Below are 72089 nucleotides of genomic sequence, written 5' to 3' on the forward strand. Positions count from 1 at the left end.
TTTTAATTTCCCACGCAACAACTCATGGTCTCCAACCCATGTTGCCATTTCAAAACACGATGCTCTATAGCTCGTCCTTGTCAATGGTTAACTCCAAAGGGTCTTGCTTGATCCTTTGCCAGTGTTTATGCGTGTAGCATCAATATTTAGCGTATCTTTATTTCCTTGAATCAAGAACTATTCCTATGTACCTTTTCAAGTACCATAAGTATTCTTGATCTCAATCTAGTTGATCTTCACTTAGATCAATAGAGATTGGTATATGTTCGTCATGCCTAAAGTCATACGATACGTTTTTGGCGATCCTCATATTATATCATACATGATAAATTCTTTTGCAGAATAATTCCCAATTGAATTCTATTCATGTAACTTTAGCTTATCTAGTTTCAGTAGATACTAAATTCAGCTAAATTCTTTGACATATAATATAGGTTAAGAATCTCATTTAGACTCTTTGATGTTTAACTTAGTAAATGCTTATACATAGTTCAAACATCCTTTACTTAGATTTATTCACATGGGTCGAATATCTCCAATGGAGACTTTCGTGTTTGATTTAGTAAATGCCATTACTTAATCCAAAACAATATCATAAGATTTTTGTAAATAGATCTTAATACCCAGTATGTACTAAGTTTCGCCATGGTCCATCATTGATGAATAATTTCAAATCTAAGTCATTAGCATTTGAATGTTATTTCACAATAGAGAGATATGTGTGTAATACACATAGGACCAAATAAGTTTTTATGTACTCCCACTAAAACTTCTTATACATCTATAAGAATCATGTATATTTTATGAAACTAAAATGCTTATTAGCTTCACTTAAAATACAGTTCCAATTCCCAATTGCTTGCTTAAATCTGTACTTAGATTTTATAAGCTAGCTTTCCTTTTCAAGCATTTATTTGGATCCACAAATCCTATGACATACCATGTACATAGTTTATTCCAACATTTGATTGAGGAATACGTTTTGTCATCCAATTGCTATATGTATCAATATGCAATCATTGCTTGAATTATAGACTTGAGCATTACGATTATGCATGAGGTTTCAACACAATTTACACCATGAATTTGCTTGTAACCTTTAGCAACTAATCTAGCTTTGTGTGTGAACACAATTCCATGTTTGATGGTTTTTATCCTTAAAACAAACTTGCAACCAATAGGTGTGAACCCATTCTTGCAAATCAACAAAATTTCAATTTTGTCATCAAAACATTGAGTATGTTTTATGGCCTCTAACCATTTAAAACATTTGAGTCTATATATGGCCTCTAACCATTTTAGGGAATCTGGGTTTCGTCATAGCTTTCTTACAAGTCACAAACTAATTAATCTACATGATAATAGTTTGACTGCAAGTTGTAGGTTTCTTCACTATTTAATAGAAGAATTGCATAGTTTTAGTGAACTGAACTCCATGTTTCTTCACTATAGAAGAATCTCATAGTTTCAGTGATTTGAACTCTATGCCTACTTGGGTATAGAACATCAAACAACAGAATATCAATAGCCACTTAAAAGTCCTTTGAATATTCTGTTCTCCTTGAAACACTTGTAAAGTCTTCTAAGAGAAGTCTATTCTTTAAAGCCACTTCTAAAGTCCTTAAAGAATAAGTTCGGGTTTTCTGAAGCACTTCGAAAAGCCTCCGGAATGTCCGTTTATGTTTGTTGTTCGCCTCGAAAACTTTCGAGGTCTATTTTCTCCCACTTGTCATTTTGGAAACGAATCTCCAAAAGGACATTATTTCGAGCAAACAAACATTATGTTCTCAAAAATTCGTGGTAGAAACAATACCCTTGTGTCTCATTTGAATAAATCACAATGAAACATATATCTAGACTTGGGCCTTAGTTTGTTGAATAACAAACACTAAGCTCCCACTGAGTTTAGCAACTCTTTAGATATATATAATTGAAAAGATATCCTGAAATTACTTTTCAATAGCTTTGACGAATTTGGTTTAGTTTGGTGGTAGTTGAGCATTTTGTTTTAGAAATTATAGGAAAAGTCTTTATGATTCATCATTGATCGAATCAAGTACTAATTGACTTCGATCATTCCAACGTAGATATGCCATATCTTATGGAGCTAGATTGTGAAATTACAACACACAATCATTGATGATCATATTTGGTCTCAAGTAATCATCAACATGATCTAACCTAGATCTTTATGATTTCTTGCCGAGTGGATTTTATACTTCTGAATCTTTGAACTAGCCAAACAGATTCAACTTATATCACATTTGAGTAAATAAACCTATATTCACTCAAATCCATGTGAAATAATAAAGTCATAAAACCTTTCTTTAGCTTTGAACTCTATCGTCTAGGCGTTCTAACAATAGTTCATATTCTTTGTTACTTTCAACAAGTAAGACTAGCTTGTCTTAAGTTGATCTAGAAATCAACCAACTTTCAAAAGTCCATCAAAATAGAGCTTTTGAATGTTAACTTGTTGATATGGTCTAAGCAACAATGCCAAAGATTAGTGGAACTCAAATCAAGAAGTTGATTTGAACCTAGTAAAGTTCTTTAAAGAGTTGTTTGTTTTAATCAAGCATATTGACTCAACCAGTAATTGACCATTTCATTCAAATAAACAAACAAACATTGTTTTTGTTTTTCTTGAATATGAGTCTTTCTGTGTTTGAAGCAGAAATTTAGGTATGCTGATTATGGAACAAAATAGCCATTAAGTTCCAGCCTTTGAAAGGACTTAAAACAAACTAGATGACCCTACAACTAATGTAGCATTGCCATGCTTCATTTCCCACTTGTAGGTCATTAGTGTATCCTAGCTTCCATTATTTGAGTCATTACCGAAGTAAGAACCTCAAGCGGTATATGATACCAAGGAAGTTTGATTGCTAGGTCACTTTCTCTTTAAACATAAATTTATAGGTAGAAACGGAATCGTAAATTCCTTTCATTTGTTCCTCGTTTTCCTATTTCTTGTACCCTTTCTTATAGTCTTAAGAATTGAATTCTTTAGTGTTGACTTTTATACTTTGTTAGACATGTCCAATGTCACCAACAAGGTTCTTTACCATTTTAATTTATGTTGAATATTTTGTTTCAACTAGATGATCTTACCAGAAGCTTCTAAAGTTCTCTAAGCATCGATCTATTCGAATGTCTAGGGACTAGACTCATTCGAGAATTAAATGGACAAAGATATTAGGTTGTTAACCATTGGTAAAGCTGAGCGTATTAAACTCAATGCTTTATGATCTCAAAACTACATTGTATTTTGAATTCACAAGCACCAATTGGTTTGCCATTCGATTTTGATATTCGAAAACAACCATAAAAGTCGCTAAAAGAAACGTACATTTTAAATTGCTCACTTTCTCTCATTTCCGTGAATCGTTCTTGGATTCACTACCAATCGAGGAAATTTACTGTTACCTTTCTAAAAGGATTTATTGCAGTGCAAGATATTTAATTATAAACAATAATTAAAATATACATTGAAGCATGCAAAGTCTAAACATTTATCATGAATAATAACTTGAAATTAAAGCAACCATGCAATTCAAACAAGTTATTAGCATTTTATTCGATTTTATTGTTCCGGCAGGTGTGAATAAAATGATTCCAAGACCCTAAAACCATTGAAGAATTAAGCACAGTTTGTCGACTCAATTCTAAAACATTTTAGGTAAGCAAAAGCCTTTTGCTAATAGTCTAGAAACTACTCTTGGTTGATAGGTACGTCTAAGAACTTATTAGGTAAACCTATCGATTTTGCCACGACATAAAAGGACTCCTTACTTATATCGTTGAGTTTCACCAAAACTAACATGTACTCACAATTATTTGTGTACCTTGCCCCTTTAGGACCAATAAGTAACACCTCGCTGAGCGAAAACTATTACTAGATTGATGTAAAGGATATCCAAGCAAGTGTATATTTTGGCATGGCACCTTTTAACTCAATTTTTAAGTTTGGAACTTAAAGCTCTTACTATGTTGGTTAGATTTTAAGTGAACTAAAATCCTTAATCATGCAACATAATCAAGCTTTTGATCTCATGCATTTTAAGACATACTTAAAGCAATAAATAACTTAAAACATGCATAAGATATTTGTGATCTAGTATGGCCCGACTTCATCTTGAAGCTTTGACTTCAAAGTCCGTCTTGAAAATCTCCGTGGGAGGCACCATTTTCTTCAAATAGGATAAGCTATAACTAATTACAACTATTTGATGGTACGCAGACCATATTTGAATTGAAAAATAACTTTGGTACTTTAGACCAATTACATTCAAATTAATGGTACGCAGACCATATTTTCTATCCTATTTGGGCCATACTAGTCACTTCATAACCTGCAAAACAGTACATATACAATATATACCATTCACCCATTCATTATCATGAATGGCCCATATAGCTGGTTAGTAAAACACATTATGCATCACGTAAACATTTGCAGCAATTAATCAAGGGCACCAATAATCTACCAATTATTCAGTCCTTATTAATTCTAATCGAGTTGTTTTAACCTTAAGGATTTGTAGACCTAATCAAGAGTTTATGACTAAAAAGTGCTCCCACTCAAACCAATAAATTCATATGCTTTACTAATTTTAAACATAAAATTGTATTTCTAGTCTAACCGGAAACATACAAATTTAATTAAAATTTAAAGCTCATATAAATTTATAATTGAATCCAAAAATTTAATTTAATTTCAGTCGCATTTAAATTAATTCATGATTTTAATTTTAGTAAAATAATTAGAATAAATTCCATTTATTATAATTATAATATTCAAAATTAAAATCCAAGAAATTAATTCAAATTATTAATTTTAAAATTAATTAAAATTACGTGAACTGAAATTTTCAAATTAAACATTCAAAACGATCTAATCGTTAACGCAAACACCCTACGCGTTGCACGCCCATGGGCCGTACGCACACAGCCATTGCTGGCCATGTGCGCGCAGCCCATGCGCTCGTAGCATAGCTGCTGCTGTCCCAACGCAAGCCTCCGCACAGCGCCCATCGCACGCAAGCTATCGCTCGCAGCGCGCGCGCGCGACATCGCTCGCTGGCGCGCGAGATCGCTCGCTGGGCGCGCAAGCTCGCTCGCTGCGCGCGCGAGCCATCGCTCGCTGGGGCGCGAGATCGCTCGCTGGCGCGCGAGATCGCTCGCTGCGCGCGCGCGAGCCATCGCTCGCTGGGGCGCGAGATCGCTCGCTGGCGCGCGAGATCGCTCGCTGCGCGCGCGCGAGCCATCGCTCGCTGGTGCGCGACATCGCTCGCTGGGCGGGCGACATCGCGCACTGTGCGCGTGAGTGATGCTGTGCGCAGCGCTCGTGGCACGCGAGCTTGCGCTCGCTGCGCGCGAGGCTGCGCGCACTTGTGCGAGGCAGCGCGCGTTGTGGCGCAGCTCGCTTGCTGCCCACACGCGACTGCCTTGGCTCGCCCCTCGCCCATGCCCATACGTTCATTGCTCGTGGCACACGACACAAGGCAGGGCTTCTGCCTTGTGCTCGTGCACTACGCCCTTGCTCATTGCATTCGTGCCGCACGGGCGACGAGCTCCCTTGCTCGTCGTCGCATGCCCGCATTATACAACACCCCTTAAGGGTAACACGAAGCGTCCATTGCTTCGTGCGTGCAAGTTATTTGAACGAATCGCATAAAAATTTAAAATTTATATTTAAAATTAATGACAAATTAATAAATAATATTAATTTCATAATTTTAGGGCGAAAAAATCGAAAATTTATTATCCAATTGATTTCCGATTGTTATGGATTCAAGTCTAGGTCATAAAAATTTAAAATTTATCGTAAATTTACAATTTTTATGGTGGTTTTTAATCATAGGTTTCTAATTAAATTACAATTAATTATGAAAATCAAATTAATTCTAAATTATTCTAATTTTCAACAAATTAATCATAATTACAAATTAGATTGCATAATTAACAAGACTAGGCATTCAAACTTGTTAAACATATGCAGTAGGTCAATCAAAAATTCAAGATTTATCAACAGGAATCGCAAATATTTAATTTAACATCTTAAATTTACGAAATTTTGCATTCGAAAAACTAAAACCTTCGAAAAGTCATAGTTAGGCTTCGAATTTGAGAATTCTGGGTTCGGCAGAAAAACACTATTTTTTGTCAAAATTTTAGAATGCCTTTTACATGCGGAATTGACACAAAAATCACTCAATTCGGATGAGTAATGAAGAAACTGCCGAAAAACTGCGTACATATAATTAAATAAACGCAATTTGCAATTAATTAACAATTACGAAAATTAATCACCCCTTTTAATTCTTGCAAATTTGTAATATTTAACCATGTTCATGCAATTTAGATTATGAAAATAATAAGGGGCTCGTGATACCACTGTTAGGTTATGATACATATGACATTTACATAAATCATGCGGAAACAACCATTAACCCAGGAAACATATTATTTACACATAATCATATAGCATAATTTAGATGCATACTCTTTGTTGCGTGCCTTCCCTAGCTGCGCCCGAACCGAACAAGAACAAGTCTTTTAGGACTCCAAGTGTCGTCCCTCCGTAGATAGTCCACAGCACGTCCGGATCCGCCTTAAGATTGACCAACTAGAATCGCCCTTAAGGTACTAGAAAATTCGGCACTTTTATGAGCAAGATGTGTTTTAATTTTCTCTCAAAAACCTCACTTTTGAATACTTTGAAACTTGTGTATAAATTATGACCCCTAGGCCTTTATTTATAGAGTTATGGAAAAGGAATCGTAATCCTAGTAGGATACAAATTAATTGAAATTAGAATCCTACATGAATTCTATTTAATTAATTTATCCAATTAGGAATAGACATTTAATCATACACTGACTCTTGCAGATTCAGGAATCACGCATGAGCACAAACTCACACACACACGGCAGCCACAAGGACTGCCCATGCGTGCGAGCTGCAGCCCACGCAGCAAGGCCCACGCATCCGTGGCCTTGGCGCGCGCTGGGCTTGCGTGCGTGCTTGCTGGGCGATGGCCTGGCTTCGTGCTGGGCCTTCGTCCGGCAGGCCTCGTCCGATGCTAATTCGTACGATACGCTTCCGATTAAATATCCAGTTCCGGAATCTATTTCCGATACGAACAATATTTAATATTTCCGATTCCGGAATTAATTTCCGTTTCGAACAAATATTTAATATTTCCGTTTCCGGAATTATTTTCCGATTCCGGCAATATTTCCGATTCTGACAATATTTCCGTTTCCGGCAATATTTCCGATTCTGGTAATATTTCCATTTCCAATAATATTTTCCGATACGTACCATGTTTCCGTTTCCGGCAACATCTACGACTTGGATAATATTCATATTTCCGATACGATCCATATTTCCGTTTCCGGCAATATCATCGTTTCCGGAGTATTCATTTCTTGCCTGTGACGATCTTAGCTCCCACTGAAACCAAGATCCGTCGGTTCCGAATATTCATAGATGGAGTATTTAATGCCATTAAATACTTGATCCGTTTACGTACTATTTGTGTGACCCTACGGGTTCAGTCAAGAGTAAGCTGTGGATTAATATCATTAATTCCACTTGAACTGAAGCGGCCTCTAGCTAGGCATTCAGCTCACTTGATCTCACTGAATTATTAACTTGTTAATTAATACTGAACCGCATTTATTAGACTTAACATAGAATGCATACTTGGACCAAGGGCATTATTTCCTTCAGTGTTGTATAATGCGGGCATGCGACGACGAGCAAGGGAGCTCGTCGCCCGTGCGGCACGAATGCAATGAGCAAGGGCGTAGTGCACGAGCACAAGGCAGCAGCCCTGCCTTGTGTCGTGTGCCACGAGCAATGAACGAATGGGCATGGGCGAAGGGCGAGCCAAGGCAGTCGCGTGTGGGCAGCAAGCGAGCTGCGCCACAACGCGCGCTGCCTCGCACAAGAGCGCGCAGCCTCGCGCGCAGCGAGCGCAAGCTCGCGTGCCACGAGCGCTGCGCCCAGCATTACTCGCGCGCACAGCGCGCGATGTCGCCCGCCCAGCGAGCGATGTCGCGCCCCAGCGAGCGATGGCTCGCGCGCGCAGCGAGCGATGTCGCGCGCCCAGCGAGCGATGTCGCGCGCGCAGCGAGCGATGGCTCGCGCGCCCAGCGAGCGATGGCTCGCGCGCCCAGCGAGCGATGTCGCGCGCCCAGCGAGCGATGTCGCGCGCCCAGCGAGCGATGTCGCGCGCACGCACTGCGAGCAATAGCTCGCGTGCGATGAGCGCTGGCGCGCGCAGCGAGCATCAGTGCGTGCGGAGGCTTGCGATAGGGAAGCAGCAGCTATGCGACGAGCGCATGGGCTGCGCGCACATGGCCAGCAATGGCTGTGTGCGTACGGCCCATGGGCGTGCAACGCGTAGGGTGTTTGCGTTACGATTAGATCGTTTTGAATGTTTAATTTGAAAATTTCAGTTCACGTAATTTTAATTAATTTTAAAATTAATAATTTGAATTATTTTCTTGGATTTTAATTTTGAATATTATAATTATAATAAATGTTATTTATTCTAATTATTTTACTAAAATCAAAATCATGAATTAATTTAAATACGACTGAAATTGAATTAAATTTTTGGATTCAATTATAAATTGATATGAGCTTTAAATTTTAATTAAATTTGTATGTTTCCGGTTAGACTAGAAATACAATTTTATGTTTAAAATTGGTAAAGCATATGAATTTATTGGTTTAAGTGGGAGCGCTTTTTAGTCATAAACTCTTGATTAGGTCTACAAATCCTTAAGGTTAAAACAACTTGATTAGAATTACTAAGGACTGAATAATTGGTAGATTATTGGTGCCCTTGATTAATTGCTGCAAATGTTTACGTGATGCATAATGTGTTTCACTAACCAGCTATGTGGGCCATTCATGATAATGAATGGGTGAATGGTATATATTGTATATGTACTGTTTTGCAGGTTATGAAGTGACTAGTATGGCCCAAATAGGATAGAAAATATGGTCTGCGTACCATTAATTTGAATGTAATTGGTCTAAAGTACCAAAGTTATTTTTCAATTCAAATATGGTCTGCGAACCATCAAATAGTTGTAATTAGTTATAGCTTATCCTATTTGAAGAAAATGGTGCCTCCCACGGAGATTTTCAAGACGGACTTTGAAGTCAAAGCTTCAAGATGAAGTCGGGCCATACTAGATCACAAATATCTTATGCATGTTTTAAGTTATTTATTGTTTTAAATATGTCTTAAAATGCATGAGATCAAAAGCTTGATTATGTTGCATGATTAAGGATTTTAGTTCACTTAAAATCTAACCAACATAGTAAGAGCCTTAAGTTCCAAACTTAAAAATTGAGTTAAAAGGTGCCATGCCAAAATATACACTTGCTTGGATATCCTTTACATCAATCTAGTAATAGTTTTCGCTCAGCGAGGTGTTACTTATTGGTCCTAAAGGGGCAAGGTACACAAATAATTGTGAGTACATGTTAGTTTTGGTGAAACTCAACGATATAAGTAAGGAGTCCTTTTATGTCGTGGCAAATTCGATAGGTTTACCTAATAAGTTCTTAGACGTACCTATCAACCAAGAATAGTTTCTAGACTATTAGCAAAAGGCTTTTGCTTACCTAAAATGTTCTAGGATTAAGTCGACAAACTGTGCTTAGTTCTTCAATGATTTTAGGATCTTGGAATCATTTTATTCACACCTGCCGGAACAATAAAATCGAATAAAATGCTAATAACTTGTTTGAATTGCATGGTTGCTTTAATTTCAAGTTATTATTCATGATAAATGTTTAGACTTTGCATGCTTCAATGTATGTTTTAATTATTGTTTATAATTAAATATCTTGCACTGCAATAAATCCTTTTAGAAAGGTAACAGTAAATTTCCTCGATTGGTAGTGAATCCAAGAACGATTCACGGAAAAGAGAGAAAGTGAGCAATTTAAAATGTACGTTTCTTATATCGACTTTTATGGTTGTTTTCGAATATCAAAATCGAATGGCAAACCAATTGGTGCTTGTGAATTCAAAATACAATGTAGTTTTGAGATTATAAAGCATTGAGTTTAAACGCTCAGCCTTACCAATGGTTAACAACCTAAAATCCTTTTTCCATTTAATTCTCGAATGAGTCTAGTTCCTAGACATTCGAATAGATCGATGCTTAGAGAACTTTAGAAGCTTCTGGTAAGATCATCTAGTTGAAACAGAATATTCAACATAAATTAAAATGGTAAAGAACCTTGTTGGTGACATTGGACATGTCTAACAAAGTATAAAAGTCAACACTAAAGAATTCAATTCTTAAGACTATAAGAAAGGGTACAAGAAATAGGAAAACGAGGAACAAATGAAAGGAATTTACGATTCCGTTTCTACCTATAAATTTATGTTTAAAGAGAAGTGACCTAGCAATCAAACTTCCTTGGTATCATATACCGCTTGAGGTTCTTACTTCGGTAATAACTCAAATAAATGGAAGCTAGGATACACTAATGACCTACAAGTGGGAAATGAAGCATGGCAATGCTACATTAGTTGTAGGGTCATCTAGTTTGTTTAAGTCCTTTCAAAGGCTGGAACTTAATGGCTATTTTGTTCCATAATCAGCATACCTAAATTTCTGCTTCAAACACAGAAAGACTCACATTCAGAAGAACAAAAACAATGCTTGTTTGTTTGTTTATTTGAATGAAATGGTCAATTACTGGTTGAGTCAATATGCTTGATTAAAACAAACAACTCTTTAAAGAACTTTACTAGGTTCAAATCAAACCCTTGATTTGAGTTCCATTAAATCTTTGGCATTGTTGCTTAGACCATATCAACAAGTTAACATTCATAAGCTCTATTTTGATGGACTTTTGAAAGTTGGTTGATTTCTAGATCAACTTAAGACAAGCTAGTCTTACTTGTTGAAAGTAACAAAAGAAATGAACTATTGTTAGAACGCCTAGACGATAGAGTTCAAAGCTAAAGAAAGATTTTATGACTTTATTATTTCACATGGATTTGAGTGAATATAGGTTTATTTACTCAAATGTGATATAAGTTGAATCTGTTTGGCTAGTTCAAAGATTTAGAAGTATAAAATCCACTCGGCAAGAAATCATAAAGATCTAGGTTAGATCATGTTGATGATTACTTGAGACCAAATATGATCATCAATGATTGTGTGTTGTAATTTCACAATCTAGCTCCATAAGATATGGCATATCTACGTTGGAATGATCGAAGTCAATTAGTACTTGATTCGATCAATGATGAATCATAAAGACTTTTCCTATAATTTCTAAAACAAAATGCTCAACTACCACCAAACTAAACCAAATTCGTCAAAGCTATTGAAAAGTAATTTCAGGATATCTTTTCAATTATATATATCTAAAGAGTTGCTAAACTCAGTGGGAGCTTAGTGTTTGTTATTCAACAAACTAAGGCCCAAGTCTAGATATATGTTTCATTGTGATTTATTCAAATGAGACACAAGGGTATTGTTTCTACCACGAATTTTTGAGAACATAATGTTTGTTTGCTCGAAATAATGTCCTTTTGGAGATTCGTTTCCAAAATGACAAGTGGGAGAAAATAGACCTCGAAAGTCTTCGAGACGAACAACAAACATAAACGGACATTCCGGAGGCTTTTCGAAGTGCTTCAGAAAATCCGAACTTATTCTTTAAGGACTTTAGAAGTGGCTTTAAAGAATAGACATCTCTTAGAAGACTTTACAAGTGCTTCAAGGAGAACAGAATATTCAAAGGACTTTCAAGTGGCTATTGATATTCTATTGTTTGATGTTCTATACCCAAGTAGGCATAGAATTCAAGTCACTGAAACTATGAGATTCTTCTATTAGATAGTGAAGAAACATAGAGATCAGGTCAATGAAACTATGAGATTCTTCTATTAAATAGTGAAGAAACCTACAACTTGCAGTCAAACTATTATCATATAGATTAATGAGTTTGTGACTTGTAAGAAAGCTATGACGAAACCCAGATTCCCTAAAATGGTTAGAGGCCATATATAGACTCAAATGTTTTAAATGGTTAGAGGCCATAAAACATACTCAATGTTTTGATGACAAAATTGAAATTTTGTTGATTTGCAAGAATAGTTTCACACCTATTGGTTGCAAGTTTGTTTTAAGGATAAAAACCATCAAACATGGAATTGTGTTCACACACAAAGCTAGATTAGTTGCTAAAGGTTACAAGCAAATTCATGGCATGGATTGTGTTGAAACCTCATGCAAAATCGTAATGCTTAAGTCTATAATTCAAGCAATGATTGCATATTGGTACATATGGAAATTGGATGACAAAACGTATTCCTCAATCAAATGATGGAATACAATATGTACATGGTAGAAAGCTAGCTTACGAAATCTAAGTACAGATTTAAGCAAGCAATTGGGAGTTGGAACTGTATTTTAATGAAGCTAATAAGTATTTTAGTTTCATAAAATGTACATGATTCTTATAGATGTATAAGAAGTTTAGTGGGAGTACATAAAACTTAATTGGTCCTATGTGTATCAAACACATATCTCTCTATTGTGAAATAACATTCAAATGCTAATGACTTAGATTTGAAATTATTCATCAATGATGGACCATGGCGAAACTTAGTACATACTGGGTATTAAGATCTATTTACAAAGATCTTATGATATTGTTTTGGATTAAGTAATGGCATTTACTAAATCAAACACGAAAGACTCCATTGGAGATATTCGACCCATATGAATAAATCTAAGTAAAGAATGTTTGAACTATGTATAAGCATTTACTAAGTTAAACATCAAAGAGTCTAAATGAGATTCTTAACCTATATTATATGTCAAAGAATTTAGCTGGATTCAGTAGCTACTAAAATTGAATGAGCTAAAGTTACATGAATAGAATTCAATTGGGAATTATTCTGCAAAAGAATTTATCATGTATGATATAATATGAGGATCGCCAAAAACGTATCGTATGACTTTAGGCATGACGAACATATACCAATCTCTATTGATCTAAGTGAAGATCAACTAGATTGAGATCAAGAATACTTATGGTACTTGAAAAGGTACATAGGAATAGTTCTTGATTCAAGGAAATAAAGATACGCTAAATATTGATGCTACACGCATAAACACTGGCAAAGGATCAAGCAAGACCCTTTGGAGTTAACCATTGATAAAGACGAGCTATAGAGCATCGTGTTTTGAAATGGCAACATGGATTGGAGACCATGAGTTGTTGCGTGGGAAATTAAAATATTAATTTCTATGTTCTAAGATATAGTTGGAGAGTCTACCACATATCTATGAACTGCTTGGATAGGTAAATCCAAACAAAGCATCACTAGCAACCTATACAGTTGAAGTAAAAGTAATTATTGCCTAAGAAGCAATAAAACAGGGTTGTTTAAAGTTCTTCACCGAACTTGGGTAGATCACCTATCTGCTGGCTTGATGGTTCTTCATTGAAAAATGCGTGGAACCACTCTTGAAGCAAGAAAAACGTCTGCTAACTTAATGGTTCTTCATTGCAAAATGCGTAGAACCACTAATGTAGTAAGAAAGACTAGATCACATAATAAACAAACTCGAAAAGATCTTATCATCATATCTCAAAGAACATTCGATGAAAAGGATGTTAAGATTGGCAAAGCATGATAACTAAACCTATGCAACAAGTGAGAAGCAACACTCACATTGTCGCACTGGAAATCAAGCATAGCTTTGAATTCCATGAATTGTTTTAGAAAATGGGTTTGAGGCCCATGGTTGTAAAACATTGGGGTTGAACATTTATCATATATGAAATGTATTTTCATATTCCATTTAATCTTGGTTTAGTATTAAATGATGAGTCCCTTCAATTTGACGATATATTCAAGATAGACTGTCAGGACCAGTCCTGTGACTAAGAAATGTCTATCAAGTGAACTTGAATGTCAAAGGTTGAAAATGGTCCCTAATCGGAGTTTTCTATAAAATTGGACGCATAGAAAACGTTAGACGATTAGAATGCAAGATGACTAGTAGTTCTGTTTCTTGAACTATGTGGACATGGCAATGTCATAATCATTTGCATAGATACTTACTTTGGGAAGACTAGTATCGGACAAGACCTATGAAACTTTACTGTAAGAGATGAAAGTCTGTCATAAGTAAATTTCATTAAATTATTAGACACTAAATCCTCAATACCTGAGTGATTTGAGATTACTTGTTTGAAAACTGGTTGCTTTGACGTTGACCAACCGTCGCACCGTAAAAGGAGGCTATAAAGGCAACGCTCAGGTAATCACCTATCAAACGAAGTCTAATCTCAAGATCGCAAGATTGGGATTGTCCTCCCATAAATCGGGATGAGATGCTTAAAAGTTGTACAAGGCCACTCGGAGAGCTAGAAACTGTGAAATGCATGGCCGTGCTCGGATGAATCATAGGCTATGATTATCTGTTTATTTGATCAGTTGAACTCTGAAACCGAGGAACACCTCTGGACATAATAAGGATGACAACTCTTACCTTATGTTCAAGAGCAAGCATCGAGCGACAAAGGAATTAGGAAATGCACACTTGTCCCTAAGGACAAGTGGGAGACTGAAGGAAATAATGCCCTTGGTCCAAGTATGCATTCTATGTTAAGTCTAATAAATGCGGTTCAGTATTAATTAACAAGTTAATAATTCAGTGAGATCAAGTGAGCTGAATGCCTAGCTAGAGGCCGCTTCAGTTCAAGTGGAATTAATGATATTAATCCACAGCTTACTCTTGACTGAACCCGTAGGGTCACACAAATAGTACGTAAACGGATCAAGTATTTAATGGCATTAAATACTCCATCTATGAATATTCGGAACCGACGGATCTTGGTTTCAGTGGGAGCTAAGATCGTCACAGGCAAGAAATGAATACTCCGGAAACGATGATATTGCCGGAAACGGAAATATGGATCGTATCGGAAATATGAATATTATCCAAGTCGTAGATGTTGCCGGAAACGGAAACATGGTACGTATCGGAAAATATTATTGGAAATGGAAATATTACCAGAATCGGAAATATTGCCGGAAACGGAAATATTGTCAGAATCGGAAATATTACCGGAAACGGAAATATTAAATATTTGTTCGAAACGGAAATTAATTCCGGAATCGGAAATATTAAATATTGCTCGTATCGGAAATAAATTCCGGAACTGGAAATTTAATCGGAAGCGTATCGTACGAATTAGCATCGGACGAGGCCTGCCGGACGAAGGCCCAGCACGAAGCCGGGCCATCGCCCAGCAAGCACGTGCGCCACAAGCCCAGCCAAGGCAGCGCCCAGGCCTACCGCAAGGCAGGCCCAGCGCGCGCCAAGGCCACGGATGCGTGGGCCGCGCTGCGTGGGCTGCTGCTCGCACGCGCATGGGCAGCCCTTGTGGCTGCCGTGTGTGTGTGAGTTTGTGCTCATGCGTGATTCCTAAAACTACAAGAGTCAGTGTATGATTAAATTTCTATTCCTAATTGGATAAATTAATTAAATAGAATTCATGTAGGATTCTAATTTCAATTAATTCGTATCCTACAAGGATTACGATTCCTTTTCCATAACTCTATAAATAAAGGCCTAGGGGTCATTATTTATACATAAGTTTCAAAGTATTCAAAAGTGAGTTTTTTTGAGAGAAAATTAAAACACATCTTGCTCATAAAAGTGCCGAATTTTCTAGTACCTTAAGGGCGATTCTAGTTGGTCAATCTTAAGGCGGATCCGGACGTGCTGTGGACTATCTACGGAGGGACGACACTTGGAGTCCTAAAAGACTTGTTCTTGTTCGGTTCGGGCGCAGCTAGGGAAGGCACGCAACAAAGAGTATGCATCTAATTATGCTATATGATTATGTGTAAATAATATGTTTCCTGGGTTAATGGTTGTTTCCGCATGATCTATGTAAATGTCATATGTATCATAACCTAACAGTTTGTAAGTCGCAGGTTCATCACTTTCAAGTAATAGAACGTCATAGCTCTCATTCGTCAAAATACCTAAGTACCTTTCCGGTTGAGATCTATATCTTTGCGATCTACGCGGGGTAACATTTCTAGATTGACCATGATTCTCACCAGATTCTTCTAAAGATCTCTGAGTTTCATCCTGAATGTCATCTTAAGCATTCTCTAGAGTTTGTTGTTCGACTCGAATTTCTTCGAGGTCTACTTTTCTCCCACTTGTCATTTTGGAAATGTGATCTTTCTCCAAAAAGACACCATCTCGAGCAACAAACACCTTGTTCTCAGATGTATTGTAGAAGTAATACCCCTTTGTTTCCTTTGGATAGCCCACAAGGATACATTTGTCAGATTTTGGATGAAGTTTGTCTGAAATTAATCGTTTGACGTATACTTCACATCCCCAAATCTTAAGAAAAGACATATTTGGAGGCTTTCCAAACCATAATTCGTATGGAGTCTTTTCGACAGCTTTAGACGGAGCTCTATTTATAGTGAGTGCAGCTGTATTTAGTGCATGTCCCCAAAATTCTAATGGAAGTTCGGCCTGACCCATCATTGACCTGACCATGTCTAGCAAGGTTCTGTTCCTCCGTTCCGACACACCATTCCATTGTGGTGTTCCAGGAGGAGTCAATTCTGATAGAATTCCACATTCTTTCAGATGGTCATCAAATTCATAGCTCAGATATTCACCGCCTCTATCAGACCGCAGTGCCTTAATCTTCTTGCCTAATTGATTCTCTACTTCACTCTGAAATTCCTTGAATTTGTCAAAGGATTCAGACTTATGCTTCATTAGGTAGACATAACCATACCTACTGAAGTCATCAGTGAAAGTGATAAAGTAGCTGAAACCACCCCTAGCATTTGTACTCATTGGTCCACATACATCTGTATGGATTAAACCCAATAGTTCATTTGCTCTTTCTCCAACTTTAGAGAAAGGTTGCTTTGTCATTTTGCCAAGTAAACATGATTCGCATTTACCATAATCCTCTAAGTCAAATGGTTCTAGAATTCCTTCCTTTTGAAGTCTTTCTAAGCGTTTCAAGTTTATATGGCCTAATCGACAATGCCACAGATAGGTGAGATCTGAATCATCCTTTTTGGCCTTTTTGGTATTTATGTTATATACTTGTTTGTCGTGATCTAATAAATAAAGTCCATTGACTAATCTAGCAGATCCATAAAACATCTCTTTAAAATAAAACGAACAACTATTGTCTTTTATTAAAAAGGAAAATCCCTTAGCATCTAAGCAAGAAACTGAAATGATGTTTTTAGTAAGACTTGGAACATGGAAACATTCTTCCAGTTCCAAAACTAGCCCAGAGGGCAACGACAAATAGTAAGTTCCTACAGCTAATGCAGCAATCCGTGCTCCATTTCCCACTCGTAGGTCGACTTCACCCTTGCTTAACTTTCTACTTCTTCTTAGTCCCTGTGGATTGGAACATAAGTGTGAGCCACAACCTGTATCTAATACCCAAGAAGTTGAATTAGCAAGTATACAGTCTATAACGAAAATACCTGAAGATGGAACGACTGTTCCGTTCTTCTGATCTTCCTTTAGCTTCGGACATTCTCTTTTGTAATGGCCTATTCCATCACAATAAAGACAGCTTGATGTGGACTTGTCCTGCTTTGATTTAGCATTGCCCTTGGACTTTCCACCTTTCTTGAACGGTCTCTTTCTAGCCTTGAGTAAATCTTTGGCTTCACAGTCCAGTATTATTTCAGCCTTTCTAACAAGGTGAACAAATTCTGCAACTGTTTCTTCTCTTGGTTCACTTAGGTATAGTTGCTTGAAGCGACCAAACCCACTGTGTAGTGAATTGAGCAAGACAGAGACTGCCATCCTTTCGCTTATTGGTGTTCCTAGTAGACTTAGGCGATCAAAGTATGAACACATAAGATCCACATGGAACCTCAGTGGGACGCCTACCCTCTGTTTAGTGCGAAGGAGCTGAACATGTGTTTCTTGGACCTCCATCCTATAACACCTGTTGGGAGAACTAACCTTTAGACCAGACATTGATTCAATCAACTCATGGACGTTCAGGTCCCTGTCCTCCGTACTTCCACGACAGATATCCCTCAGATTCTTGATGAGCGTAAAAGGTTCATAGGCTACAAACCTTTTAGCCCAATCATCAGGGATATTGTTCAGCATGAGACTCATAACCTTTTTGAGATCCGCATCCCAGGCGTAAAATCTCTCAGGGGTCATGTCTCTGGCATAGTAGCTTGGCATGGGATGTGACAGTACATACTCAAGTCCATTGAGTTTGACTATTTCAACTAGCTTAGCTTCCCATTCAAGAAAATTTGTCAGGTTCAGCTTGACCATAAGCTCAGAACCCATGATGATGTTTTGATTGTTGTTTGCCATATTAAAACTACAATTGAAAAGAATAAACAAATAAATAACCATTCACAGTTTCTCTTAATAAACTTAAATTCTAGCATACATGCATAATTCAATGTTTATTAAGCATTTTATTCAAGTTATGTGTTCCGGCAGGTGTGAATAAAATGATTCCAAGATCCTAAAATCATTGAAGAACTAAGCACAGTTTGTCGACTTAATCCTAGAACATCTTAGGTAAGCAAAAGCCTTTTGCTAATAGTCTAGAAACTATTCTTGGTTGATAGGTACGTCTAAGAACTTATTAGGTAAACCTATCGATTTTGCCACGACATAAAAGGACTCCTTACTTATATCGTTGAGTTTCACCAAAACTAACATGTACTCACAATTATTTGTGTACCTTGCCCCTTTAGGACCAATAAGTAACACCTCGCTGAGCGAAAACTATTACTAGATTGATGTAAAGGATATCCAAGCAAGTGTATATTTTGGCATGGCACCTTTTAACTCAATTTTTAAGTTTGGAACTTAAGGCTCTTACTATGTTGGTTAGATTTTAAGTGAACTAAAATCCTTAATCATGCAACATAATCAAGCTTTTGATCTCATGCATTTTAAGACATATTTAAAAGCAATAAATAACTTAAAACATGCATAAGATAAATGTGATCTAGTATGGCCCGACTTCATCTTGAAGCTTTGACTTCAAAGTCCGTCTTGAAAATCTCCGTGGGAGGCACCATTTTCTTCAAATAGGATAAGCTATAACTAATTACAACTATTTGATGGTTCGCATACCATATTTGAATTGAAAAATAACTTTGGTACTTTAGACCAATTACATTCAAATTAATGGTACGCAGACTATATTTTCTATCCTATTTGGGCCATACTAGTCACTTCATAACCTGCAAAACAGTACATATACAATATATACCATTCACCCATTCATTATCATGAATGGCCCACATAGCTGGTTAGTAAAACACATTATGCATCACGTAAACATTTGCAGCAATTAATCAAGGGCACCAATAATCTACCAATTATTCAGTCCTTATTAATTCTAATCAAGTTGTTTTAACCTTAAGGATTTGTAGACCTAATCAAGAGTTTATGACTAAAAAGCGCTCCCACTTAAACCAATAAATTCATATGCTTTACTAATTTTAAACATAAAAATGTATTTCTAGTCTAACCGGAAACATACAAATTTAATTAAAATTTAAAGCTCATATAAATTTATAATTGAATCCAAAAAGTTTAATTTAATTTCAGTCGTCATTTAAATTAATTCATGATTTTAATTTTAGTAAAATAATTAGAATAAATAAAATTTATTATAATTACAATATTCAAAATTAAAATCCAAGAAAATAATTTAAATTATTAATTTTAAAATTAATTAAAATTACGTGAACTGAAATTTTCAAATTAAACATTCAAAACGATCTAATCGTAACGCAAACACCCTACGCATTGCACGCCCATGGGCCGCACGCACACAGCCATTGCTGGCCATGTGCGCGCAGCCCATGCGATCGTCGCATAGCTGCTGCATCTCCCATCGCAAGCCATCGCACGCTGTGGTGCTCGCTGCGCGCGCGCCAGCGCTCGTCGCACGCGAGCCATTGCTCGCTGGGCGCAGCCCTCGTGGCACGCGAGCTTGCGCTCGCTGCGCGCGAGGCTGCGCGCTCTTGCGCGAGGCAGTGCGCGTTGTGGCGCAGCTCGCTTGCTGCCCACACGCGACTGTCTTGGCTTGCCTTTCGCCCATGCCCATTTGTTCATAGCTCGTGGCCCACGACACAAGGCAGGGCTGCTGCCTTGTGCTCGTGCACCACGCCCTTGCTCATTGCATTCGTGCCGCACGGGCGACGAGCTCCCTTTCTCGTCGTCGCATGCTCGCACTATACAACACCCCTAAAGGGTAACACGAAGCGTCCATTGCTTTGTGCGTGCAAGTTATATGAACGAATCGCATAAAAATTTAAAATTTATATTTAAAATTAATGACAAATTAATAAATAATATTAATTTCATAATTTTAGGGCGAAAAATCGAAAATTTATTATTCAATTGATTTCCGATTTACATGGATTCAAGTCTAGGTCATAAAAATTTAAAATTTATCATAAATTTACAATTTTTATGGTGGTTTTTAATCATAGGTTTCTAATTAAATTATAATTAATTATGAAAATCAAATTAATTCTAAATTATTCTAATTTTCAACAAATTAATCATAATTACAAATTAGATTGCATAATTAACAAGGCTAGGCATTCAAACTTGTTAAACATATACAGTAGGTCAATCAAAAATTCAAGATTTATCAACAAGAATCGCAAATATTTAATTTAACATCTTAAATTTACGAAATTTTGCATTCGAAAAACTAAAACCTTCGAAAAGTCATAGTTAGGCTTCGAATTTGAGAATTCTGGGTTCGGCAGAAAAATACTAGTTTTGTCAAAATTTTAGAATGCCTTTTACATGCGGAATTGACACAAAAATCACTCGATTTGGATGAGTAACGAAGAAACTGCCGAAAAACTGCGTACGTATAATTAAATAAACGCAATTTGCAATTAATTAACAATTACGAAAATTAATCACCCCTTTTAATTCTTGCAAATTTGTAATATTTAACCATGTTCATGCAAATTAGATTATGAAAATAATAAGGGGCTCGTGATACCACTGTTAGGTTATGATACATATGATATTACATAAATCATGCGGAAACAACCATTAACCCAGGAATACATATTATTTACACATAATCATATAGCATAATTTAGATGCATACTCTTTGTTGCGTGCCCTCCCTAGCTGCGCCCGAACCGAGCAAGAACAAGTCTTTAGGACTCCAAGTGTCGTCCCTCCGTAGATAGTCCACAGCACGTCCGGATCCGCCTTAAGATTGACCAACTAGAATCGCCCTTAAGGTACTAGAATTTTCGGCACTTTTGAGCAAGATGTGTGACTGAATTTTTCTCTCAAAAACTCACTTTGAATACTTTAAAAACTCGTTATAAATTGTGAACCCAGGCCACATATTTATAGGGGTATGGAAAGAGAATTGGAATCCTATTAGGATACGAATTAATTAAACTTAGAATCCTACAAGAACTCTAATTAATTAATTTATCAAATAGAATTAGGAATTTAATCATTAACCGAACTCTGCACGTTTTAGGAATCGTGCATGAACACAAACACTTACGCACACACACACGGAAGCCACGATGGGCCGCCCATGCGCGCGCGTACGAGCAGCAGCCCACGCAGCGAGGCCTACGCGAGCTACAAGCCCACGCAAGCACCTGCGCGCGCTGCGCGCGCTGTGCGCGCTGCCACGGCCTGCTGGGCCTGGCCTTGCGCTGGGCCTGGCGTGGCCTTGGCTGTTCGTGTGGCGCGCTTGGCTTGCTGGGCGATGGCCTGGCTTCGTGCTGGGCCCTCGTCCGGCAGGCCTCGTCCGATGCTTATTCGTACGATACGCTTCCGATTAAATTTCCGATTCCGGAATTCATTTCCGATACGAACAATATTTAATATTTTCGATTCCGGAATTAATTTCCGTTTCGAACAAATATTTAATATTTCCGTTTCCGGAATTATTTTCCGTTTCCGATAATATTTCCGATTCTGACAATATTTCCGTTTCCGGCAATATTTCCGATTCTGGCAATATTTCCATTTCCGATAATATTTTCCGATACGTACCATGTTTCCGTTTCCGGCAACATCGACGACTTGGATAATTTTTATATTTCCGATACGATCCATATATCCGTTTCCGGCAATATCATCGTTTCCGGAGTATTCATTTCTTGCCTGTGACGATCTCAGCTCCCACTGAAACCAAGATCCGTCGATTCCGAATATCCATAGATGGAGTATTTAATGCCATTAAATACTTGATCCGTTTACGTACTATTTGTGTGACCCTACGGGTTCAGTCAAGAGTAAGCTGTGGATTAATATCATTAATTCCACTTGAACTGAAGCGGCCTCTAGCTAGGCATTCAGCTCACTTGATCTCACTGAATTATTAACTTGTTAATTAATACTGAACCGCATTTATTAGACTTATCATAGAATGCATACTTGGACCAAGGGCATTATTTCCTTCAGTAGACCTCTTAGCAGATCGACGGATCTGAAGAGTCTGGAAACCAAAGAGTCTCTTAGTAGATCTACGGATTTGAAGAACTCGCAAAACTAAAGAGTCTCTTAGCAGATCTACGGATTTGAAGAACTCGCAAAACTAAAGAGTCTCTTAGCAGATCTACGGATTTGAAGAACTCGAAAAATACTCGAGTCTCTTAGCAGATCTACAAAAAAAGAACTCGAAAAATACTGGAGTCTCTTAGCAGATCTACAAAAAAAAGAACTCGAAAATCTACGAATTCAAAGGCAGACTTAAAGCTTCGCAAGTGCAAAAAAAGTAGAAAAGAAATAACAAACACTCATTTTTCATTCAATATTCGGGGGAAGTACAAATACATCAAATCGCTCGGTGCATACCCGAGGACCCTCAAAAATTGAAAACAAAATGAAACAGTTAAAATCGGCAGCCATCAACAGACAATACCGGCCTACCGAAGTACTAAGAAAGCAAAAAGAAATAAGTACAACGCAGCGCCGAGGCAAAAGGGGGAAAGGCAAGCACACATTCGAGAGTCCTCAACTGGAACCAACCGACTCTGAGGAAGACGACTGCCCGAATCCCTAACTCTTGGGAGTTTCAGAAACAGCCCCTTGGGGAGCATCTTTTGAAGAACCCCCAGCAGTGGTGTCACCTTCGGAATTCACCTTCTGAGCCCGAGCCTCTGCAAGAGCAGCTTGGCGTTCAGCTTCGGCTTCATCTCGGTCAGCTTGGCATTCCACCAAGTGATCCTGGGCCCGAATCCAGAGAGGAACCTTCTCATTCCAAGGGAAATGAGGCATGTGCTTCGCAAACATGCGCCGAGCGCCTAGGATACCATTCCAGTACTGTTCTCTACACTGATCAGCAGTATAGAGGTCAGCTCTGTCTTGTTCCAGCCTCCGAATGTACTCATCCTTCTCTCGGATCTTTAGTTGAAGAACGGGCATCTTGTCAGCTTCATTCTGGATCAGCTCCCGATTCTTGACAAACTGCTGGAGCCTCGCCTCCGCATCCTTGCTCTCCTTATCAGCCGCCTCAAATTTAGACTTCATCTCCTTGAGAAGTCTATCCTTTTCTTCAAGTTCGCCCGCGAACTTGGTGGCCATATCTTTCTTCTCCTTGTTGAAGAAAGCTATCTTCTCAGCATCCTCTTCAACTTGGAAGGTGAGCTTGCCAACTTCGACCCCGATCTCCTCCGCAATAGCTCTAGCCTCGCGACTGTACTTGAGATACAGTTGCTTGACTTCCACAAGCTCGGAGAGTAGCTGCCCAGCCTTCTGGTCCAAAATAGGAATATCACGAGCATAGGCCTCCTGATATTTCTTCAGTTTTCTCTCCTCAACCGAGCTGCACTCGGAAGCGAACGAGGACCAGAAAACAGCCTGGAAAGAAGAAAAGATAAGCAAAAAACGGAGAAGAAGCATAAACAAGGAGACAACACGAAAAGAATCCCAACACTTACCTCATTCAAGTAATACTGGGCCATCATAGCTGGATTCCTCTCTCAGGAACCCTCCACTGCGGATTGGCCCGAAGCAGGTTCTCCCTAGCAGCTTCGGGACCCACCAACGAGCCCACATGAGCTAAAGGATCCTCCCCCAGGACCGAAGGCCTAGCATACTGAGCCATCGCTTCCCTTACTTCCTCAGGAATTCGCTTTAGCGGAACATCCGAGCAAGGATCAGCATGGATCAGCCTATCCAGAGCCGAAGTAGAGGTAGAGCCCAAAGTTTCATGGCGCCTCTTCTTCCCCTTGCCCTATTCAGGCTGCTCCTCCGCGAATTCAGCAGAAGGGACAGTCTTCTCGGCCACCGAAGCCACGGGAATCTCAACGTCAGGACCCGTAAGATCCACCATCACCTTATCTGGACTTCTCTCCCTTTCGAGAGGGACGTGGGCAGATTTCTCTTTTTCCTCGGACACGATGGGGACATCCGAGCCAAGAACAGAGTCGGTCTCGAGCGCCTCCACCGCCTTGGTGATATCTTGGATCACGACCCTCGGAGGAATAGACGGCTTTAACGGAGAAGGGATAGCAGTCTCCTCAACCAACGGCTGATCAACGGGCGGCAGCTCCGAAACCACCACACTCTTTAACTTCTGCCCTGGCAAGGGCATGAAGTGAAGAAGGTTCTTCGGAGGAGGCATATCTTCCAAAGCCGTTTCCTACAAAAGCAACCATTCAAAGGTCAACTTCGGAAAAGAAAAAGCATAACCCAAGAAAGTTACCGGATCAAAGCCATACCTTCTCCGAAGTCTGAGAAGCCTTCGCCTTCTTCGGATGCGCAGAAGACCTCAGAAGAGTGCTACCCTTCCTCTTCCTCTGATCCTAAGAAAGGAGATCGAGGGTCAATAAACCAGAAGAAAACAAAAGAAGGAATAAAGACAAAAGGTGAAGTACCCGGTTCCTAGATAAAGAGATATCTATCCGAGCCGGGGATGAAACCGAAGGAACGGCACGCGGCGCAGCGTCAGTCCCAGGACCCTAAAAAGATGGTCCAGGACCAAGACGTTAGCCGACGGCCAACCAAAAAGGAGTAAAAGACAAGTAAAACCGAGGAGATAGAAACACTCACCGGATCCGACGTTGTCCGAAGGGGAGGAAGCACGACCTTCACTGGAACAGGTTCGGGAGAAGAAGCAGAATCAAACGGATCGGCTCGAACTTCAGAAATTCGAGCAACACCCGAAGGAGACAACACGTAATCCTTCAGACGAGGATTGCGAGGATTCTCTTTCCCGAACTTGTACTCAGGAGTCGAGTCGTGAATAGTTCGCAGATCCAAGGAAATGCCCAGAATCTCAGGATCGATACGACTAAAACCGTATTTTGCAAAACAAATTACGAAACAAGTCAATAAATCGGAAAAAAGAGAGGAGGCCAAACTCACCGAAACACGGTCCCAGCCGAATGACACCTACCCCTGTCAAAAATCCTGCTGAGACCGGCAGCAGCAAGAATGTCCTCCCGCAAAATGTAGTTAAGGTTCGGGAGCCAGCTAGACGGCAGTCTGTAATTATCCTCCCGAGCTAGAAACCACTGGAGGAGATCCACGTAATGCTGATGACTCCGATCCGGAGCAGCCACCCCCACCATATCAGGATCAGGCCTCACGAACCACTTAGGAGGACGATAGAAGTTGGGATGCTTCGGATCCGTCGTCACGCGAACGAGCAACCACTCCATCTTCCAATTATGGTCGGAGCTGAGGTAAGGGTAAGCCGTAATATAGTTCGGCTCGCCCCTTTTTCGAGATTTCTTGTTGATGATGATCCACCAACCATACCCATCACCTTTGGAAGCATGGTTGAAGGACAGATCATGAAGATCTTTAAAAACGGAGACGGAGCAGGGAAAATTAACAAAATCGCACACCCATCGAAATCCGATGATGTGCCTCACGGACTTGGGAGTGAGTTGGGCCAAACTGATGTTGTACGACACCAGGAGCTCGGAAATGAACAGATCCAAGGGAAAACGGAGACCATTCTCCAAGTGATGAGTGTACACAGAGATGAACCCCTTCGGCGGATGAGTCACCCGAGGACGCTCCTGTTCGGGAAGTTCACACCAATACCCCAAAGCGTGCTGGATTCCATATAACTCTTCGGCCTTCCGATGGTAGGCCCCCAACTTCGCCTCCACCAACCAGTCACCACTAACTGATTTCTTCAGCGGACCATCAATCTTGGTAGTCTCATGCAAAATCGGAGCAAGCTTACCCTTCGGATCAGCTTCAGTCCAATGAACTGGAAACTCAGGGTAAGGCCGACGGTGACCCGAAGAACCAGCCTTCTTACCAGAAGCAGCGCGTTCAGACCCACCAGATCCTCCAACAGCACCATCTTTGGTGGCATCCCAACCAGTCGAACGTTTCTCCACCACCTTATCCGAAGGCCAGCCCTTCGAAGTTTTCTGTACCCTTTCCGAAGGCACCTCTTCCCTCTCACTGGAAGAACCAACGACGAACTTACTCTTACCTTTGTTCTTCGCCATGGTTACAAATTCTAGGTCTAGGGTTCGTATTGAGGAGTAGAAGAAAGAGCGGGAAAAAATAAGGGAAATTCACAAACAAGTTACCTTCTTCCGAACCGGAATTCGCCGACAAAGTGAATGAGACAAGTTCCCGAAGACAAAAGCTAACTGAAATCCGTAGATCTGAAGAAACTCGAAAGCTGCGATCACCGGAAAAAGAAGGGGAATCTGTATGAAAGAGAGAGAAAGTAAAGGTTTGAAAGGAAGCTCGCGTCCAGTATTTATAGTGGAAAAAGGCGCATCAACTTCCTTCAAACCCACGATCTCCACGATGCAAAACAAGTCCCAACACTTGTCATTAATGCAAGTCACCCCTTTTCAAAAAAAAAGGGAACTTTTGGACTTCTCACAGCTGGAAACCCACCCATTTAATTCTAAATGGACCGGGTCTAGGGGGCATGTTGTTTGGGCTCCCAATTGAATATCAATTGGGCCACTAAGTCCAAAGCCCAATGGCTCAAAACAGCAACATCAAACCTGCCACAAACCCATATGACTATTCAGCCATCAACCAAGGCAGAAGGCCCAATAGCAATAAATGCCCATATGCAAACACTATAAATAGGCCGCCAAGGCTCACACCTCAAGGTACGTCCAATTTATCGCCTTAAGACTACTCTTCTAGAGAACTTCTCTCTAGAATCCGAGCATCGTTCTTACTTAGGCATCGGAGGGGCTTTCCTCGGAAACACCCCCGAGGCTAGTGATTTTACTCTTGTGCAGGTGAATTCGGACTCGACTCATTCAAGCAAGCAAGATCTTCAACACACACGAAAGGGCCTTCATTCGAAGCCCATTGTTTCCACCTTTACAACACCGGAACACTGTGTATTATCTAATTGGTCCGAAATTCAAATTAAATATTCTCTCTGGTTGTTTGAATTATATTCATTTTCCATATTGATTATTGAGCGGTTGTATAGAGAAATTTGGTACAAATTTAGTACACCACCCAAGACTTTAGTGCCAATTAGGTGTAGTTGATTTTAAGTTTGTTCATTCTGATTAAACTCCTATTATATCATCTGAATACTGGAATAGTATATTGTTGTTACATTAATTAGACAGCAAAATCTCAACCAAGGGAGTAGGGCCCAATGGAACAACTGCAGTTGCACATGGCCACATTCATAATCATGCTTTTAGACTCAGTCGCAGGACATAATATATTATGAAGGACAACAACATTTATGAAGGTATTTTGACAGAATCTCAAAACCTCAATAAATGATTAAAAAATATAAGTCCTAGATTTGAGCAGAGCAGAAAACCTTGTAAATGATCAGAAAGATTAAGATATCAAGACAAGCACACAGGACTCTGACAGGTGCATCATCTGCTGTAGTTCAGTAGCTCATGCTGCACCACAACCATAAGCCATAAGCCATAAGCTAGGACAAGAAACTCTATGCAACATTATTCATCAAACAATACAAAGTTGGTTGCAGAAAACACATAATTTAAAGGGGACCCAAATTTTGGGCTACAGAACATAATGTACAAACACAATCCCCTTTCTCACTAGAAGAGAAAAAAAAGAAAAAAAAAAAGCTCAGTTACCAAGGTCTTGGACGAACAACTCCAAGGTCTTGGACGAACAACTCTACTCGAGTATCCCCCCCCCCCCCCCCCCTCTCTCTCTATAGATAGATTCTTCGACTCATAAAATGAAATGAATTAGGTCAAAGGTAGCGGAGGAGTACCTGCGGGACACCTTTGTCTTCTGGGACGTCTAGTTGTTTTTCCCCAACCCGTGAGGCTTCTATCCTCCAAAATGACTTGTGTATCGTTATTCTTCTGTAATTGATGCTGCTGCTGCTGCTGCTGCTTCAATACAGTGTTGTTTGGTGCTGCTACTACTGCTCGTCGCCTGCCTCTACCACATCCTCCTCCTCCTCCGTTTCTAGTCCTATTTGGTCCAGATTGCCAAGGATGACCTGTAGCTCTCATTAGTCCTCCAAACATCTGAAGGTCTTCAGTTACTTCGTGCCTTGAAAGTGTTGTTAGTCCAGGTAGAATGTCTCTCTGAAAGTCCCTTCTTTGTCTTCCTCTACGACCATGTCCTTTCCGTGCTCTACTTGTTGTTAACATACATTTCCCCCCTTTTTCTTCAATGTTCGGGACTTCTGGAAAGCTCGGTTTTGGGAAATACTCCTCCACACTGCACTCCTTCTGCCTCAAAGTCATCAATTCGAAATCATCCAAACCTTCTCCAGTTACAGCTACAGGTAGCCGCCTATCCCCATTTTCAATATCAGAACAAGCGATATCAACAAACCACTCAAGGGGATCATCCAACTCAGTTTCTACTTGTACTTGTACTTGAAGGCAAGTTGGTGCTTCTTCGGATTGATTTAATGACATAATTGCCACTGCTGCTGACTTGGCAAGTTCAAGTTCATCATCAGCATTATTATGTTCCTTAATCGAAGAATCTTCATCCTCAACTTCTAGAATGGCGGGGGATTCCAAATCTATACCGGTGTCAATCCTTATGGAGTTTCTGTTTTCTAAAACAGAGGTCGATGGAATTTCCTCCTCAGTTAAGCAAGAATTAAGATCAAAATGATGTATGATACTAGTATGAATTTTCTCTTCTACAATCACAACTTCCTCTTCTTCTGTGGGATCACAAGGTAAATTCATATCAAAATTACCTCTAAATCCACTCTCCTTGTTTCCCGAACAATTGTGAATTATCAAAGGGTTGGAAATCTTTTTCTTCGGTGTTGGAGGGTTATCAAATATGGGTACCCCGAGAATTTTTCTGCTCTGAGCTTTAACATCACCCTCACATGAATTTGAAGCAACTGAAGAACCCCATCGAGAAAGCAGTGAGTTAAGACCTTTCCTTGAATTCTCTGCCTCATTATTAATATTGTCATTATTATTATTATTATTATTATTATTGCAAGCACCCTTTCCTCTAAGCCATGGCAGAACAGCTACAGGATCCTCCTCCGACTTGTCTATGATCCTAACACCTTTCTGGCTAAAATGATCACCATTTGGAAGTGCCATATTCAAGTTCATATCTCTCATAGGATTCACATTGATGCCCTTGGAGTTGTTGATACTATTTCCTTTATAAAACCCATTTTTCACAGGCGTCTCATTCCCCAAAGCTGAAGGGCTACTATTTAGATTCCACTTATAATTACCAAACAAGTTATGGTTCTGGGCAGGCGATTGGGGACTCTTGCTCAAGGTAGCACAAGTTGGATATGGACTTCTTTGAACTGGTATGGGCTTTTGGCCCAAAAAGCTGCACGGATTCCCCCAAGATGAGGTACACTGATCCCATGACTTACCCAAATCAGAGGGATGAAAAAACCCAGATTGATTAGGAAGATGAGAAGCAGATTTTGCTTTCCAAGGACTTCCATTGACACGATCACTGGTCAGAAAAGCTGGAGTTTGATCATGCCGGATATGTACTGGCTGAGACGGTACATGCACTTTTTCGGGACAGGTTCCTTGGTTGATGGATCTAATGCGGCCTTTATTTTCTAAAATATAAACACAGAAATATTTATCAACAACTGTTTTGATTAAATATGAAAAATGACAAACGAGAATAAGAGAGAAAGACATACCATATTTCCTAGTTGTACTAGAGATGAAGAATTAAATCCAAAGAAATCACATTTTAAAGGAAAATGAGGTCCATTATTACCTGATTCTAATGCATAGCAAAGCCAGTCTACGCCGTTAGATCGGTTTTCTAAATGTACATTGTTCAAAGTTCCATTCATGCTGCCATTCTGAGGAACATCACTAGATGAACTTATCAATCGTGATCGTGCAGAAACCTCCCTGTACTGAACATCACATTGACCACGGCGCAAAAAGTCAACAGAGGTTGCTTCCTCCACATTTAACGGCTCATTCAAGTCTGCCAGAGCCCTTGGTTTACTGACATGCAAATCAGATCTTGATGTATCTCCCTGAAATTCCATGAACAATTTTCCATTCCCCCCTGTAAACTTTCTGTTTTTATCAGGGGAAGGACTCATCATATTATTAGAAACTTTTACATCAGTGAACTGCTCCACTTCGTCTGTGTCGTCATACTCATCAGCTGGGAGTTGCAGATCGAACATTCTTCTTCTAAGTTTTGTGGGTCTAGACTCTGACTCCGAATTTTTAGGGCTATAGCAATTAGGAAATGAACTTGTACTGGCTTGTATGCTCTTTCCTTTGGCAGAATATGGTGACGATTCGGGAGCTGAAATGGGAGGTCTACCGCAAGCTGAGTTTGACAATGGAAGGTTTTGACCATTCCATCTTTGCACATCCTCGTATTGCATTTGGGAAGGTACAGGGCTTGAAGAAGATGATGTTTCATAGGGAATCCGCTGTTTAGTTTGTTCTTTTCTCCTGACCTCGTCCATCATATCTCTTTGTACTCTGTATAGTCGATGTAGTTCACTGACCTGGATAAATAAACATGATTGTGAATGGTAGATGACTAGATGGTAGAGTCTTCGTAAAGTAAACTTAGGACTTAGATACTTCATTATTTCTATCTATTCCACCATAAGGTTATTATATTAGGTCAACCTCAGTTGACTAAAAGTTGTAATAATAATACACACCTGGTCCTTAAATATAGCTTCATGCTCCAGCATTGTCTGCTTCATAACATCCTTGTCATATCCTGGATGTGAATCCGCGACGGTCCTAGGCAGAAAACCATAATAAAATTGTCCGTTGCTCTCACCAAAACAAGGCCAACTAGCACCATTAGATTCACGAGTAAGATCCTTCATGGAGTAATGTGCAGGCAAGTAATTCTCAAACTGCACTTTTGTTCCCATTCCTGCCAATTTATGGCAAAATAATCCAAATAAGAAATACACACTAGCATATTACACTAAAACACTGTAGCAACTACAACTTAGAGCAACATATCACCAAACCAATCTACACCTTTGATTGTAAAAGATTTGAAAAAAAAAAAGTTACAGAAACCCATGTACTTTTAAGCAATGGCTTCTGCGCACCCACCACCAAATACTCACATCGCCTCCACATAACACGTCTTACAAATTTTTACATGTAGCACGCGTAGTTGGTAGAAACATAGACATCAATGCAGATTATGTAATACCATGCATCCAAACTAGATTGCATCTGACTTTGTGTTGTCTTTGACTCCCTGGTCAACAAGTGATAAATGTATTGGAGTACATTCATATACAAAATTCAACGAAATACAAGTTTCATGTCCATCAGAGAAATTCAGGTCACACTGAGCCAATCGTAACTAGGATCTATGACTAGAAGTCATTTTCAGCTTCAGGAATCAAACGTGCAGTTTAAGTGGGTCATATATCATCATAAGAAGATAAAACTTGAGTTCCATAAAAAAACACACTCACAAGTCACACCAGGATACATTTCCATGCAATTAATCTTGAACATAACGATGCCAGGTTAAAGAAACCTTAAACATTTCCAAATTAAGACTTGTAATTTAGGACCTGAAATCCACCACCATATAAACATCACTGTTTCCCATTTGCTGAATCTACCTACTAGATCCTACAGCTGAACTCATTCTTATAAGAGAATCCCTAATTTCCTAAAAGCACTTCCCACAATATAGTTCCATTCATTTTATCAACTCATACTTACTATGTAATATATCTCTAGAACAAAGTGCATTAGGTCATCCCTTCCCTCTTCCATCATCAAAGAGAAACCACGGCAACCCCTATTTAACAATCTTTATTGTATATTTACCAAAATTTTTGACAATGTTGTTATTCTAAGGGTTAACTTAGCAGGCTCTATACTTCAATTGGATGTCCACCACCACTTCACCCCCACCCCCCTAAAAAAATTGAAAAAAATAAAAAAAGTCTCAAGAAGTCAGTGCAACAACTGAACATGTTATTGATATACAAGTTCATAAATCTCACAAATATAACTCTAAAATAGAAATCTACTACTCCGTAATTGATAAAGTGAAAAGACAGCTTGCAGTCAGTACGCTACAAAAACATGGCAACCATGCAACGACGTAAATGACACTTAAAACACGATGTTTCACAATAATTCCCTGCAAAGAAAGACGAAATAGCTGTCCCTCACCCTAAAAAAGGAGCATGGATATCCCAAGAGGTTCAGTTCAAAAATACAAAAACATAAGCCACTACAAGATAGACCAATAGCCTACATGACAAGATAAGCCTCTAGACACCACTACCAAAATGGAGAACAACTCTCCTAACCAACACTGTATTCCAGACATTAAATAAACTAAAGAGATTAATTTAAATTAACATCCTTCCACCGGAAAATAAGGTGTCGTCTAGTAACAATGTTGTTTGGTACCGAAAATATCAGCAGCGAGTAACAATGCACGAATGCAATTCCATACCAATCAGATAACCGACTCCATTTTGTCGTGAAGCATCGCTAGGCAACAGAAAACGATGGAATCCAAAATGCACGAATGCAATTCCATAAAAGCTATGAAATTTAGAAACAGGATAACGGAATATAACCAAAGCAGCATCAAGAGCTAAAAGCCCAAATTGTCCAGTTACCTTAAGTTTGCCCTAGTTTAACCATTTCTATAACTCCAACAATCAATCATGAATTGAAAAACGTTAAATTCACCTATTTAACATAAAACCATAATTCCAAAGAAGGTTTAGAAGAATAAACCATAAAGATAAACAAAAGTTCAGCTAAAACAGCAATCAAAACACAATTAACAGTGATGTATAAGAAACAAAAAGGGAAAGACAACTGTACTCATAAAAGAAATATCAAAACTGAGACTTATAAAATTGTCAAAACCCTACTAATATAACATGAGAAAAGCAGAAAAAAAAAATTTAAAAAAAAATCAGTGATTGATTAGGGAAGATTCATTCAAGACAGATAATGAGTCATTAGATCCCCAATTAAACATAATCCAACCAAATTGAGATTGAATGCAATTCCAAAACCCAAATCAAAACAAATTTGAATTACACAAAATGCAAACATCATCTGAACAATAAAAAAAACAACACCCCAATTATAGAAAAGGAGCAAGAATAATTAATAATAAAATAAAATAAAATAAAATTGTACCTAATTAATCAAAAAAGGCACAGAAAAAAATCAGAAACCCACAAATCTAATACGTATTGAGTTAATATTAGGAAGAAAAAAAAAAGAATTTACCTTTAGACCCACATCCTCCAATAACTCTCCCAAAACTGATTCTCTCTGTAAAACCTTTTTCTCTAAAAATAAGGGGATTCAATCATACATGAGTAAGGGAAGTTTTTCATCAGAGATGATAAATTAAAGAAACAAGAAAAAGTACCATCATGAAATTTGAGTCCTCTGAGACTGAAAAAAGGCATGAACTTTACAAATGAGTTTACAAGAAGAAGAAATTTAAAAAAAATTAAACTTCAAAATTAAACCAACCCAGCTTAGAAGGAAGGAAGAGCCAATTAGATCGTAATCAGGGTAAGAAAGAAGGAAAGGGATGAAGATTTCGATCTGCTGGGCCAGTGTCTGAACCAAAGAGATTTTAGTTTAGAGAGAGAAAGTGGAGAAAGAAAAGGGTTTAATTTTAATTTAATTTTTTAATTTTTAATTTTTAATTTTGTTAAGAGAGGAGAGAGAATGAGAGAGATCCCAGATAAGAAATCTTCACACAAACAAACGACCTTCTAAGAACAGTGACATGAAATTTGTCAACATCCGGTCTCTTTTTATTCTCTTTTTTTTTTTCTCTCTTCTTTCTCTCTCTACTCTCACTCTGTCTCACTTAATTAGCTTTCTGCCTCAGTTTTCTTTTTTGTTTATTTTTGGGTTTTGCGGATAGATTTAATATCTTCTGTGTATTCGGTCCACAACATTAACTTTTGCTAATTCCATTTTATTCTCAATTTCTCATACATTACCTTTTTTTAGGAGTGTAAACGAGCCGAGCCGAGCCGAGTTTTACCCTGTTCATGTTCATGTTCATTTAACTTATGCGAGCTCGAGCTCGAGCCCGAGCTTTTAACCGAGCTCAAAAATCTGTTCAAGCTCGGTTCGTTTAAAAGATTTTGTGTTCGCGAACTGTTCGTGAACGGCTCATTTATTAATCGATCCGAGTTTATAAACGAGCTTTTTTCATGAACGAGTATTCTTAAACGAGCTTTAGAGTACAACCACTTGAAAATCTAACAAATTATAATCATATCTAATAATAAAAATTAAAGTACATTACTTTATTTGATAAACAAACTAATAATTTAGAAAGAGTCAAAGAGCACTAATTTAGCAATTAAAATTTTATTTCAAAGTATTTTTATTCTATTATAGATTTCAAAAGTCAAAAACATGATTTTTATTTAATTTGAAAAACGTATATATGGTAAAATATGATACATAACATAATTAGACGAACTTGTTCACGAACATAAATGAACGAGTTGTTCATGAACTTAAATGAACGAGCATACCTATGTTCATGTTCAAGCTCGTTTATTAAGCGAGCTTCAAAAGTTGTTCAAGCTCGGCTCGTTTAATAAATGAACGAACATGAACGAGCTTTAAACGAGCCCGAGCCCGAGTAGTTTATTGACCGGCTCGGCTCATTTACACCCCTACCTTTTTTCTCTAATAATAATAATTATTAGCGTTTAATTATTTTCTTTAAATGAGACACATTAACAATACAAATTACAAATATAGAATGGAGATCTAAACTGTGAAATTGTGATTTATTGTACATAAATTCTCATTCTTAACAACTAGGCATAATATATTATTGGTATTAGCGTTTTAATTATGGCTTGGATGATTTTGTTTTTGCATTGATTAATGATTACCCTTTAAAAGTACTTCTTTGAGACTAAGGTAATCCAACTTTACTGATTTTGTTGCAAATAATGTTGCTAGGCGCTCTTACAATCGGGGAGATATGTCGGTTTTTCTTGCAGAAGCTACTGCTTTCGTAACGGGTTAATTTTAGCAATTGAAAATAATATTAGATTTATGTTCATAGATGGAGATAATTTACTAATTATTCAAATTATGCAGCAATATGCTACTTGTCCGCGGAAGATTAAGTTACTAATGGACAACATTAAGCACCTACTTACACATTTTGACAGTTATACTTCGCGCCATGTATATCGTGAAGCTAATCGTGCAACAAACTATATTGCAGGCGTTGGTCATCACATTCTGAGCTACCAATATATAGACCCTCTCATCGATACCAAATTTTCTTATTTTATTTCCTTATATAAATTAGGATACAGGCTTGAGAGAATGTTATCCTAATTTCTGTTTACTTTTCTTCTTAAAAAAGATTAAAAAAAATACCAACTTTCAATGATATGTGCTAAATGATATGATGGCGACCAGAGTAGGAAAATAAGGGAAGGATTTTGTGCGAAAAACAGTTGAAATTACATTTCAGAGCTGAAATAGATAATTCTAACAACCTTACAAGCCTATAGGGGTCTCATGTGATCTCCTGACTTCCATGGGAAACATTTGGGTTAGTCTCTAGGCACACGTGAACGTCTAAGATGATGGTTATATTACATGAAATCGGACCAAAATGAGTTTTATAAAGAAGTGGATGAAATTTCCTTTCAGAGAAGAAAAAGATGGTTGTAACCACCCAATAAGCTGTTAGGGGTCTCGTGGAGTTCGTGGGACGCATTCGGGTCCTCTCGATCATATCCGAAAATTCAAAACCTTGTCCATCAAATTAAAGCGTTAAATTCTATTTCAGAGAAGAAACAAATGATTATAACCGTCCAATAAGTTTTTAGGGTCTCATGAAATCAGAGGGACGCATTCGGACCTCTCGATCATATCCAAAAATTGAAAACCTTGTCGATCAGATTAAGCGTTATTAACCCTGTTGAATACTCGAACTTGTGTGAAAGTACAAGTAGTTGTAGCCAATTTTCCTTCTTTTTGAAGTTTCCATAACTCACATCCATGATGATAGCTTGGTTGTGTTCCCATAAGTGGAAAATTTACTTATTTAATTTATTTCACCTTTTGAATTTTCGGAGTAACTTGACTACTTAAGCGCATGTATATTGGATTTTTGGAGTGACTCTCCAAGTAGCTCTTCAATCCGTTCTCCAAAAAAAAAAACCTATCTAACATTGAGGACCTTGAAGGGATCTTGAATAGCTCTACATGGGTAGCTCTTAGCCCAAGACACCTTCAAGAATTAATTCTTGTTGAAAATTGGAGAGTAACCTTGGTTATGAAAGACAATTAATTATGAACACGTAGGACACCAAATAGTAAAAAGAGATTGGAAAACACTTTTGAAGAACCAACCAATATTAAGTATTCTTTGGAAGAAATTCTTGAGAGTGTAGTGTAGAAAGATGGTGGTAGAGAGAGAGTGGAGTGCTACTCCAGAAACCCTTTTGAAGAACTAACCAATATACATGCTCTAAGCTCTAGAAATATCTTAGTATTATCGTTTGATACAGAACAAGTATGAGAAAATTGCTGTCCTCCGAAGATTGTACCACCATTGATCATGTCATTTGGCGCTTCTGGTACGTTAGCGATGCTCATATCCTAGCTTCAAATGCTGGGAAAGTAGCCCAGTTTTGTGTTTATTTTTCCTTTTAAAAAAAAGAAAATAAGTGAATATAATCATATATTATGGCTCTTGTATTTTTCATGTAAAGAGAAAAGAAACTATCAGTCTTCTGTATTTCTAAAAGTGGTCTTTTCAGATTATATGCCAATTATTTTTCAAATACATTTGACAAACAGGGTAACTTAGGGGTTCACCTCATGAGGAGGGCCTCCTAAGTTATTTCTTACCTTACAAAATCATAAATGAAAAAAGAAAAAAAATGACAAACAGGAGACACCAGCTACAACTTTGCGCGCGCTATGAAATTCACTTCCTTGTGAAGGAAACACCCTTGTCAATGCTTGTGGCTAGCTCTGTTTTCGCCTTTTCCAAACCCGCCCTATTGTATAAAATCATGAAAGTTAGTAGTATTTCAGAAAAAAGAATTTGCATAGGAAGATAAAAAAAAAAAAAAAGCTAGTACTAATAAAATGAAGTATCATTTCAGCTTCAAATGGTAATTGTACCTCTCATACTCATTTAGAGGGCCAAGTGGAAAAATCTCCTCTGCTCCGCTACGGCCAAGCCTTACTTTTGTTGCAAAGAACGGCAGTTCAGTAACCTAAAAGTGAGAAATAAGTTTTTGTTGTCTGAAATAAGTAGAAATAAGTGTGTATGCGCAAGAGGGAATAGAACATGCCTGAGATTGCACAAATGAACATTCAATAACACCAGCATCTCCCCTCAAACCTCGGAGGCAAGCATCAGCAAATTTAACAGCAGCATAAGCCTGCAGTTTAGATAATACTTCTGGATTTCATATTATATAGAGCTACTGCTTATTGGGGTGTAAAAAATAGATCAGAATCCAAATATCACTCACTGGTCACCTAAGTTAGACCGTGTGTATAAAATATATATACATATATATATATATATATATATATATATATATATAGAACAAGACACGTAGTAAAGCTGAAGAAATAGAGATTTACAACAACCTACCATTGAAAGAGTTGCAGATCCAGCCCCAGCTTTTGCCTGCCGACGACGAAGGAATATTTAGAACCCAAATTATCAACCCATTAAGACTTTAACAGCAAACTCATTCTCAGCTCAGTAAAAGCCAGATCAGATGAATTAATTTCTACAACTAAATTCTCAATCTGCCAATTAAAGAAAGCTTCAAAATTTCTCATTATCTTCCACTTGCTTATTTATTCATGTCCCAAACTAATACTACAAAACAAGTAAGTTCTGAAAAGCACACCTAAGCCAAATAAATATTCCGTGTTTACTCCTGCATATAGGAAATTGTATCCATATATGCAAATAATTTTGGCATCCAAGTGTTTTGGCAACATGTAAAATGTCAAACGAAGATAGAAATTGATCAGTTGGTCATATCCCCATTCTAAACCACGAGGGGATAGCACATTAATGACCTGAGTTGTGTAATCGTAATCTAACAATGGTTGTGAATAGTCCTTGACTCCATGCATTAACTTACAGAGCCCAGCAGTGAAGATCCAAATAATTTTAAAAAAAATTCAGCAAAGTTGGGTAATAATTTGAGCAGGACTAATCCTGAAGTCTATGAGGCAATAGTGAAATCCAGGAATGAACCGCCTGTTTGATCAAAATAAAAAACTCGACAAGCAAATAAGCAGTATTCAGGCACAAATAAAAAATCTAATAAGTCATCATTATCATTACCCCATTGCCTCAAAAAGGCTCCCGCAAGAAGCGGGGTAAGGGGGGGTCGGGTGTACGCAACCTTACCTCTGCATTTGCAGAGAGGTTGTTTCCAATTGACCCAAAAGCGATAATGGGACGACAACGGGACGACCATCTTCTACTTCAGGGAAAGGAAGCGAAAAGGTTTTAAGAGCCATTTTGATTTAGTCCATTACATCCTACAATCAAAAGAACAAATGAATCTTTGGCTCCATCGAAAATGGACATAAAAAATCTAATAAGTCAAATTAATAAATTAATCCTGAATTGAGGAAACAAAAGCAACCTCAACAACTTCTGTACCACCATTTTGGATGCGATCTGTCAAGTGATTGATCTCTTCGGGAGTAAAACTGCATGGAGGCTTAACCTGCATCAAACAAGAAACTGTAACATTGCACCATTCAGCAAAATACTAATTCTTCAAAGACGCATTCACGTTCCAAACCTGGGACAAGAGCGGAAGAATTGTAACACCGGCATGCCCTCCTACAACAGGAACATCAACCTCTCTAGGATCAAGTCCCAAAACTTCTGCCTGGAGAAATTTAATGACAAATTTTGCGGTGTTGAGGAGAAAGAGTCAGAAACTAGAATTGACCAAATAAAGATTTGAGATTCATTTGAGGCCTCACTAAGGAAAGTAAGGATCCCATGCCATAACAGTCAATACATTCTTTATGTTGAAGACAAGAGCATGGTGCACTAGAAGAGAGGGACCACATCTCATCTCTCAAGCATAGACAATTTTGTTACCCCGTTGCAATGAAATTGATTTATTAACCTCATAGACAAAACATCATAGTGTGGTCTAGATGAAAACTTGATGTCTTCACCAGACACTTCTACTTTTAGTAACAGAAAAAACAAACAGATGTAGCTATCGCATATTACAAGTTATGAATATGTCAACCAATCATTTTCTCCTTAGAGCCAAAAAGGTCACCATTGGTAACTTATCAGCCTTAAATTCTGTGAAGCTGGTTTTCTCCTTAGAGCTAAAACAGTCCCCATTGGTTAACTTATCAGACTTGAATTTTGTATAGCTAGTCGAGAGATGTCCAACACTCCGACTTGACTACATGATTTTCAATTAGCATTAGGTGCAACCAAATTTAAACTTCTGCTTTACAGGTTGGGTGTTAGACAAACCGGTAATAAATTCAGAGTAACAGCAAGGTGGATAAGGTATTCCTTCCAAGAGCGTACACTTTGAAGATAGTTTCACTCCTAAAGGAAGAGAGACGTGAATTCTTCATCCTTGGGTTTGTTCATTGGTGACATTAAATCGATTTACACCAGTAACTTTTCTTATGTGGGAAAGGAAGGTGCATCAGGTTGAGGCCAAATCTAGCTTTCAACAGAGAAAAAAGAGTACGCATGGGAAGGACACCACCACAAGTCTCTTTTATCTAGTATTGAGTAAGTGGCTAAGGTTCCGCTTGTTTTAACGAAAACAATGTTCAAGGGAAACGCAATTGTAAAATAGTTTTCCTCTGTTATTTCTTTGCAAGACAAGTTACAGAGAAAAAGGAAATGGAAGTGGAAATAACATGATGGGTGAGGGAGAGGAAAAAGGGATGTAAGGGAGTAGAGAAGAAAATGTCACATGCCTTCTTTACAAAAGGAAATATTATTTTCACCTCTGGGAAAATGAGGTGGAAAATTGTTTTCCACCCTTGACAAAATGAACAAGGAAAATGGGGAATTCGTTTTCCTAGAAAATGTTTTCCGACAAAACTAACGGTGCCTAACTTCCTAAGTGCAAGTTCACTCATTCACTATACTGTTATTTGCTTATTTTTGTGAAGTAGCATACAGTTTGATCCCTTTACAAAGATTTGAAGGACATAGCCTATGTGCAAGGAATGGCAAAACTGGGTGCATCAAATTTTGGCCTAACCCGCCAAGGGAGATAATATCATGAAGGCACTTGGTACTGCTACGATATGACATAACAAGATGAGAGTCAACAGCAATCATATACAATAGACATAGAAAACATTCATCTGCCAACATATACTACACGCAGTGTGGGAATCAAATAATCAGTTGACTTAAGTGGCCAGTCCTCTATGTGTGTCAGGCTTGAAATTACAAACTACACAAGGTGTTGGGAAATGGAAACACGGCGGATAGTAACGCAGCAATGCAATCTGATGAGTTGGGAGTCACAATATAAAGAAGATGTTCGTTTGAGATAATGCAATCAAATAATGATGCTGCTTTAATAGGGAAAATCAGAATATCTTAACAACAGTAATTTTATGAAAGCACAAAAGCAGCATCATTACTAAATTATGCTGTAAAGCAAGAGAGAAAGGCAGCAGTCTCTAAAATTATATATGAAGAAACAAAATTTAACAAAACATACCACAAAAGTATTGGCCCTGACAACATCGAGCATTGTGACACCAAGCAAGAGCTTCGGATCGTATGTACCAGCCTTCTTGAAAACCTCAGCGGCAATAGGAACTGTAGAATTCACAGGATTACTGATCAAGTTGACAATTGCTCTTGGGCAGGACCTTGCAATCCCTTCACAAATTGTCTTCACAATCCCAGCGTTAATATTGAATAAATCATCCCTTGTCATCCCTGGTTTTCTTGGAACCCCAGCTGGAACGATGACAAGGTCCATGCCTGTTAAGGCCTCATCCAATTTGTCTTTCCCCACGAAACCACGCACCTACCAAGTAATACATAGTAATCACCGAAAAAAGAAGAAATTCATTTTCTAAATAATTCAACTATTTTACTTAGGTTGCACTTAATCTCAATAAACCAAACAAGAGAGAAAATGTCATTGTTCTATACATCGTGCTTTAAAGTTTGTCAAACCATGATTTTCCATCTTAGACCTAACAACAGGAACGCTCGAGTCTCGGCAAGGAGTTGGATCCATAAGATCAATAAATTGATTTCAAAATCATTATAAATCAAACTCCCAAAAATTCCAACTCTGTTAGAAACCTACAACTATGTTTAACATTCTCTTCTTACAAGTTACAATCCATCAACTCAGTCACTCATTTTTATATAGTTACAATCACAGTAGACAAAACCTAAACTGATCGAGCTATAAAATTCGTTCTTCAATCCGAGCTACCATGATCCTTTTCCTTTATGCTATTGCTATTGCTATGCCTACTCCCCAACTTCCATAAACCCAAAGAAATCAATTGTTAATCTTTATCTACCAATTTCGATACAAAAATCGCTCCCATTTTTATTACAAACATTAGTGTAAAATTCCACAAAAACATTAATCAATGACTATCTTATATTTTAAAACTACTGGAGTATATAAGTTTGAAATTTTGAAATCAAACAAATCAAATTTCAAGTAATTACTTAAAATCAACAAAAATATCAAATCCTTGATTAATTAATTATTAGCCATTGATTAAAAAAAAGTTGAATCTAGGAGCATAATTAATTAATTAATTAATTACCACGGCGCCGGTATCCATATGACTGATATCAGCGGTGACACCAGGGGTATTAACGACGTCGTATAAATGAAGAACAGAAACAAGAGGGTTCATCTTCATCAACATAGAAAGGGGTTGACCAATTCCTCCCGCTGCACCAATAATCGCCACCTTAAATCCAGGCGCTGCCCCTTTTGCTCTGCAGTCCATCCTCCCAATATTACTCGAATTTCCCTCAATCATCTGTTTCAATTCCCACAAACAACACTGTCGTCATCCTCCAATCTTCAAAATTACATTAAAGAGGGAGATTAGAAAATACAAACCTGGAAATTTGGTGGGTGAAGATGAGCTGCAATCCTCGCAATCCGCTGATTCGCCTCCGATGTGGTATGCATCTTCAGATTTCAGTGAAGACGGTGATGAAGAATGGGGAAATGTGCCAAAATGGGAAACTAGTGATGAGATTGAAATTTAAACAAGACTGGGTTGGGCCCCTCTTCCCTTATCCTACAAGGTAAACCTTCCAAATTGGTTGTGGCCTTCCGTTCAATCTATGGTTGTTAACTTGTTATGTGTTTTTCATCGTTTCTGGATTGCTTCTTGTTCAGTGGTTCTACACTTCTACCTCCTGTTATCCCTGTCACACTGTTCATGTTAAGTTCCCCGTTCCGTAGGTAGGTAGAAAATAGAAATTAACTAGGATAACTTAATTTCATTTCAAATTTATTCTTTTTTTTTTCTTTTTTATAGCGATTTCCTTCAATATTGTTTAAAAAACGTCAAATTTCCAAAATGCGCCACTTTTTAATTTAATTCCCACCATACCGTCCACGTCAGCATTTAAACCGGTCTTTTTTTTTTTAACGAAACCGATACCTGAGATAGCGGTTTATAATCACTATTTATAAATGTTAAAAAAAAATGTATCAGGTAGGGTTCGAACTAAAGATGGCTGTGGGCCGGGCCGGCCCGAAGTCCGACCCGACCTGGCACGAAAAAAGCACGGCCCGGCACGAGCACGGAAAAAGCACGGCCCGGCACGGGCACGAAGTCGTGGGCCGTGGGCCGGGCCTGGGCCTTACTTTTTTGGGAAAAGCACGACAAGGCACGGCACGACTCGACCCGGCACGACAAAGGACGTTAAATTTAGTCAAATTAGCCTTAGGCACGACGGGCCGGCCCGGCCCGGCACGAAAGCACGTGGGCTTGGGCCGGGTCTGGGCCTTATTTTTAACTTTTCGGCCCGACACGGCACGACACGAAACAACGTGGGCCTAGCGTAAGCCCGGCACGGTTAGGCCCACGACCCGTGGGCTCGGCACGAAGCACGGCCCGACCCGGCCCACAACCATCTTTAGTTCGAACCGATGACCTTCTACTTAGAAACAACATGCTCTATCCACTAAGCTACAGACACAATTGATATCACAATAGGTTACTTCTAAGTTATATTTCTATTTAAACTGTAATTCATGTTAAAAATAATTTACAAACAAACCGCCATCTGAGATAGCGGTTTTGTTTTAATGCAAACCGCTATCTCAGATAGCGGTTTATAACATTGAGCCGCCATCTCAGATGGCGGTTTGCTTTAAAACGAAACCGTTATCTCATATGGCGGTTCAATGCTGAACCGGAAAAAAAAATTACTTCTCTTTCTCCCTTGCTTACATGGACGGTATAGTGGGAAATAACTTAGAAAGTAACGTATTTAGGGAATTATTGGATCTTTATGCAATATTGAAGGAAATCGCTCATTTTCCTTCCATCTATACCTAGTCTATAAAAAAAAAAAAAAATCATAGATAATTAGATGACCTCATCTTTCATTTTTCAGTTTTTTTCAATTTTTCCTTTGGTTAGTTCGTAATCCGAAGTATTCTACAGTTTCAACATCTCTTTTACTTCGTGTTCCTCATTCAACATCAATTTACCATCTAATTCATATATTCATTCCTTCTCTCTCACTTCATCTCCCTCTTTAACACTCAATATTAATTCACCATCTAATATATATATATATATATATATATATATATATATATATATATATATATATATATATATATATATATATTTTCAAATTTCATCTCCATATAAATCATATAATCCCACTAAAATCACAAACCATCAATAAAATCTATTACTATATACTAAAACAGACACCAGGAATGACACATGTCATTTCCTGGTGCATTTTTTCCCGCCAAAATGTTTTATTTTATTTTTTACTTTAAAATAATAAATTACATTACGTATTTTTAGGAAACTAAGATAAAAATATATTTTAATACCATAAATGTGTACTGCATAATATATTATTGGAGGAAAGCTAAATCAATATTATTTTTTCCTTTATGATATAATTTTATTTACGTATTATTATAACTTTTTAATCTGATAAGAAATATAAAAAATATTGATAAATGAACTTCTAATGTTAGTCTACTATTAATAATATCATACGGAGTACATGGTAACTGGTAAGTAAGAATGTTAATTAAAATAATAATACATGGTAAGTAGACTAACATATAAGTTTATTTATCAAGATTTTAGTCAATTCAAAAAATGTTGTATTTGACTAACTAGGTTATGCTCGGGTCATTTCGAAAATTAGTCTTGAGTCATTCGGGTTTGGTTAACGTTGTTAGATCGATCTACATACAAGTAAACGACAATAATTTTAAACTTTGTATAGTAATATGCAAATTTAGTTCATTTGAATATTTTTTTTACACAACTTTGAATTTATACTTTTTCATATATCCTTTTTACTTTCATGTTTTCTAATATCACAAGTCTTTTAGTTACTATTAAAATAATAAACTTTTTAGTAGTAGCCGTGCGTTGCACGGGCCCTAAACTAGTAACACTTTAAAAGACAGCTTAACAACCACTATATAATTGTCCGGTCATTGAACGAGCTCAAAAGCTAGTTAAAATTTAACAGCACAATTTTAATGACTTTTAGCAACTCTAAATTAAGCCTTGCAATAGAGTTGGCATCAACGTACAAGACATGTGTGCTCCTCAAGGTGGACCGACAACAAGTTTCAAGGGCGCATGAAATCGCTAATATGTGTCACCTTTCATGTTTTTCTTTTAGTAACTAGTATTTCCTAAGGTTTAGCTATTGTCAAAAAAAAAATAAAAAATTAAGCCTTGCTAAAATATTATGAACTGTGTAACACTCCGAAACAATTTGTCTTGTGCTCGTAATATTATTGCGTAGTAGTATGCAAGTCGAGCTTTTTTTTTGTTTGGACTTTCGAATGGTATTGCCTGCATTAATAAGGAACCATTGGATCACATTTTCGGTGTTACCTGACCACTGGAAAGAATTTACGTAGCTCTTGTCTGACCGCCCGATCAAATGTCATTACATAAATTAAACAATGGGAGAGAAAAATCATTAAAGTGCTAGACAATGGGAAATAAAGATATAAAGAGCTAAACAATTGAAAAAGGAAGACAATGAATAGTTGAAGAACGGGGAAAAAACGAGCTACAAAGGATCGAATCTTGAATCACCTTGTAGTGTTTACATGTGCAAGTAATATTATACCAAATGAGACAAGTTTGTTTTTTGATAGATTTAGTAGCGGATTTCTTATATGAACAAATTACTTTATTAAATTGTTTTATATATATATATATATATATATATATATATATATATATATATATATATATATATATATATATATATATATATATATATATATATATAATTTTTTTGCGAATTGAGAGAATGGGGGGCATCACTTTGTACCCCTGAATCCGCCACCGGTCATCGCTGCGTGGTCCGCACATTCTCTATGAATTATTAAATTATTCTTAGTTAATCAAAAGATTGAAATTTTGAATTATTAAATGCCTTGTAGTCTTGTGGAGTCGATGCGTTCACTCTTATTACATTAGGGGGAAAGACATTTGGTCTATGCCTATTCCTAAGTGTTATTCGGATGGAACACGTACAAGAGGGGGGTGAATTGTAATTTGGAACTTGCTTCTAACTTTTTGCGGAATTATAAAAGAAACTTAAAAGCAAGTATAGAAAATAATGCAAGAGAGAATTTAGCGTGGAAATCTTCTTGAAAATTATCAAGAAGACAAAACCACGACCACGGGGGATTTTAACGACGAGCTCTCATTCATCAAGCGAACGACCCTGTTACTAACTTAATTGGAAACTCTATCAGCCTAAGTTCCCCGTGAACTTAGGATCCCATACAAAGAGTATAACATTCACGCTCAGTTGTATTTAATACTCTCTCAAGACTTCACTCAAAGCCTTTCCAAATACAATATGAACTCACTCAAGTTCCTAACCCAAACTTGTTACAATATATGAGAAGCGTAAAAGAACTGTAAAGGAACAAGAACTTTAGTGTAGGAACTGAAGGAACTTGGAACTGAGGAACTGGCTCATAAACGTGGAACAAATACATTTTCTTTAATTACCTTCCACGCAAACCAGACTCTGTGGAATGACTGAGAAGTCAGACCCTTGGAATGAATGTTAAGATCCTCTTTTATAGTGTTGGAACTCCTAACTGCTTTCCCCATAATCTCTTCAACTAACAACCATATTCCCATGTTCCTAGGCATGTACCCATGACCTCTATAGTTGATGAGAAGGTGGTATATGAACGTGGATATAATGTACTTGGGGAACAAGCCAATACCAAGTAATGCATCCTACTTTCTAGGCGTGATCCTAACATTAATAACTAATATGTCAGTTATATTAAACGTGATATATTAAACGTGATAGGATTCCCAAGTTAATAGGACCTACCTAATTAATCTACTGATGAACGTAAATTAATATTTGACTAACCTAGGATACCCAAATTAATAGGACTCTAATTAATTAATTAGTTAATTCCAAGATACCCAACTTAATAGGACTCTAATTAATTAACTAATTAATTCCAAAATATAAAACATATTTATCTTATTAAGAATCCTAGACTTAGTCAATTATCTATTTATTTAAGGACTTTTAATCAACTTAAAACTCTTAAATAAACTATCCTAAATCACGTTTATATTCTAAACTTACTGACAATTAGATTAATGCATACTGACATTATATTTAGGATGCAGACTGTGAGGGGGTCGAAAAAGCACGAGGCTAATGCGTGACCTCGTCCCTCGTGGGTGTGACGATTCTTTTATTCAATCAAGTGTAATTGGATTTCCTGTGAGTATACACCCAATTGACTAGTAATATAGGAGTCGCCATTCAGTTTTTAACGACAATGAGAAAAACTGACAAAACCTGGTTATCGTGACATAAAGGGAGTGCAATTATGTTTGACCACGACGGCCGTAGGTTCCCTTGTGATCCCTGGTGTGGGGATCTCTCAACATACACCCGCAAGGTAGAGATTGAGGGTTCGGGGGACTGTAACTACCGAGAGGAGTACTTCGCTCGTCGATAACTCTAGAGGCAGGATATCCTTACTAGCTCAGCATAAATAATTGAAGGGACATGCGTTAACTATTAAACTAATCTGAGTTGATTTTAGCAATATGCAACATATAATACTAGATCGATCGTGATTATCTGATTTAGATTGCATTAAGGGACCTAGCATGATAATCCAATTTCCCAAAAATATTATATTTGTTAGGCGTGGTAGAACAATCAGATTTAGTTAGTTTAACAGTTCATAAAAAGGGCGAGGAAAGCAATTAAATCATCGAAAAGGGACACATTACGACGCACCCTTGAGAGGTGCGTCACGGTTCTCTGAAAACTAACCACTTTGACTTTGCTATTTCTCCTTTTTATTTAACGAATCTCAATTATGGGACAGGATACGTTCTGTTCGATTTATGGATCGATTGCGACAGAACGCGTGAACAATTTCGCAGCGAGAGGCTTAGGCTAAGGGTTGGAGTCAATACTCAGAATATAATTATGTGTTGTTGTGTTCTTTTCACGTCGAATTTGGGGGTCTATTTATAGGGAAGAGTTCGTGGAAAGATAGAATTGCAGAGTTCTAATCCACAAAGAATTAGGAAAAAACACGTACCCAGTTATTTTCAGCGCCCAGGGCTGGGCGTCAAAGATTTCGGCGCCCAGCTCTGGGCGTTGAAAATAGGATCCAGGCAATTTCAGCGCCCAGGGCTGGGCGTTGAAATTGCTGTTTGGGCCGTTTCTTTGTCAGATTCGGATTCCTAGAATCCGGAGTGTTTGAGATTTAATCGAGTCTTTTATTGCGTATCAATTTTATGACGGAATGCGTCTGGGCCCGTTACGAACTCTAGGCTCGTTAGGATTTTAATTAATACGTAACTCTTATTTCTGAATCATATTAGGAATAGGATTCTCGCAGTTTTCTATCTCATTTAGGATTTATGTCGGAATGCAACACCTAATTCTGACAGGTTTCTATCTTTTATGACTTTCCACTTTTAGAAGCTACCCTTTACGGCAGTTACTATTTTTAGCAGGTTTCCATAAATAGCAGGTTTTGGGTGAAATGAAAAGGGGAATTGAGATTCGTTATTTTATAGGAGATGCGTTGTCAAGTGGAGATTTACGTTTTCATCATCGAACCTTCCCTTTCGGGAATGGGGACAAAAGTAGGTGTCTACAGTTAGCCCCCACTTTGACTGAGTCTTGGAATAAGACGATGGTCAAAGTATTAGACGGAGTGCGTCGCACAAGCCATGGTGACCTGTTTTGGCGAGGGTCTCACGAGCCCCTGAGTGATAACATTTGACTTAAGGGTCATCACTTGAAGTGTCGACATATCCCTCACGTGTCATTGGGATTTGTCAACGAATAGTATAGAAACTTCCTAACTTTGTCATTGGAATGATCTAAAGGTGCGCAGAAACTCCTTCACTTTGTCATTGGGAGTAGCTACAGAGTTTTTCGAAATCAAAGCTGTAAAGTGTAATTGGGCCTGGCCAAGCCCAATCACGAGGTAAAATGTTTTAAAAAATTCTCATTTTCAGGGCTAGCTAAACGAGAAAACCCCCTTGTTTTTATAGGACGTAAAACGAAGGAAAATCCAGCACCCTTGTTTTTATAGGACGTAAAACGAAGGAAAATCCAGCAAAAGTTATTGCTGCAGCGACTAAGGACCTGCGCGGTTTAATGGCGCAGACCCCGCCGGCTAAAGATGGCGAGCCTGTCCGCTAAGGGTGGACACCCCGTCCGATAGAAGTGGACGAATCTGTTTTTGGAATTTTGAAAATAAGGACCTGCGCGGTTTGTGACATAGACCCCGCCGGCTAAAGATGGCGAACCTTGTCCGCTAAGGGTGGACACCCCGTCCGATAGAAGTGGACGAATCTATTTTGAAATTTGTTTTGCTTTTTTGAAAATAAGGACCTACGTGGTTTGTGACGTAGACCCCGCCGGCTAAAGATGGCGAGCCTGTCCGCTAAGGGTGGACACCCCGTCCGATAGAAGTGGACGAGTCTGTTTTGAAGTTCGTTTGTTTTTTTTGAAAATAAGGACCTACGCGGTTTGTGACGTAGACCCCGCCGGCTGAAGATGGCGAGCCTATTTTGAATTTGAAGACTTTATTTTTCGAAAACTGAGGACCTGCGCGGCTAGTGACGCAGACCCCGCCCGCTGAAGGTGGGCGAGCCCTGTCCGCTAAGGGTGGACGCCCCGCTCGCTGGAGGTGGGCGAACCTGAATTCGTCTTTTCGATTTGGGATTTGCGTGTCGCGATCTTGCCCGATTGAGGTGGGCAAGTCCCTATTTCACTTTTTTCTTGTGATTTCTTTTGAGAATTTCTTTTTATTCATTCTTATAGGAGCGAATTCTTCCGAGGGATGCTCGGATTTAGTTGCAACCTGAATGTGGGTTGACAATGTTCTTAGATGGACCATAGTCTCGTGGTCATCACCTTTTCATGGTTTTGAGCTAGTCTTTTGGCTCAATTTTTCCATTACCTGGGTCCTTGATTGGGGGACCATGTATAAGTATCAACGACGACCTTTGTCTTGAGGTCGTAAACCGGTTCTTTTTTTCTTTTGAGATTATCCAAACACGGGATTTTGTACAGCGTAGTCTGGGAATATTGTTTTAACTTTGCATACCCCCTTTTTTTGAGATATATTTTTTCTTTCGAGCCCCCAAGCACTTGTGCTTGACGGTCATTTTTTGTCAAAGAGGTTCCTACGCATTTTTCAATGTCTTTGATCGTGTTTGGGATCGTGCTCGTAAGTGCGAGCGATTTTCGTAGTGGTGTGCTACTCTTGACAAAGTCGTGAGGTGCGACTTTCAGTAAGGAAATCGACAATTTTCGAGTCGAATGGATGCGGCAGGGCCCAATAGAAGTTAGGGCCTTTTTTGAGCCTGGGTTCATTTTCGGCGCCCAGACCTGGGCGTTGAAATAATTCACGCCCAGGTGGGGAGTTGAAAGTGTTGTTTGGGCTGGTTTTTTGATGACACAGTTGGCCTCTTGTTCATTCGTTTATTTCACTTGGAAGTTCTATGTATTCTCCTTTCTTTTGTTTTTTCTTTGTTTTTGGAACGTGATGATTTTCTTGAGAAGCCGTAGCCGATTGGTGGACTACGGTGCTTGTCGTTTTGGGGCGATTATTTTAAGGAACTGTTGCTCTTAAGGTGTACAGTTATTCAAATAGTTGGGCGAGTCTATATGGCCCGAGGAACATACCTTGAGGTGTAAGACTTTGATCGCTCTTATATTTTTTTGGACGTGTTCGTGAATGATGATATGTATGTGCGAACGAGCGTTCATAGAATGGCCGTTGTGTGCGGTCCATTAATCAGATTGCTTGAATTGTTTCATTTTTTTTGAGCAACGACTGATTTTGAATAGTTTGCTTAGAAGCTTGATAGGGTTCAGGCCCATTCATGAAGTGGGCTCAAAACATCGTGCCCTTTCGATTGTTCAAACATTTTCTTCGAGATTTTTTTTTTATTTTGCTATGGTTGTTTCGTAGCTTGGAGCCCCCAAGTATGCATGTTGGGATGCTTCCTTTTGGCGTACGATTTTTGTAGGTTCTTTCGAGACAGATGCCCTGGGGTTTCGCTCGTGTAGGTGCGAGCTATCCCTTTCGTGGTAGGTAATATTTTGCTACCTTTAATCCTTAATGTAGAAGTCGTGGGGCTTGCATTTTGATAAGTAGTCTTTGCCTCTTTTACACATGTTCCTTAGTGCAATATGCCTTACTCTTTTTTTCTTAGACTTGTACCGTGGGATGGTTGAACTTATGGTGCGACGTAGGCTTGTGTGGTCTAACAGCGTGTCTTAGAACATTCTTCCAGGTGTTGGGATATAGATATCATTTGAATTGGAGTATTTCATCATGCCTTGTTCAGGTGCTCGAATAAGTGTAGCACCTTCTGCGTGGGTTTGCACGGCTTATTACTTCGTTCGACGCGAGGATTCATAGGTGTTTCTTTCTTGTTTTTATACCAGGGCAAGATTTAGCAAGCAGAGATATTCAACGCCCAGGGTGGGGCGTTAAAGATATCGGCGCCCAACTCTGGGCGTTGAAAATGATTCCTGGGCAGAACTTTTAGGTTTTTTTTTTGATTTTTTTTCCTTTCGCTTTTGCTTTGGAATGATGTAGACTGTGTAACGGGCGCTTTATAGGGCGAGCGTTATGTGCAGTGGTTTGATCGGAGTTTTGGTGACTCGCGATTTTCAGTTACCCTTGTTAGTGGGGTGACTTTATATATTCTAAGTAGTGCTTTAGAATTTGGGAGGGGTTGTAGCCATTCTAAGGTTCGTTTTGCACGATTAAAGCTTAGGATTGAGCCCCTATGACAAATGTATAGCATTAGCGTCGAGAATTTGCGATAAAATCGTCATTTCGAGCATTTTTAGAGTGTTTTTCTCAAGCCCCCAATTGTAGCTACGGGATTGGCTTGGTGCTATAATGCTTTGCATACGTTTTTATGCATTCATGGTGACACGGATCATGAATAGTTTGAACCAGACTCGTTTAGTGCGGGGTATGTTCGAGTAGTGATTTGCTACTTCTCTTGTAAATGTCGTATTGTGCGACATTGCCATGGTCAAGGTAGTCACATGTTGAAGTGTGCCTTGACTAAAAGCTAGGTGCCTTTATTTACCCATAATCATATTTAAAAATCTTTTTGACTCACTTGCAACGTTGAGATGGACCACACTAAGCTTAAACCAACGACACTTTATTTGTCCGAAGAAGTCTTTAAAAATCATTTGAAAATTATTTAAAATCCGAGTCCTACTGTGTACAATCCGAGGTGTCCTAAGTAGGTTGACTTATAGAAGGGTTCGTACAGGATTACATGAGTGAATCAAAATACTGTTACGATTTTTTAAATGCTGTCTAAGGATTTGCTGGAAGCCAGGGTGCAGGCGTCAAGATATACTTGTGCCCGTTTGGCATATGCTTTAGGCTTTTAAGGCCATCTTTTCCAGAATTGCGGGAATATAAATCGTTTTCAAATTGACTTAGATTTACTTGGCGTATGTCTGTACAAAAGGTCAAGGTATACTTAGTTCTTTCCCTAGCTCTTCCATTTCAATTTTTTAGCCCCTAGTTGCTATTATGTCTTCCCATTAATGATGCTTTTAGATTTCGATTTTAAAAGCCCGTGTCATATGTCTAAGTAGGGTGAGCCTTGGTTAAGTGCCAAGTCCTATTGACAATGTCTGTTTTTTTTTTTCAAAGGGGATTCGCAAGCATTTGAATTACCATGAACGGGTGCCCTGAGTTCGAAGGAACGATGGGGCGACGCCGTGGAACAATCCTCTTTATTGCAAGCTTACTGCCTTTATTACTTGTTGGCGATCATGACTGTGTCTAGTGGTGAAAGAAGGTCTTTAAGCGAACGACTATGTCTAGTGGTGAAAGAAAGTCTTTAAGTGAGTTAATTCGCTTTTAGGGAGGGTCAAGTTGAGTACTTTAGAGGTCATGGACGCTTGCACTAGCCCCCATTCAATTGAGGCAAAGCGATCTTTTGAGTCTTGGCTAAGTGCCTAGGAGTGTGAGTGCTCCTTCTGGCAAGGGTACGTGCTCTTATTATTTTTCGATGTGTGCTCATTTTGGCATCTTGATGGTTTGGATTCTTCCTTTGACTCAAATTTTTTCTTTCGACTTGGGTTGCAAGTAATTAAATTTCAATAAGGGACTCTATTTCTTATTCTTGTTATTCTATAGGCTTTAATATTGGTTGGACCGAATCGTGGATTGCCTACGTATCCGCCTTAAATAGATTTAATTTGGAATCAGGTCTTGCGTAGTTCTTAGCCTAGAAAATGGTTTCTTAGAATGCCGAATTCGATAAGTATGTTCTGAGATGGAAACATATTATTTGAAACGGTAGAATAAGTGAAGTTTATTATTATTTTAATCTGCTGCCTTGCCGTAAGCCGAAAATTTGTTTTATATTTGTTTTATATTTTTTTTTGAGTACATGTATTTTTTGGTGGTACGTATATCTGAATACGTGCTGTACCCCCCAAGTGTTCGTTATTGTTCCGTGTATGTGCGGATAAAATGACGAGCACTTCTGGACAAATTTTAGCAGGCAGAAAGATTCGGCGCCCAGGCTGGGGCGCTAAAGATTTCGGCGCCCAGCTCTGGGCGCTGAAAATGACTTCTGGGCGGATCTTTTTTTTGGTGCGCTAAATGCTTCTTTTTCTTTTTAGACTAACTTTAGAGGCGCTTTGCAAAGTTCCTTTTTTATTATTCACATTTTATTTTTTATTATATTTTTTCCTTAGGTTGAGCGTATAATGTACTTTTCATTTGTCTTCTTTTTTTTTATTCGTGACTCAAGACGGTTTGAAAGATGGGTTGAATGGGATAGGATAATTTGTGTAGGTATTGGTCAAGCATGAGGATTATGTTTGCTAAGACTCACAATTTGCAGCCTCGAGCTAGTGTCATGAGTTTACATCAATCAAGGCCAATGAGTAGCATGAGGACGGCTCAAGGGTATATCATCAGGATGTATCCACACAAGTTATATGGTCATTATGCTAATGGTGGTGTAAGAACAGGTTTGGGCTTTGGAAATAATGGGTATGACGCACGTGTCAATGGCCGTGCGTGGTTTGCGGTTGACAACAAGTTCAAGAACAAGAGTCGAGGTAATGGTTTCTTGGTTTATGGGAATGAGAACATGGATGGGTTAAATGAGCTGAACAGGGACCCCAGAGCGAAGGCGTCTCAGAACATAAGGATTGGAAAGGGTAGATATCGTAGAATCTTATGATTTGGATTGGTTGACTCGATTCTTTTCCTTCGTTCACTTGGGTAAATTTCGCACTTTGGGAGGTACGGGCTAAGTATTTCATGGCTCGCTCTTTTCGCTCTCCCTTTTCTCTTTCTATTTTTTCCTTTTTGCATGGGATTTCTCCCCAACATAAATCCTTCAAAATTTTATTTGGGCTAAAAGGTAGATGGTTGTGGTTTTTGAGTCACGAGGCGAGACTGAGTGAGCCTCGTTTGGTAGGCCTATAGTGGACCTTTAATTTTAGTAGGCCTATGGTGGACCTTTAATTGTCTTACTTTGCAAGCGTATTTAGTCGTTTCTTAAAATGTGCAAATAGCGTAGATTCAAAATGTTATTTTTACCTTATTGAAATTTAACGAAAGAATTACATCGAAGATAATTTTTTGCTTCTTTTCAGATTCCGGTTTCCGGTATTTAACTGGAAGTTGTGATTTAGACTCAAGCTTTCATTAATCTTTCTGATTATAACCCGTGTATGAATACAAGGAGGTGGCCTAGACTCAAAATAATGACGTGGCGTAAGCCTATAACACTTGACCAAGCGACTCTCAGACTTAAGCTAATTGGACCATAACTTTCGTTGGTTAACACTTTAGATTTTAACCCTTGGGTGTTCATTTGTCATGCGCCATTTTGCTTAATATTGGCAAGGTAGTTAATTGGGGAGATCGAATTTTTATTTTTGCAAGACTAGAATCATTAGTGCGGCTTTCTCTCTTAGTGTGTATTGCTTTACCCCAATGGTAGCCTTATGGTATGCCGATTTGGGTATTTTCATGGTTGGTCATGTTGCATTCATGGAAAATCTTTTAGTCCGTACTTAGTAGTATTTCAAGGAGCAAGTGACTCGAGAGGACTATGATAGTCGTGACCCAATGTGATTATAAGCCTTGAGGCCATTAGTTTTTTCTTTGCCAATGGTATTGACACCTTAGGTTCACTTTGGGGGTTGTGCGACTATGGAGGAGTGATTTTCAGAATGTGACAGTTTCCATTTTGCAAATACTATAATATATTCTTTTTATTGGTGAGAGAGAGTATTGAGGCCGTGGATTCTTAGCAAGGGATGACAATTACATATGGGTGCTTATTGATTTAAATGTTAGGAAGGGAGACTCAATATGGTTTAACCTTTTAATTTGCAGAACGACACCAAGCATTAGGACCGATTCTATGGATAAGACAACTAAGACTTAGGATTTAGATTGTACTTTGGTATAGCCTAGTCTAGACTCGGATTTATGTATTTTTTATTTGAACATTTATTTTTTCTTGAAGACTTTATTCGAACATTATTTTTTGAATACTTTGCCCATGTGACATTCAAGGTCGTTTAATTAGCATGCTCGGTTTTGGTGCCGAGCATTGTCGTCGTAGGAGGCCTAACAACGACACAAAGAGTTATTTATTTTTATTTTTTAGTCGCTTTTAGAGTCGAGTGCCTTTTCATACGCCCTCGTAGCAATTTTTACGAAAAGTTTTTTTTTTGCTACGTATTTTTTTTTGCGCGGGCACCGAGGCTGATGTGCCTGACCAAAAGGCCAGGCAGCAACTTCAGCGCCCAGCAGTGGGCGTGAGAAATTTCGGCGCCCAGCCAGGGGCGTTGAAAACGCGTCCCTGGCTGGTTCTCGTTTTCTGTTTGCGTATACTTTTGTTTTCGCGACTTTAATTTTGCGTGCTTGCCTTATAACGTCCTTTACGCGTTGTGCAACGTTTGTGGGATTCGTTACAAGCCATCCCGAGCGTCGCTTATTTTTGTGGCGATCATTCGGGCTTGCGGAACACGTATTTTGGTATAACTCTTTGGCCAATTGGTTCATGAATGTTTGGGCAATTTTTAAGGTTGTTGGTTTTCCGAGATAGTTTGTCACACACAATCACATATTTCGCTACACACAACTACATTACAAACATGGATTTGAAAGTTAAACATGTCACATAGTTTATGATAGGCTTCTATGGGTAGTTTATTTGCGCCTGGCTTGGTACCGCTTCTATCGTAGATCCAACACATGCCCCGGTCGAGGTAGTGTCTTCAACAGACGAATTTCGCTCAAGAGGCCAACCCGCAAGTGCAAGCCAAGGGGGCATGCAGGCGAGAGGGACCTAATGAGCGAGCGATTGGGTTCGGGATAGGTGTACTACCTGCACAAGTACCGAGTGGGCAACATGCGCGGCGTATGCACCCCCCTATTGGCGAAAAAAGGTATCCTTAGTCCCAACTCCCGAGGGAGCCGAGATTCGTTATGCGGTTCTGCCCGTTCACATTAATATGCTGATTTTCAGGTCGTCCCAACTTGATGGGGAAATAAACGCGGGGTAGGATCGTTTCACCCTTCGGCTATTTTGATTACCTACAAGCACGAGTATTTCCTTCACTATCCCCAGCGGAGTCGCCACTGTGAGGGGGTCGAAAAAGCACGAGGCTAATGCGTGACCTCGTCCCTCGTGGGTGTGACGATTCTTTTATTCAATCAAGTGTAATTGGATTTCCTGTGAGTATACACCCAATTGACTAGTAATATAGGAGTCGTCATTCAGTTTTTAATGACAATGAGAAAAACTGACAAAACCTGGTTATCGTGACATAAAGGGAGTGCAATTATGTTTGACCACGACGGCCGTAGGTTCCCTTGTGATCCCTGGTGTGGGGATCTCTCAACATACACCCGCAAGGTAGAGATTGAGGGTTCGGGGGACTGTAACTACCGAGAGGAGTACTTCGCTCGTCGATAACTCCAGAGGTAGGATATCCTTACTAGCTCAGCATAAATAATTGAAGGGACATGCGTTAACTATTAAACTAATCTGAGTTGATTTTAGCAATATGCAACATATAATACTAGATCGATCGTGATTATCTGATTTAGATTGCATTAAGGGACCTAGCATGATAATCCAATTTCCCAAAAATATTATATTTGTTAGGCGTGGTAGAACAATCAGATTTAGTTAGTTTAACAGTTCATAAAAAGGGCGAGGAAAGCAATTAAATCATCGAAAAGGGACACATTACGACGCACCCTTGAGAGGTGCGTCACGGTTCTCAGAAAACTAACCACTTTGACTTTGCTATTTCTCCTTTTTATTTAACGAATCTCAATTATGGGACAGGATACGTTCTGTTCGATTTATGGATCGATTGCGACAGAACGCGTGAACAATTTCGCAGCGAGAGGCTTAGGCTAAGGGTTGGAGTCAATACTCAGAATATAATTATGTGTTGTTGTGTTCTTTTCACGTCGAATTTGGGGGTCTATTTATAGGGAAGAGTTCGTGGAAAGATAGAATTGCAGAGTTCTAATCCACAAAGAATTAGGAAAAAACACGTACCCAGTTATTTTCAGCGCCCAGGGCTGGGCGTCAAAGATTTCGGCGCCCAGCTCTGGGCGTTGAAAATAGGATCCAGGCAATTTCAGCGCCCAGGGCTGAGCGTTGAAATTGCTGTTTGGGCCGTTTCTTTGTCAGATTCGGATTCCTAGAATCCGGAGTGTTTGAGATTTAATCGAGTCTTTTATTGCGTATCAATTTTATGACGGAATGCGTCTGGGCCCGTTACGAACTCTAGGCTCGTTAGGATTTTAATTAATACGTAACTCTTATTTCTGAATCATATTAGAAATAGGATTCTCGCAGTTTTCTATCTCATTTAAGATTTATGTCGGAATGCAACACCTAATTCTGACAGGTTTCTATCTTTTATGACTTTCCACTTTTAGAAGCTACCCTTTACGGCAGTTACTATTTTTAGCAGGTTTCCATAAATAGCAGGTTTCGGGTGAAATGAAAAGGGGAATTGAGATTCGTTATTTTATAGGAGATGTATTGTCAAGTGGAGATTTACGTTTTCATCATCGAACCTTCCCTTTCGGGAATGGGGACAAAAGTAGGTGTCTACACAGACCAAGTTCCTAGACACGAGTTCCACGAGTTCCTTTTGATACCTTGTTCCATTACCTTTCACGTTTCCACATACTTACATGAATCCTAGAAAATAAACTCTTGTTTCTTGCCTTCATGTTTCATGCTGCTCCGCATGTTGGTTGTTCCTCAGGAACAAGTGCTTCGCACGTGGGTTGTTCCTCGGGAACAAGTGCTCCTCGGGAACAATGGTTGATCCTCAGGAACAAGTGCTCCTCGGGAACAATGGCTGATCCTCAGGAATAGCTGCTTCTCTTTCGGGATTCCTCTAGCTCATCTGGAGTTCTAGTTCTTCCGCATGAACTTTATAACTCCCAGCTTCTCTAGAGTTCATCCTTAGGAACTGCTCTACAATTCCAGCTCTGGATTTTATGCTTCTTTGTTATAAGCATCTCACAATCATCAACTTCCAGTAAGCTTTATTATTGATGACTTGGGCACAACTATTCATTAACGATCCTTGCACACATACAACTTGAAAACCACGTTAGTTGATTACTTTAGTTTGTCATCATCAAAACCATATTGGCTCAACACTAAGGGACTATCATGGGCATTTAAGAAGATGTTGAATTGCAGAGAGGTGGTCCAAGGAGTTGGTGGCTTTCAACATATGTACACAGTGTCACAGACGAGCCTTTTGACCGCCCGCTCGGCACCTGAATCCCAGAGTCTTGATCAGAGTCTTCTACTTTAGAACATTCCACACTACTCCTACAAAGAATGTCCTACACAATCCTAGAATGTTTCCACCTCCAAGGGAACCCTCTATACAATTAAGGAGGTCTTTAGAACTATTTGTACAACAAGGGTCCTACACCATCAAGTAACCACCACGGAATTATGACGTGCTCCCCTCTGTCACGACTCAGTCTGGCGCGAATATAAAGGTCTGCTAGCGGGATGCTTTGCTGGGGCATCAAGTTAGCGTGGGTGGTGCGCTAACCATGTGAGTAGGCGAGCGAGCTCGAGGAGGAGAGCCCCCAACGGACCGAGGGGTATGTCGTAACTACTACATGGCTAAACCTGTTATGAAGGAGACATGTTGAGCGATCAGGGATAAATGCGTGCAACAAGTGAGGTGTCTAAAGAGGAGATGCGTCGTGGCGGGATTCGTTGTGATAGCATCCTTGCTAATCGTTGGGCGAGCGTGGTGGATGTGTGTCACTTGTGTTCTACGAGAGCAGCATGGGTGACATGTGCGCTTGGAAGCGACGAGCGGCGAGCCTCGAATCACTACTGTAACACCCTAATAATTCCTTGCTTTTATAAAACCATTTTCCAACTTAAAATAAAGGAATTACTAAAGTATTACCGCCACCGTGATAACGGTTAAGGCTATTACCAGAATTACGCAGCGGAATTAAATTTTAACTAACTTTTGAAAACATAATTAATGAAATATTGAGGCCTCCTACAATTTGGAACCATAATGGCCCAAAATCCAAAGTATAAATAATTCAAACATTTCAAACATAATTAAAATATTAAATAAAATAGTTTCAAAGAACGAAAGCATGCAGCTCTCTCAATCATCCCAAGCCACATGATTTCGATCGTACTTGATCTACCAACCTGCTATATTATTCTACTCCCCAACAATGCAAATGCAAATGATGGATCATCATAGGGTCATTAAGGCAAAGGCCATTACCAGAAACACACAAAGCACGTAGTTAGCAAAAGCTGAGTACTTACAAGCATAGAGTAAATGAAACTAAAACATGCATCACTCACTAAGTACTAATCAACATGCAAAAGCCATATAATACTTAACAAGCAATCATGAGACACAAGACTCGACTCTTGACTCGACTCTTGACTCGACTCTTGACTCGACTCTTGACTCACAATTTAATTAGAATAAGCTTCGAACGGCCCAAAAGAATAATCCACAAAGGGAAAAGGTGATGGGAGCCAACCATACACCAAATATAATAATAATAAAATCGGGCCATACCGACGGAATTCCTGCGCATAATATAAATGAAACAACGTCTTGTATCATTAGTAGGAGTACGAGCTTTCCGGCAAGACTCCCCCCATTGTTCATACTCAAGGTATATACGTTCCAAGAGTTTTGAAGCTTGTTCTGGTTGCACTTTACGTTTATTAATATTTTATTAAAGGCGAACTCAAGACTCGACAACTTGCATACATACAATTAATAAACAACAACCAAAACAATCTTATTTTAATGCTTTAAGACTTGTGATCAACCAAGCAAGACACTTGTGATATTACTACCATGTTCCTCCTCACCAAAGTGAGACTCCGCATCATGCATATTTACATGAGGGTTGTGCCCTTGCACGACAAATCCTAATTCATTTCATACATAATATTCCCAACTGAACCCTACATGTGCGGTGGCTTACGTGAGCTAACCCTTCACATGTGGTAAAATAAATAGTACAACGAGGTACAAATAAATGGCTCGAAGTATGCTAGACATCCCGTACAATAGCATACAAATAATTAATCCATCCCTTGCATGTGAATTGAACCATACATGCATAAATATTGAACAACATGATTGACAATGAAATCCATACTCATAATAATTTCAACATGCTTGTTCAACAATTAATTCAATAAATCCAACATCACAAATCACATGCTCGTCCACCAAAATAAACATGATTCCACATAATGTAATTCACATCATCAACAATCATGTAATGTCATTGACAAAAAGGTGTGGACGCCCTAGACTTGTACGTACCTTGAATACCTAAGCGTAGGGGCCACTTTGCAATAACGAGCACTCAACTAGAAATCACCTCCTATCATCAAAATAATGAAACTTAAATTATTTCCATGTTCATTAAATTTCCAGCAACTTTATAAAAATTAAAACCTCCTTTAGACTTTAGAATTCAATCGTTTTTCAATAATAAAATCGTCTCAATTTGCAAAATCAATCCCTAGTACGAAAACATACTTTTTCCGCCTTTAAAATCAATAAAAATCGACACTTTAAACCTTTATTCAAATCTGAAAATATAATTGATTATCATAATTAAAATCATCACCTAATTATGCTAATCAATTGACTCATTAGGTCTAGGTTAAAACCCTAACTTGAAAATCCCAATAACACTAGTTTAATATCATAAAAATCAATGCTTTATTAAATAAACAAATCTGAAAATTCATCCTTTAATAATTAAAACAACCCTAATGAATCACAACACACAAATCCTCAAACCACGGTATTCATAACCAGTTCCCAGCATTTTAATTACTCAAAATAATATTAATATAATAATTTAAAATACGGAATTTAAATAGAATAGGTAAGGAAGAAGAGAATTATACCAATCCGGCCTATAGCACGGAACAACCACGAATTAATTGTGATTGGGCGAAAAGAGATTGGAAAACGAACACGAACAACAACTCACACACACACGATCGTGTGTGTGCGCGCATCAGCGAAGGGACAAGGCACGGGGCGCGCGCTGCGACGAGGGGACGAGGGCAGCAGGGGCGCGCGTTGTGCGCGAGGAGAGAGCGAGAGAAGGCGAGAGTGTGGCTGGGCGCTGTGCGCGCGGGCAGGAGCGAGAGAGCGAGGGAGGTGTGGGCGCTGCGCGCGAGGGCACGAGCGAGAGAGTGCAGCGCTGGGCGTGAGGCCGAGCAGCACGAGAGCACAACAGCACGGGCACAGGGCTGTGTGCGTGCGTGCAGTGTGCCGAGCAAAGAGAGGAGAGGAGTGAGGTGCAAGAAATAAAAAAGGGGCTTTATGAAATTTTAGGGGTTCATTTAATGATGGGGGAGTCTATTTATAGGCTCCCTAATCCCTTGATGGGCTAGGCTTAGGATATTTGAGTTGGGCTTAGGAATTAAATGAATTGGGCTAGCTTAGGATTTAAATTAAAATGTTTGGATTGGGCTCGTTTAATAAAACGAACTGGACTTTTTATTTAAAACCCGAAGCTTTAAAAATCATTTGCAACTCATTTAATTTCCCGACTCAAGAATTAAATTCGTTTCGTAATTAATTAAAATAATAAATATTCTAATTAATTAAAATACATTAAATAAAATGCATTTAAATATTATTTAAACGATAATAAATCGTAAAATGCTTTATAAATATAATAAAATATATTTATAAATATTATAAAAATACGAGGTATTACATCTATACGAGGGCATTTGTGGCTTAGGTGGGGGAGCTTCTCAAGTGTTGACATTTTCCCGATGCTAAGGCCCAACGTGTCCCATATGAGTCAACTCCCATGAGCCTGTACTGATGCATGTATCTTGGTGCAGGTTCGTATTGTAACACCCTAATAATTCCTTGCTTTTTATAAAATATTTTCCAACTTAAAACAAAGGAATTACCAAGATATTACCGCCACCGTGATAACGGTTAAGGCTATTTACCAGAATTACGCAGCAGAATTTAACTAACTTTCAAAACATATTAAATAGTTAATGGTCATTAAAACAAACTGGAACCATCAATGCCCAAAACCAAAGTAATAAATATTTCAAAATCCATTAACCATAAGTAGCAGTCATGACTATTAAATAGAGTTTATAAAATACGAAAGAAAATAAACTCTCAACACGAATCCCATGATAACTTCTCCCGCAAGTTATCTCTACAAACCTGCTTTATTAAAATCTACTCCCCAACAACGCAAATGCAATGATGAATCATCATAGGGTCATTAAGGCGAAGGCCATGACCAAAAGACATGAAGCACGAAGTCAGCAAAAGCTGAGTAGGAACAAGCTAGAATAACATTCTATCCTAACATGCTTCACTCAACGAATTAATAATTCACATGCATAAGCCATTTAATAAACAAGTAAACATGGAGACAAGACTCGACACTTGACACGACTCTTGACTCACAGTTTAATAAAGAAAGTAGCTTCGAACGGGCAAAATAAAGTATCCTCAAAAGGAAAGAAAAGGGTGATGGGAGCCACCGTACACCAAATAATAACAAGTCGGACTCCTACCGACAGTCGGACTCCTACCAACAGTCGGACTATACCGACGGAATTTCAATGCACAACGGCCTAATACAAAAGAATGAAACAACGTCTTGTATCATACAAGGAATACAAGTTCTCCGACCAGACTCCCCCCGTTGTTCATACTCAAGGTATATACGTTCCGAGAGTTTTGAACTCATTCGGGTTACACTTTACGTTAATTAGTATGTTATGTTCAAGGCGACTCAAGACTCTACACAAGACATAACATGCAAACAATTAAACAATTAACTACTCAACAATGACACTTCATTTTAATCCTTTAGGACTTGTGATCGAACATAGACTCAAGTGAAATTACTCCCATTGTTCCTTCTCAAAAACATTGTTTGAGATAACCCGACATTGCCTATTAACAAGCGGGGTGTGCCCTTAGCACGAATTGTCCTTAGTTCAATTCATATAGACTATCTAAACATATTCTACCCCTGTGGACTGTGGTAGAATAAACAATGCACTCCGGCAATATTCAATAGGCTCAACATATGCTAGACATCCCGTACTATTGCATAATAATAATAACTTGCATGCGCAATACTCATACATGCAAACCAACTTGAACAACATGCTTGATATAATTCAACAATTATAAAATTCCATAACATGATAGTTCAACAGAATCTATAGAGCATAATTCAACTCATAACATATATGCTCGTTCACATAGATTCATTAATAATAATCACATGCTTGTCTACACATCAAACATGAATTCCCAACATATAAGTTCATATGATTCGCATTCAATACATTTCACAAAGTCCTCAAGGGATGGGTGGTCACCCTAGTCTTGTACGTGTAGGAACATATAGATGCATAAAGCGGAATTTCAGGAAACAATTTCCTAACATCTATCACAGGGTCACATGCATAACAATAATATAGATCAGATTAAGTCGAAAGAATAATCACCTTTGTAGCGTGTTCTCCCGTTCGTATGCCAGCTTCGAAGATCTTAGAGCCCCACTTGTTGCTCCTCTACTTAGTCCACAAGCACCGATTGAATCCCACGTATGCTAGTACGGAAGAGAACGATCACGATCAATCTCTTGCTTTGTTTGGGAAGAACGGCGTTTCAAAGAATAAGAATTAGGGTTTTTGTGTTTTCCTTTTGTCAGATATTGAATGAACGTAATTCCTAAATCCCTGTCATTATAACTATTATAATGTGAGAGATTTAGGTTAACACAAAACCAAAGCCCAACCATCTTTCCCTTAATAGACCGGTTGCCATCGGGCCTTTTGGGCCCATTCCAATTAGTGCTTATATGTGTGACCTTATAGGATTAATATATTTTAGTTGTAGGTCCAATCAATATTGTCCTACTAATCACATTTATTCTCTAGCAAGCAAATATGATTACTAAAATAATTAATTTATTATCTTCATAATTAATTCCTATTTATATTTAGTAATTGCCGGAAATGTCTAAGGACATAATTCCTTCAATCTCCCACTTGTCCGAAGACAAGAACGCAATGCTAAATTCCTTAAGTCTCTTAATGCCAAAATTTGATAACACACTGTTATTCTCAAATTCTAGTTTCTTGATCGCCGAGTTCGAACTGTTCAAATAAAGAATAACATTTTAATCCCATTCCGCATGGCCATGCAATTTTTCAGTTCTCTCTCATCAAGAGGCCCAGGCACCATTCCTATCTAATAGGAGGACTTATTCACTCTTGTATTGTTAGGTTATGATACACATGACAATACATAAATCATGCGGAAAAACCATAAAGCCAGGAAAGCATATTATTTACACATAATCATTTAGCATAGTATTGATGCATACATGTTGTAGCGTGCCTTCCCTAGCTGCGCCCGAACCGAACAAGAACAAGTCTTTAGGACTCCAAATGTCGTCCCTCCGTAGATAGTCCACCGTACGTCCGGATCCGCCTCAAGTTAGACCAACTAGAATCGCCCTTAAGGTTACTAGGAATTTTGGCTAGTGTTTGCAAGTGTATGGCTGATTTTTATTTCAAAAACTTACCCTTTGAATACTTCAATCTATAGAGGTATGGAAAAGGAACTGGAATCCTATTAGGATACTAATTAGTTAAACTAGAATCCTAGTAGGACTCTAATTAATTAATATTTATCCTTTTAGGATTAGGAATTTAATCATCAAACAAATCCTATACAATTTAGTTTTCGTATGTGAACACAAACTCTACACGAGCATGACCTACGAGCGTGCAGGCCATGCCCGCGCACAGCCCACACGGCTGCTCGGCCCACGCGAGCCGCAAGCCCACGCGAGCAGCAGCACAGCTCGCAGCCCATTGCTGCGCGCGCTGTGCGCGCTGCCATGGCCTGCTGGGCCTGGCCTTGCGCTGGGCCTGGCGTGGCCTTGGCTGTTCGTGTGGCGCGCTTGGCTTGCTGGGCGATGGCCTGGCTTCGTGCTGGGCCCTCGTCCGGCAGGCCTCGTCCGATGCTTATTCGTACGATACGCTTTCGATTAAATTCCCGGTTCCGGAATTCATTTCCGATACGAACAATATTTAATATTTTCGATTCCGGAATCAATTTCCGTTTCGAACAAATATTTAATATTTCCGTTTCCGGAATTATTTTCCGATTCCGATAATATTTCCGATTCTGACAATATTTCCGTTTCCGGCAATATTTCCGATTCCGGCAATATTTCCATTTCCGATAATATTTTCCGATACGTACCATGTTTCCGTTTCCGGCAACATCTACGACTTGGATAATATTTATATTTCCGATACGATCCATATTTCCGTTTCCGGCAATATCATCGTTTCCGGAGTATTCATTTCTTGCTTGTGACGATCTCAGCTCCCACTGAAACCAAGATCCGTCGATTCCGAATATCCATAGATAGAGTATTTAATGCCATTAAATACTTGATCCGTTTACGTACTATTTGTGTGACCCTACGGGTTCAGTCAAGAGTAAGCTGTGGATTAATATCATTAATTCCACTTGAACTGAAGCGGCCTCTAGCTAGGCATTCAGCTCACTTGATCTCACTGAATTTATTAACTTGTTAATTAATACTGAACCGCACTTATTAGACTTAACATAGAATGCATACTTGGACCAAGGGCATTATTTCCTTCAGTCTCCCACTTGTCCTTAGGGACAAGTGTGAAGGAAATAATGCCCTTGGTCCAAGTATGCATTCTATGTTAAGTCTAATAAATGCGGTTCAGTATTAATTAACAAGTTAATAATTCAGTGAGATCAAGTGAGCTGAATGCCTAGCTAGAGGCCGCTTCAGTTCAAGTGGAATTAATGATATTAATCCACAGCTTACTCTTGACTGAACCCGTAGGGTCACACAAATAGTACGTAAACGGATCAAGTATTTAATGGCATTAAATACTCCATCTATGAATATTCGGAACCGACGGATCTTGGTTTCAGTGGGAGCTAAGATCGTCACAGGCAAGAAATGAATACTCCGGAAACGATGATATTGCCGGAAACGGAAATATGGATCGTATCGGAAATATGAATATTATCCAAGTCGTAGATGTTGCCGGAAACGGAAACATGGTACGTATCGGAAAATATTATTGGAAATGGAAATATTACCAGAATCGGAAATATTACCGGAAACGGAAATATTGTCAGAATCGGAAATATTGCCGGAATCGGAAAATAATTCCGGAAACGGAAATATTAAATATTTGTTCGAAACGGAAATTAATTCCGGAATCGGAAATATTAAATATTGTTCGTATCGGAAATAGATCCCGGAAATGGAAATTTAATCGGAAGCGTATCGTACGAATTAGCATCGGACGAGGCCTGCCGGACGAAGGCCCAGCACGAAGCCAGGCCGTCGCCCAGCAAGCACCCACGCCACAAGCCCAGCGCGCGCCAAGGCCACGGATGCGTGGGCCTTGCTGCGTGTGCTGCAGCTCGCACGCATGGGCAGTCCTTGTGGCTGCCGTGTGTGTGTGAGTTTGTGCTCATGCGTGATTCCTGAATCTGCAAGAGTCAGTGTATGATTAAATGTCTATTCCTAATTGGATAAATTAATTAAATAGAATTCATGTAGGATTCTAATTCCAATTAATTCGCATCCTACTAGGATTACGATTCCTTTTCCATAACTCTATAAATAAAGGCCTAGGGGTCATAATTTATATACAAGTTTCAAAGTATTCAAAAGTGAGTTTTTGAGAGAAAATTAAAACACATCTTGCTCATAAAAGTGCCGAATTTTCTAGTACCTTAAGGGCGATTCTAGTTGGTCAATCTTAAGGCGGATCCGGACGTGCTGTGGACTATCTACGGAGGGACGACATTTGGAGTCCTAAAAGACTTGTTCTTGTTCGGTTCGGGCGCAGCTAGGGAGGGCACACAACAAAGAGTATGCATCTAATTATGCTATATGATTATGTGTAAATAATATGATTCCTGGGTTAATGGTTGTTTCCGCATGATTTATGTAAATGTCATATGTATCATAACCTAACAGTGGTATCACGAGCCCCTTATTATTTTCATAATCTAAATTGCATGAACATGGTTAAATATTACAAATTTGCAAGAATTAAAAGGGGTGATTAATTTTCGTAATTGTTAATTAATTGCAAATTGCGTTTATTTAATTATATGTACGCAGTTTTTCGGCAGTTTCTTCATTACTCATCCGAATTGAGTGATTTTTGTGTCAATGCCGAACCCAGAATTCTCAAATTCGAAGCCTAACTATGACTTTTCGAAGGTTTTAGTTTTTCGGATGCAAAATTTCGTAAATTTAAGATGTTAAATTAAATATTTGCGATTCCTGTTGATAAATCTTGAATTTTTGATTGACCTACTGCATATGTTTAACAAGTTTGAATGCCTAGTCTTGTTAATTATGCAATCTAATTTGTAATTATGATTAATTTGTTGAAAATTAGAATAATTTAGAATTAATTTGATTTTCATAATTAATTGTAATTTAATTAGAAACCTATGATTAAAAACCACCATAAAAATTGTAAATTTACGATAAATTTTAAATTTTTATGACCTAGACTTGAATCCATAACAATCGGAAATCAATTGGATAATAAATTTTCGATTTTTTCGCCCTAAAATTATGAAATTAATAATATTTATTAATTTGTCATTAATTTTAAATATAAATTTTAAATTTTCTTGCGATTCGTTCAAATAACTTGCACGCACGAAGCAATGGACGCTTCGTGTTACCCTTAAGGGGTGTTGTATAATGCGGGCATGCGACGACGAGCAAGGGAGCTCGTCGCCCGTGCGGCACGAATGCAATGAGCAAGGGCGTAGTGCACGAGCGCAAGGCAGCAGCCCTGCCTTGTGTCGTGTGCCACGAGCAATGAACGTATGGGCATGGGCGAGGGGCGAGCCAAGGCAGTCGCGTGTGGGCAGCAAGCGAGCTGCGCCACAACGCGCGCTGCCTCGCACAAGTGCGCGCAGCCTCGCGCGCAGCGAGCGCAAGCTCGCGTGCCACGAGCGCTGCGCACAGCATCACTCGCGCGCACAGCGCGCGATGTCGCCCGCCCAGCGAGCGATGTCGCGCACCAGCGAGCGATGGCTCGCGCGCGCGCAGCGAGCGATCTCGCGCGCCAGCGAGCGATCTCGCGCCCCAGCGAGCGATGGCTCGCGCGCGCAGCGAGCGAGCTTGCGCGCCCAGCGAGCGATCTCGCGCGCCAGCGAGCGATGTCGCGCGCGCGCGCTGCGAGCGATAGCTCGCGTGCGATGGGCGCTATGCGGAGGCTTGCGTTGGGACAGCAGCAGCTATGCTACGAGCGCATGGGCTGCGCGCACATGGCCAGCAATGGCTGTGTGCGTACGGCCCATGGGCGTGCAACGCGTAGGGTGTTTGCGTTACGATTAGATCGTTTTGAATGTTTAATTTGAAAATTTCAGTTCACGTAATTTTAATTAATTTTAAAATTAATAATTTGAATTATTTTCTTGGATTTTAATTTTGAATATTATAATTATAATAAATGTTATTTATTCTAATTATTTTACTAAAATTAAAATCATGAATTAATTTAAATACGACTGAAATTAAATTAAATTTATGGATTCAATTATAAATTGATATGAGCTTTAAATTTTAATTAAATTTGTATGTTTCCGGTTGGACTAGAAATACATTTTTATGTTTAAAATTGGTAAAGCATATGAATTTATTGGTTTAAGTGGGAGCGCTTTTTAGTCATAAACTCTTGATTAGGTCTACAAATCCTTAAGGTTAAAACAACTTGATTAGAATTAATAAGGACTGAATAATTGGTAGATTATTGGTGCCCTTGATTAATTGCTGCAAATGTTTACGTGATGCATAATGTGTTTTACTAACCAGCTATGTGGGCCATTCATGATAATGAATGGGTGAATGGTATATATTGTATATGTACTGTTTTGCAGGTTATGAAGTGACTAGTATGGCCCAAATAGGATAGAAAATATGGTCTGCGTACCATTAATTTGAATGTAATTGGTCTAAAGTACCAAAGTTATTTTTCAATTCAAATATGGTCTACGAACCATCAAATAGTTGTAATTAGTTATAGCTTATCCTATTTGAAGAAAATGGTGCCTCCCACGGAGATTTTCAAGACGGACTTTGAAGTCAAAGCTTCAAGATGAAGTCGGGCCATACTAGATCACAAATATCTTATGCATGTTTTAAGTTATTTATTGTTTTAAATATGTCTTAAAATGCATGAGATCAAAAGCTTGATTATGTTGCATGATTAAGGATTTTAGTTCACTTAAAATCTAACCAACATAGTATGAGCCTTAAGTTCCAAACTTAAAAATTGAGTTAAAAGGTGCCATGCCAAAATATACACTTGCTTGGATATCCTTTACATCAATCTAGTAATAGTTTTCGCTCAGCGAGGTGTTACTTATTGGTCCTAAAGGGGCAAGGTACACAAATGATGTGAGTACATGTTAGTTTTGGTGAAACTCAACGATATAAGTAAGGAGTCCTTTTATGTCGTGGCAAAATCGATAGGTTTACCTAATAAGTTCTTAGACGTACCTATCAACCAAGAATAGTTTCTAGACTATTAGCAAAAGGCTTTTGCTTACCTAAGATGTTTTAGGATTAAGTCGACAAACTGTGCTTAGTTCTTCAATGATTTTAGGATCTTGGAATCATTTTATTCACACCTGCCGGAACAATAAAATCGAATAAAATGCTAATAACTTGTTTGAATTGCATGGTTGCTTTAATTTCAAGTTATTATTCATGATAAATGTTTAGACTTTGCATGCTTCAATGTATGTTTTAATTATTGTTTATAATTAAATATCTTGCACTGCAATAAATCCTTTTAGAAAGGTAACAGTAAATTTCCTCGATTGGTAGTGAATCCAAGAACGATTCACGGAAAAGAGAGAAAGTGAGCAATTTAAAATGTACGTTTCTTATATCGACTTTTATGGTTGTTTTTCGAATATCAAAATCGAATGGCAAACCAATTGGTGCTTGTGAATTCAAAATACACTGTAGTTTTGAGATCATAAAGCATTGAGCTTAAACGCTCAGCTTTACCAATGGTTAACAACCTAATATCTTTGTCCATTTAATTCTCGAATGAGTCTAGTCCCTAGACATTCGAATAGATCGATACTTAGAGAACTTTAGAAGCTTCTGGTAAGATCATCTAGTTGAAACAGAATATTCAACATAAATTAAAATGGAAAAGAACCTTGTTGGTGACATTGGACATGTCTAACAAAGTATAAAAGTCAACACTAAAGAATTCAATTCTTAAGACTATAAGAAAGGGTACAAGAAATAGGAAAACAAAGGAACAAATGAAAGGAATTTACGATTCCGGTTCTACCTATAAGTTTAAAGAGAAGTGACCTAGCAATCAAACTTCCTTGGTATCATATACCGCTTGAGGTTCTTACTTCGGTAATAACTCAAACAATGGAAGCTAGGATACACTAATGACCTACAAGTGGGAAATGAAGCATGGCAATGCCACATTAGTTGTAGGGTCACCTAGTTTGTTTTAAAGTCCTTTCAAAGGCTGGAACTTAATGGCTATTTTGTTCCATAATCAGCATACCTAAATTTCTGCTTCAAACACAGAAAGACTCACATTCAGAAGAACAAAAAAACAATGCTTGTTTGTTTGTTTATTTGAATGAAATGGTCAATTACTGGTTGAGTCAATATGCTTGATTAAAACAAACAACTCTTTAAAGAACTTTACTAGGTTCAAATCAAACCCTTGATTTGAGTTCCATTAAATCTTTGGCATTGTTGCTTAGACCATATCAACAAGTTAACATTCATAAGCTCTATTTTGATGGACTTTTGAAAGTTGGTTGATTTCTAGATCAACTTAAGACAAGCTAGTCTTACTTGTTGAAAGTAACAAAGAATATGAACTATTGTTAGAACGCCTAGACGATAGAGTTCAAAGCTAAAGAAAGGTTTTATGACTTTATTATTTCACATGGATTTGAGTGAATATAGGTTTATTTACTCAAATGTGATATAAGTTGAATCTGTTTGGCTAGTTCAAAGATTCAGAAGTATAAAATCCACTCGGCAAGAAATCATAAAGATCTAGGTTA

General features: G+C 38.6%; 2 protein-coding genes across 4 annotated transcripts; both read right to left on the reverse strand.

Moving 5' to 3' along the window:
* Positions 1-27988: 27988 nt before the first annotated feature.
* LOC110779088 (uncharacterized) lies at positions 27989-34379 on the reverse strand. 3 transcript variants are annotated; one of them, XM_056841120.1, is made up of 6 exons: positions 33927-34379; positions 33782-33843; positions 31579-31757; positions 31195-31418; positions 30273-31032; positions 27989-30105 (listed from the first exon to the last, which is right to left on the reverse strand). In XM_056841120.1, exons 3-6 carry the CDS (start codon positions 31631-31633, stop codon positions 28274-28276), a joined length of 2871 nt encoding a protein of 956 aa, XP_056697098.1. In that variant the 5' UTR covers positions 31634-31757; positions 33782-33843; positions 33927-34379; the 3' UTR covers positions 27989-28273. The 3 variants fall into 3 exon arrangements, with proteins under 3 accessions (XP_056697098.1, XP_021839309.1, XP_056697099.1); XM_021983617.2 differs by lacking the exon at positions 31579-31757 and having other exon boundaries at positions 33927-34378; XM_056841121.1 differs by lacking the exon at positions 31579-31757 and having other exon boundaries at positions 33782-34378.
* Positions 34380-37294: 2915 nt separating this feature from the next.
* LOC110779089 (malate dehydrogenase, glyoxysomal) lies at positions 37295-43006 on the reverse strand. Its single transcript, XM_021983618.2, has 9 exons — positions 42667-43006; positions 42362-42583; positions 41281-41595; positions 39355-39444; positions 39193-39276; positions 38175-38210; positions 37867-37956; positions 37694-37788; positions 37295-37566 (listed from the first exon to the last, which is right to left on the reverse strand). Exons 1-9 carry the CDS (start codon positions 42736-42738, stop codon positions 37494-37496), a joined length of 1077 nt encoding a protein of 358 aa, XP_021839310.1. The 5' UTR covers positions 42739-43006; the 3' UTR covers positions 37295-37493.
* Positions 43007-72089: the final 29083 nt, after the last annotated feature.

The sequence above is a fragment of the Spinacia oleracea genome, chromosome 3 (genome assembly GCF_020520425.1).
Source record: "Spinacia oleracea cultivar Varoflay chromosome 3, BTI_SOV_V1, whole genome shotgun sequence".
Taxonomy (NCBI): Eukaryota; Viridiplantae; Streptophyta; class Magnoliopsida; order Caryophyllales; family Amaranthaceae; genus Spinacia; species Spinacia oleracea.

What these genes read in the sequence shown, in the direction of transcription:
- LOC110779088 (XM_056841120.1), bottom strand. Translation starts at nt 31,633, where the DNA reads ATGTGGAGGCGATGTGAGTATTTGGTGGTGGGTGCGCAGAAGCCATTG. An exon ending in GCAGAAGCCATTGCTTAAAA is followed by an intron (nt 31,419 to 31,578) that starts GTACATGGGTTT and finishes ATAAATTGGCAG; the next exon opens with GAATGGGAACAAAAGTGCAG. An exon ending in AAGCTATATTTAAGGACCAG is followed by an intron (nt 31,033 to 31,194) that starts GTGTGTATTATT and finishes TTATTTATCCAG; the next exon opens with GTCAGTGAACTACATCGACT.
- LOC110779089 (XM_021983618.2), bottom strand. Translation starts at nt 42,738, where the DNA reads ATGCATACCACATCGGAGGCGAATCAGCGGATTGCGAGGATTGCAGCT. An exon ending in TTCTTCCGCTCTTGTCCCAG is followed by an intron (nt 39,277 to 39,354) that starts GTTTGGAACGTG and finishes TGTTTGATGCAG; the next exon opens with GTTAAGCCTCCATGCAGTTT. An exon ending in GATCTGCAACTCTTTCAATG is followed by an intron (nt 37,957 to 38,174) that starts GTAGGTTGTTGT and finishes TCTAAACTGCAG; the next exon opens with GCTTATGCTGCTGTTAAATT.